Here is a 67,516-nt window from a genome sequence, read left to right as displayed (position 1 = left end):
AGTGTTAGTAGAAATATGTGTGTATGCGTGGTGGTTCCGTGCAGTATGATTTCCACTTGCTGAGGTACCCTTGAGACCGAGACAGCTATAGCTGCACAGTCTCACTATCCCATGGACCACCTCCGCTCTGCTTGCAAAAGGCACTCGTTGTTGTATTAAATCAATATCAATCAAATACTCTACTCGTGTCTTTTATTCCACCTCTCCGCTTCCCGCCCCACCCACCTCGCTACGCCGATTCGCTACTGGACCAGTCGGAAGGACCCTTTCAGGGCTATTGAGGTTGGCTTGCTAGTTCGGCACTATTCTTCAGCTCACATTCTCACCCCTGCCACTTCACCCCTAACACTTCAGTTCACATTCACAGTTATACATTGACTCATTCATTTCAAAAGTCTTTTTCAGGACTACATATGTACATACTAGGTTATAACAATTTTATTTATTTTCTACAAAATTTGTTTCGTAGAAGCTTATTTTATTTTAATGGCAACCTTAATAAATGGATGAAATTGTTACAGCACACTATTTCTGACTATGACCCCAAGCGCCCACTAGAGCGCAGGGTAGGGGTGTACGGGGGAATATTTACATGGATACCCGACCCCGTTTGAGATTGACATAAAGGAGACTGACGACACTTGTTTTTGTACTGTCATAGCGACCTGTTGAATAAACTGACTGAATTGCGAAGTACTTATTGCTGATACCTTACATGTAATAAAATATTTATTAATATGGCAATGAGTTTTCTCTTTCTCCAATGGTGCTACAGCCCATATCGAGCCTTGGCCTCCCATAACAGTCGCCTCTAACCCAAGTCTCATATGGACTTAGATGCTCTAGCATCTCTAGGTAGTAATAAGTTTTCTGTCACTATTATAAGGGGAATTTCCGACTGAATATTTCCTTTAACCCTTCCCTTACGGTGCTAAAACCGGTGATATGTATTTTCTACACCATATGAAAATGTGTTTTAAAAACAGGAAAAGTGTGAATATTCCTAAATGTTGCTTTTATTGATAATGGTAAAAGTTGAAATGTAACAGTTTTGTAATGTTAGCTCTTATAATTATCTGAAGACGAAAAAAAAAGACATCGAAGTAGCTGCAATAGCTAGCGTGGCGACACAACTGCCGCGTAAGACGATCTGGCGCACTACTGGCAGAGTAAACACATACGACATGCACGTATACTTACAAAGCACGCCACACGCACACACAGAAACGTTTGTGTATTGGTGATTTTATTCCTGATTTTTTCACAAACTATTTATTTCCATCGCTGCAAATGAACAACTTTATATCGACGGCTCCTACGTAAAGTACTCTATCTGCAAATCTGTGACTTTACAGGAGAGAGCTTAGAAGATTTGTTCAACTTATTTTATTTTATTAATTAACGGTTTTATCTGAAATTCAACTAGTTTATACATTCAAAAACACGATAAAATAATGTTTTAATCTTTTAAAACTTTATGCTTTGTCAAAGTTGAGTAGTTAGCGTTTTAGGAGTTCAGTTCATTTCAAAAATTCGATGTAGATAGCATCTTATACGCCTGAAAACTAGGCATAATTTATTTTATATATTTTTTGTTTGTTTACATCAGTAGATAACGGTCAGTTGATAACATATACAAAATATCTCAAAATTGACAAAAATGTAGTTAGAGCACTTTACGTAGGGCACGTCGATATTATACTACTTACATGAAATACACAACGATATTACAGAAAAATACAAAAATTCTAAGTCTGTATCTATTATATTTTATATTAATGTTCTCATTTGAAAAGTCCAGTTGTAGTAAATACATGTACCGGGAGGGGAAGGTAAAATAGTAAAAAAAAAATAATAAAACCCTTATCCGCACCCCAATGGTGCATAGGGCACTGCTTCATATGAAGACAGTGTTATCTTGATCGTTTACACACGAAGGAAAGGTGATCAGCCCTCCGCTTCAGGTACCAGTCCAGGGTAATATTGAATAAATATTACAGTGAAAAAATCACTTATATTTATTTGACCCCCCTGGGAATCGAACCCGGGACCTCCAGAACGGTAGCCGAGCGTGCTGACCATTACACTACAGAGGCGGACAGAAAATAAACCACTCAAATGTCAGGTCGCAAACTCTGCGATGCTCGGACTTCCATTTAAAATCAATAGATGAAACATCTAGAATTCTTTACAAAAGTCTAGAATTGCTACGGCTTAGGATGGTATGGTAGCGCGAACTGAGGCAGATCTGCCCTTCATAGTGACAAATCCAAGAGCAGGTTATTTTGGATAATCGATCCGTGTAAACGAAAACGTTCATTTCTTCAAAATTTTTTAATCTCTTCAATTCAGTAATTCATCAATTATTTCCGAACATTTAACACAACTTTGCATTCGAATGCGCGCATTTTATATACGTGTATATTTTTTAGATACCATAATGACAGCGCTTATCTTTTAAGCGTAATAGTAACCCACGCAATACTAAACATTTCTCATGGCGGACAGCATACTCCTAGACAGCTGTTGTCAATTATAATACCTTGTTTTCGATTGCACTGTTTGTTTCATGATATTTTCATCGTTTCACAAGCATTGTGAAATATAACATTACAAATGTGCCCTTCCAATTTTCTTTATTTTTCATTTGATCAGACTAAGCCACAGTTCTCTGGCGATGTATTTTGTAGACTATGAGAAAGCGTTTGATAGTCCGCACAGGCCCACACTCTGGAAAGTACTGGAAGCTTATGGGGTGCCTGCGAAATTAGTGGAGCTAATTAAGTCCCTCCATCTCAATAGCGAATGCCGTATGAGAGTTGACAATGTTGTCACGGATTGGTTTGGGGTCTCTACCGGAGTCAGACAAGGCTGCGTCCTTGCGCCGTTTCTCTTCATCATCCTCATGGATTTCATTCTTCGAAAGTCATTACCATCTGACCGAGGTATATCCATCTCCCCCTCCCGGAAACTCTGCAACCTAGAGTACGCAGATGATGCTGTTTTAATTGATGACTCCGTTGAGGGTCTTCAATTAATCGTCGACAGGGTAAATAGGTACTCTACGCACATGGGGCTTACAATAAATGTTGCAAAAACCCATGTGTTGTGCAACAGTTCATGCCTAGATGCCCAACAACCCTCGATGTTGAGTAACCAGCGCATCGAAAGGGTCGAAAAGCCTGGAGACAGTTTGTGGACTCCATATGCTCCACCTAGGGAGCGGATATGGTAATAATAAAGCCACAGCAGCGGTAGGTTGGTTAATTAATAAAACAGCAAATTTGTAATATAACAATATCGTTTATTTACATTAGAACAGTGTTTTGTTTTCTTCTGATTCTGCCGACAGTACATATTGAATCCTACACTAATAAACTAAATTACAACTTAATTCTATTATAATACATCTTTAAAATAGTAAAAAATAAAACCCTAAATCAGAACATACTCAATCTTTTCGCCTAAAAATTGTGACTGAAAGATAATTGCTTTTGGATTTTGATAAATTGCTTATAAATTAAAAAAAAATATTTAACCGATTAGAACATAGCATGTTTCAGTTCATTTTGCTAGTCTATTTTAAGTATTTGAGGGTGATAAACGTATTTTACACCAAATTTGCTCAATCGTGTGATACCTGAAATTTTGATGCGCCTAAATAGGACAGGCGCCCCTAGGTACAAGTACTTACTTATAAAAGGTTATAAGTTCTGTAAACTACCTGAATGTAGAATAATACGGGAGTTAATCTATGGCCTGAATTCCATAGAAATCACCACAATATAGAAGAATAATTATGTAAAATATTCAGTACGATTCCTTTCTAAATGATGATAATTTCTATGGATTTTTCCACGGACAAGATTCCATATTATTTGACATTCAGATATTACATGTATATCTGGGAAAATTTGGTAGAAAATGCGACATTTTTGACCGCTGCTAAGTTTATCGATGTTACTCTCAATTGTATTAATAAAGGCTATCATTATTGCCAAAATAACCTCACACTTAAATTGTATATTTACATATTAAAAAGGTTCCTATAATATTTGAAAAATATGTCTAAAGTATGGATAAAGGATCAGGCAATCATAACGACCACATTTCAACAATTATTAATTCAACAATTGGACAGTTTGTAATAGCAATGGACTGCCCGCGGGTAGTTTTGGCAAACAGCTACTTATTATATAAATTCACCGGCGTTCATGGCAGTGAGTGAGTTGAAATATTCCTTCTAGTTTGCAGGGATACTGTTAGCCATTTTTAAATAAATAAATAAAATAGCTCAAGACGGCTAGAGTACTTTGGCCATTTGATGAGGGGAGAGAAATATCGAGTAATATGTATTATATTACAAGTAAAAGATAAATGCAGCAAAGGAAGAAGGCGTACATCCTGGCCTGACAACTTGAGAGAGCATTTCCTAGTCGCTGTTTAGGACGTCTATACAGAGTAAAAATCGCCATGATGATTGCCAACCTTCAGAATAAGAAGCGAATTAGTTTGAAAATGTTCCATAACTAGGCGACACAATTGTCACAAAATTAATTTTTATGTGTTTTTTTAAAAATAAAATACAACTTAGTAGACTCAAAAAATCTGTGTTTGATTTAAAAATTAATACATAAATTAAAATGGAGTTCTACAAATTAAACGCCAAATCAATAAATACAATTGTAGTATTAAACATAACATGTCCACATGTTTATATGAAAGTACACTACGATTGTAGTGTTAAATATTACATGTGCACATCTTTATATGAAAGTAAACTAATATTGTAGTTTTGAATGTTGCGTGTTGTTTAATACAATTAAACTCTACATTGGCATATCTCAATCCTTGAAACATCAGGGCTATTTTCACATATCCTCATATAGAACAATCATGATTAAAGAAAACACTTCGTTTTTTACCACTTGAGTTTTATCATAGACTACAAAATTTTTATTAGAAATACAAAAAAACCTGAATTCTAATAATAATTTATTAAATAATATATTGTTTCAAAATTCTTCGCCATTGCTTTCCATTTTTCCTTTGTTTTCAAACTCCGTTCCTTGACTAACCCCTTCCCCTTACTTTCCCCTCTCCTTATTTATAGAACAATTTTATTTTTTATATTTTAGTTATTATACAGACCTGAATGATGGAAGTTTAACTTCTGAAACATGTAGTCTATAATAAAACTCAAGTGGTAAAAAACGAGTGTCTTACCACAAAGTTAATGCCGAAACAATAAATAAAATAGAACAATCATATTCTAGTGTTGAATTATGATAAGCTGATACCACATCCAACACCTATTTATTATATATTGTGGGAGAAGCCTACAAAGTCTATTTTATATCAAATAAAAACATAATGTTACTGGTTATTTTATACATTAGTAAATGCTTCAGATGACTTTGGAAATTATTTATGAAAAATAAATTAAAAGCATTCTAGTCGTGCATCAATTCTACATTCAGAACATATTTTATGTTACAACATTTTGAGTGTGTCCAAATACTTGTTCACAAAATCATATGGTTTTGTGAACAAGTATTTGGACACACTCAAAATGTTGTAAATAAATTATCTGGTCAAATTATAAGCTTAATAATAAAAATGAAAATGGTATTTTCTGGCGTTTGTCATGTGTGTGATTGAAATCCAGGATTTGGACCACACATGCTAATATAAGAGTTTCTGCTTAATAAAAAGCTTCTTTACATCTCACCAATAGATGTCTCTAGTGAAGTTCTAGTGATTCAAGAACAAGGTTTCTAAATTGGTTCATATATATAGAACTTCCAAGAATTTGAGTAGTGTGGTTGTCAATAATGGGTAGAATTGGTGAATGTTACATGTGTGTAAAGTGATCACTTAAACCAGCCTATGACGGTCGTCAGCCCCGTAAATGCCCAGACTTCCATATTCTTCTTCATCTTTGATGAGATGTTAAAAAAATTATATTTTATGTTACTGTATTGGGTGAACAAGACTAATTTTGCCTTTTATTTAAATAACTAAATATATATATATTTGTCCGCCTCCGTGGTGTAATGGTAAGCGCGTTAAGCTACAGTGCTGGAGGTTCCGGGTCCGATTCTCAAGAGGGTTAGAACAAATATTAGCGACTTTTCAGTCTAATATTTATTTAATACGACCCTGGACTGGTACCTGAAGCGATAGGCTGATCACCTTTCCTTCGTGTATTTGACGATCAAGATAATACTGCTTCTATATGATGCAGTGCCCTATGCACCATTGGGTGTGGATAAGGGTTAGAAGAAGAGGATTAAATATATATATATATATATATATATATATATATATATATATATATATATACATATATATATGCGATTTTCCATTACATAAATTTAAAAATTGCTTTGTTATAAAATCACTTATATATTTTATTATTTATTAATTAGTCTTGAGGAAGAATCCGTTTTCTTCAAAGCCCGTCAACGTTATAATTAAGTTACAAGTGATAATAGTAAAGTATTTTCTTAAGAGGTTTCTTATAACAAATTTAATCGAAGTATGCTCCATTTGAAGCTACAACCTTTGCCCGCCTTTCAGGCAATTTACGGATTATTTTTTAATTCCATATCGTATTTTTTGTGGCTTTTCTATTCTTTGATTTACATATTGTGTTTGATGAAGCATGCTCCCAGCAAATTCCTACAAGCAAACCATTGTCTTACAATAAAATAATGTAATTTAACTCGTTTCTTTGGAATAAAATCCGCCATTTTCAACCGAGTAAAAGTACTTGCTTACGCTTCAAACAAATGTCATAGACTAAAAATCAAATCTTGCTGTCACACCTGTCCAATAAAAGTGTTGCCAGATGTATTGCATACAAGCAGCAGGATCAGCGACATCTATTTGAAAAAGGGTGGAATCGTACTAGTACACTTGAAAGTATTATTAGGAGTAACTGAATTTCCCGTGAATCAAATAGATCTTTAGAAACTTGGCACATGTGCCCAAAACTACGCCTAAAAGCAGTGCTAACAATATCTTAATCTGTCAGGCGCTATTGCATATTGTAAGTACTGGGCTGCAAAACTGGCATTGCACTAATTTAGCAACATAAAATCAAGCAAAATAAATCTGTGAAAGATTTTTTACAATTGGTCCGAATATTTGCTGTATTTTTCACATTGTTTATCCAAGGGACACCCACTACATACTAAAAACAGGATAAATGCCCTTGAAATGGATGGTTTGAATATTTAAATTTGTTGACAGATTTTAGGTATTTTAAAAGCATTGTCCGCCTCCGTAGTGTAATGGTCAGCACGCTCGGCTACCGTTCTGGAGGATCCGGGTTCGATTCCCAGGGGAGGTAAAAAAATATGAGTGATTTTTTCACTGTAATATTTATTCAATATTACCCTGGACTGGTACCTGAAGCGGAGGGCTGATCAGCTTTCCTTCATGTGTAAACGATCAAGATAACACTGCGTTTATATGACGCAGTGCCCTATGCACCATTGGGCTGCGGATAAGGGTTTTATTATTATTATTATTATAAAAGCATAATGAGTTTATATTCAGACTCGAAGATGGAAGCATCTGTAGCTTCCGAAACTAGTCGTTAAAGTAAATATAATATAACAAGTGTTTTCATCTACAATTTTAAATGCAGATAGATGTGTGTGTGTGTGTGTTAAAATGTCTGACCACAAAGACAATGCTTTTAATATTTAGCATTGAATTTTCATAGATTTAAAACATTTTTAACCTTGCATCAAACGTCTGAAACTTGACCCTTTCCGGTCCCCCAAAATTAAAAAAAAATCTTGTTACATTCCAGTTGGAAAAATATTTTTCCTCTGCTCCATATACTGTTGTAATATATACGATTGACTAAAATGTAAGCTTGGAATTTAAATAAATAATACTAATGATGAAAAAAATGTGGAATAACATCCGACATGGGACCTAAGAGCAAAAAATCCATGTCAAATGAGATTCCACATTGGACCAGTAAGGGTTAAAAATAATATGGCATGATGTAGAGAAATAAACAGTGCAATTTTACTAAAGAAGCCTCAATATTTGAAGGTTTTGAAACCACCAACCTTCAATTTTTACTAACTCTTGTTTAGAGCATCTAAGTTTGTTAAGATTTTCATAATTTTTTCGCATCGCCGACTGTGAAAAAAAAACATATCAATCCGATTGTCGCAGTGCCCACATTTGCCTCCGAGCTGAGCCACTTAAGGCAGCAACAGTGGACGGAGTTATTCACCCTTTAAGCTAAAAATCAATGCGATCTGTATGAATTCTCGAGAAATTAAGTGTTTACAACGGCTCCCGTGTCTATATCCTTGGCTCTACCCGACCCAGTTTCTCCAGGGTATGCTTGGCTACAATAGTTTAGAGACTAGAAGAAATGTGTATTTGATTACGCATTTTTATCCATTGTTGCGCGGTATGATCGATAATCCTGAAATTATCCGGAACATTGGTCTGTATTCCCGACAGTTACCTAAGACAGCGTCGACATAGATTGTTTCACATTCCTATACACAGGACCAACCTGCCGATGGTTATGCCTGTAGGAAGAGCTACCGCTATGTTGAACAATATCACATTGGATATTGATCTGTTCCATGTGTCCGAAGGAGTTTTCCGAAGCGGGATTCTTCTACACCTTTAAGTCTTCTTGCTTACTTTTAATATATACGCCTTGAATATTGTTTGTTATGTATATATTATTTTTTTGTTGAATAAATTGAAAATTGAAATTGAAATATACAAATATTGAAGCCACGCATTCGCGGGAGCCGTGTTGAAAAAATATAAGGATTTGTAGCCGGTTTTATGAGTTTTGAAAACGCGAAAGAATACACTTATTTATGATGTTTGAATAGTGTTAAAAAGATTTTTGAACACTTTGCGGGAAATGTTTAACCTTTCCAGGCGTATGGTCGTATATATACGACAAATACAAAACATGATTAACACATTGTAGTCGGGCGCTTCGAACAATAGACTCTAGCCTATAGCGGGTGTTTTTCGCGATTGGCGCAAAAATATATATCGCTTTCTTAAAATTGACACAATTTCTAAACCAAATAATATTTTCGATTGAAATTTTCAAAGAAATCATATATGACATTTGATCATCAAAAATAAATTATAATCATAATTTTTAATTAAGTATTCCGTATTTCACAATTTTAGAAGCGTTGTAAACTATAAAAAATAGTCTTCCCCTCCGAGGTATCATTCCCTATACAATGCTAATATATTCAAATAATAACACACCAAACAGTAAACAAAACAGTGCGAGCGGTATGAAAAATAGTCCAATACGTGAAATGGCTCAAACTAAACTTGAGATTGAGATCGCATAAAAACTCTACATTTCTGGGGATGCCTTTACAAGCGACACACTAGCCAATCTGGACAAGACATCTCAAATAACGTCAACAGACTATCGCCTAGCACCCAGGTAGCAGATTACCCTTCAACGCGTTTTATTTCACGCTGATAACAAACCCGTATATTGCCGTTCCCCGCCGATAACCGACAGCCGACAAAAACGGCATTTGCCGTGTCCCGCAGTTGACCGACAGTCCGCGAAAAACGGCAAATGCCGTGTCCCGCCGACAACGTGTTAATATCAAAACACGTTTAAAACGTGATTTATGTCAAATTGCCAGTGTTGCGATAAATCATGTTTACTGGTGGAAATGTTTATTTTTTATTCAAGAAAATATGTTACTTATAGCATCGACTATGATATAATGATTAAAGAAACCACTTGTTTTTTACCACTTGAGTTTTATTAAAGACTACATGTTTCAGAAGTTAAACTTCCATCACTCAGGTCTGTATAATAACTGAATGAATTTTTTTTTTTTAAAAACCCTTATTCGCACCCAATGGTGCATAGGGCACTGTGTCATATAAACGCAGTGTTATCTTGATCGTTTACACATGAAGGAAAGGTGATCAGCCCTCCGCTTCAGGTACCAGTCCATGGTAATATTGAATAAATATTACAGTGAAAAAATCCCTTATATTTATTTGACCCTGGACCTCCAGAACGGTAGCCGAGCGTGCTGACCATTACACTACGGAGGCGGACTGAATGAATGATGGAAGTTTAACTTCTGAAACATGTAGTCTATAATAAAACTCAAGCGGTAAAAAACAAGTGTTTTCTTTAATCATTGTAACATGTCTTACCACAAAGTTAATGCCGAAACAATAAATAAAAGACTATGATATAAATTACAAAGAGTAAAAAAATATTTTAAAAAAAACTCACACCTGGACAGGTTAGAAGAATCTTTTACATACTGTTGGTAGAGAGTCGGAGATGACTATAAGGGTTCTATTTGCTTACTTTTGGTAAAGTACGAAATGCCAAAAAACATTGTACGGATCGGACTTGGGTTTACGGTTACTTGTGATTTTTGTATACTAATTAGGTATACTAATTAGGTATACTAATTTTGTATACTAATTAGTATACTAATTAGTATACTAATTTTGTATACTAATTAGTATACTAATTTTGTATACTAATTAGTATACTAATTTTGTATACTAATTAGTATACTAATTAGTATACTAGTTAGTATACTAATTAGTATACTAATTAGGGTCGGGGTTAATGAAAAAACTGCCTGACAACAATGTGTCTTCAAAAATGGGTTTTCATAAATTTGGTCTGTATGACATTATTTATACGCATGGAACGTGTTAAATGAATTATATAATTAAATATAACTTTGTTTTAAAATCACTGTAAATATTTTATAATAACTTAGTTATAATGTCTACCAGTTTCGAGGCTAACCGCTTCTTTATCAAGACTGTTAGAGAATATTACTAATATTAATCAGTCTTGAAAAAAAAGCGGTTGGCTCGGAAACCGGTAGACATTATAATGATGTTATAATAAAATATTTATAGTGATTTTAAAACAAAGTTGTATTTTAATTATGAAGTGGAAAATCACAAAGTTATTGCTTCAAATATAAATGATATTAAGTGAATTATTTAAAAATTTCATAATTGGGTCGCGTGGTGAAAACGATCAGGTTAGTTTTTGAACGAATAAGCTAGGGGTGTTCACGTCGGGGAAGTGAGTAGAGCTCGGGTGTTCTCGTTGGCAGGCGGTCGGGTTCACAGTAGGGACATTGCCAAGGCCACGTCGGCGAGCGGCGGCGGCGCTCAGGAGCGGTTGAGCCAGGCGATGACCTTGAAGACGAAGTAGGCGAGGCCGAGCGCGGCGGCGAGGCGCTCGCGCTGCTGGCGCTGCAGGGAGTCCAGCTCCAGCGCCATGACGCGCCGGTTGATGCGCGCCACCTGCCGCCGCAGGTGCACCACCTCCTCGCCCGCCGTCAGGCTGCCCTCCACCGGCGGGGTCGTCTCTCTGCAACATATCATCAACCATCGATCCAAAGGGGCAGGCCAAAGGCACCACTCATACATTCTTTGCTTCTTCCACACTCAAGCATTTCCTTTTACTCTTCTTCTTCTTCAAAACATTATCGGCACCCAATGGTGCATAGAGGGAACAGCATCATATAAACGCAGTGTTATTTTGATCGTTAATACACGAAGGAAAGGTGATCAGCCCTCCACTTAAATATTAGAGTGAAAAATTCACTTATATTTATTTGAACCCCCCCCCTGGGAATCGAAATGCCAAATCTTTAACCTGTCCAGGAGTATGGTCGTATATGTATGACCAGTACAAAGCATGATTTAAGACGTGATTTATATCAAAACATGATTTATGTCAAAATTATCGACGTTGCGATAAATCATGTTTACTGGTGTAAATGTTTTTTTTTTATTCGAGAAAATATGTTGCACATAGCAACGACTACGATATAAAATAATAAAAAGTAAAAAATATATAGTAAAAAAAACTCACTCCTGGACAGGTTGAATAGATAAATGGTCGTCCAAAGTTACCTGAAGGTGAGCCGGGTGTCGTTGAGGTGGTTGGGCGTGGCCTGCAGGACGAGGGCGGCGGCCTGGGCGGCCTGGGCGGGCGGGGCGCGCGGGGGCGTGCGCGGCGGCTCGTCGGCGCAGGGGAAGGCGTGCTGCTGCAGCGTGAGCACGCGCGGCGGCGTCTGCACGCGCACCGCGCCCTCCTCGCGCCCCGACAGCGTGCCCCCCAGCACCGAGTTCTCCAGCTGGATCTCCCGCGGGGGCGCTCGGGTCCCTGCAAACATTTGGACCATTTATACTTAATTTTTTTATATGTAAGCTGTACAATTCCCGAATAAATAAAATAAAATAAAATAAAAAAAATATCAATCTAAAATTATGATATACTTAACCTTTTAACCGCGTCAACTTTGTTCCTGAGAGACGCCCGTACGCGGCGGTATTTCGCCAAAAATGATTACTTTTATCATGTATTTAGTTAAGAAAAGATTTATTTTCCATAACAAAAACGTTCAATGGGATTCATTGTGCCTTTTTGGTACTCCATAATACACTTGTGTCACATTATTCTTGAAATATATCGTAATATAAACAAATTAGATCGTAACATAAATAAATCAAAGCACGCATTGTGTGTCACTCTTACCCACTGGCGATGCGTAGCGTCGAGAATGAGACAGATATAGGGCATGATTATGGCGCGGACTAATTACCGACCGCAAGAAAAATCAGAGATCTGTTCTTTTATTTATCCTTGTGATGTTACAAATTATTAGTCAGATATTTCAACAGATGTCATAAGGCCGAGGATTGACGTATTATTTTATCCAAAGTTCCACACCATGAAAAAATCCCTCCAAGTTGAACTGAGGTTCGAAACTTGGAGCAAAGTAAAAACACATACGGTTATGTCAGCCGCGTAAGGGGCATGTTTTATTAAAACACATACGGTTATGCGAGCCGCGTGGATCCGGTTAATATTGATAGAATAACATTAAACACTAAATCACAGTCTATTTGATAATTTAAGTCTAAGTTGGTATTAGACTACTTACTACAATATCATAAATCCGTTATCAAAATAGTAAAATATGAATGATTGATAAAAATCTTATCGTAAAAAAATATACAGGGCTGGGTGAAATAATACATAATTTTAAATAATAAAATATAAAATCTATATTTGATTGACAATTTTTATTTAACAGAGACCCTTTTATTCGGATGTATGCAAGATCCGTACCCTGGATTATTTTTACATACTGGGAAACGCCTGTAAACAAGATTTTCAAGTTTTTTACTCACAACGTTTTGAGTGTGTCTAAATACTTGTTCACAAAATCTGGATTATCTCCAATTACAGGAGTTATTTTCATATTATTTTTTGACATCTCATCAAAGATGAAGAAGAATATGGAAGTCTGGGCATTTACGGGGCTGACGACCGTCATGGGCTGGTTTAAGTGATCACTTTACACACGTGTAACATTCACCAATTTTACCCATTATTGACAACCACACTACTCACATTGTTGGAAGTTCTATATATATATATATGAACCAATTTAGAAACCTTGTTCTTGAATCACTAGAACTTCACTAGAGACATCTATTGGTGAGATGTAAAGAAGCTCTATACCAAGCAGAAACTCTTATATTATAATATGAAAGTAACTCCTGTAATTGGAGATAATCCAGATTTTGTGAACAAGTATTTGGACACACTCAAAATGTTGATATTTAGTTCATGTTATTTCTTTTGTCCGCCTTTGTAGTGTAATGGTCAGCATGCTCGGCTACCGTTCTGAAGGTCCCGGGTTCGATTCCCAAGGGGGGTAAAATAAATATAAGTGATTTTTTCACTGTAATATTTATTCAATACTACCCTGGACTGGTACCTGAAGCGGAGGGCTGATCACCTTTCCTTCATGTGTAAACAATCAAGATAACACTGCGTTTATTTGACGCAGTGCCCTATGCACCATTGGGGTGCGGATAAGGGTTTTATTATTATTTATTATTTCTTTTATATATGATAAAATCAATAAAGCACTTTGATAATAAGCAAGTTTTATTATCTTATATATTTAATAAATTATAAGCAGTTATGTATTTTCTTTGTGCGAGTAATAAAGGGTTAAGTACAATCGACCTCACGGGTAGAAATATCTTTGCCGTTCCAAGTGTGTTAAATAAATCAATTTAAATAAAAAAACTCTCCGTAGACCACCCACCGAGGTGCTGGTCTTGGCCGAGCAGCATGATCCGGTCGGGCACGTTCATGTCGAACTTCTCGCGGTGGTTGGTCCACGAGGCGGGCGGCGCGCCGTGCAGCTCCTCGTCGCTCAGCTCCCCGCGCGCCGTGATGCGCTTGGGCACGCGCATGCGCACGCTGATGTCCTCCGTGAAGGCCGCCTCCTTCAGCAGCCGCTCCTCCGGCCCGCTGCTCCAGTGGGAGGGGCTCTCGTTCCTTGACATCCTGCAATCAAAAGGACATATTTTACACTCACTTGCTTACTTCAGCCTTCTTCTTATGTCCAGTATTGAACAAAGTCCTCCCTATTGGACTTGCACAGTTGTCTGTTGGATGCGACTCCTTCCAGTGCAGGCCCGCCACTTTCCTAATGTCATCGGACCATCTTGACTGGGACCTATCAACGCTTCTGCGTCCTGTTCAAGGCCTACAGTAGAGCACCTTCTTCGTCCATCTATCCTCTGCGACTCTAACCACGGGACCACAACCCGACACGCGAGTTCTGCGATCCTTTGAGCCATATCGCTCACTACTTCCAACAACGTCACAAATAATAAAAAAACTTTTCAGGATATCGTTTTTAAAGTTTAAGAATATAATAAAATGTATTATAAATAAATATCAAGCCACCTATTGAACTTTTTACTGCGCAACAGATCTTTTTAGGTAACTTGAAGGTTTTTACTCCATTTGAAAAATAATTAGATTATTTAAAAAAATAATTAAACAATACCTTTTCTTTTTGTAGGTATCATTCAAAATGTCAAAGTAGGGCAAATCTAAAATTAAAATGAATTAAATAAACACGTTATTTACAAACGAGAAATATAAATTGAGACACGGATTTTAAATGGTACGTCTTAAAATTTTATGTAATAGTGGAATGGGGTGTCATTGAATAATAAATATTATGAATTAAACGTAACAAAAATTTACCTGTTTGTTTATAACCTACAGTGACGAATATTGCACAAATATTGTTTGACCCAACGGTTACGAATTGTATATTCAATTGATCAAGTTGACGTATGATTAACCTTATAAAGAACAATGATTACATACGAATTTGGACTTGGTTCGTACGTGCGAGAATTGATAACGCTGTATTTCGGAACAGTGAATGTAAAAAAGTTTTCTAATTACCTTGCAATGTAGAGATCGTTATTTAATTCTGAACGTGTGTTGTTTCTATTTGTGAATTACGTTTTTTTGTACTTTTATTTCATAAAATTAAAAGCGAACAGTTCCGTTTACGTCAGACGGGGTCCTTTTTCTATGGTAAACGTAATGCTGCCATTGGCTGCCATATAACTAAATAAACCATTGAAATATTCTATTTCTCAGGGCACTCTTATCGGAAGTTGGCGACCACATCCTTGAAATCTACGTTATCCTGGGCCAGTCTGATGAGGGTTGCTGCATCAAGATTTTCATTTATTTTCAAAACATATTACATACATAAGTCATAAATATAATATTCCCGATGAGTAATTTATATTTCTCATTTTCAGCCATGATGTTCTTTTACGCCTGAAGCCCCGTCTACTGTCTACCTTTCCCTCTACTAAAAGTGGTAGAAGGGCATTTCTTTCCCTTGCGGGATTTCAGCTTTTGACAGTGGTAAGCAGTTCTCTATCTTTACACATTTTTAAGCACCCTTTTATTGGGCACTCTCGATCAGTTCATGAGATCCGCAGCATTCTCCTGTATAGCCATATTTCATTTGCCTCTATTTAAAAAATCATGGAGATTTTGAGAGTACTCCCTTCCACACCATACAACAGTACGGGTAAAACATATGCTTTTATAGCATTCCATCTTGTGCTCAACTTCAGGTCTCGGTTGCACAAGAGTTTTCGTAGTGCTCGATCGTAACAAAAAAAAAGCGCTACATTGTAGTACTACACAAGTGTGGCCATCACTACTATTGTCATCCCTTGACATTGACAGATAAGCTGAGATAACCTTTAAAATACCCGGCCGTATTTTTTGTACAATATTATTTTAAAATTACCGGCTTTTATTAAACTGACGTAAGACCGATATAAAAATAGAATATTGAAATTGACCGCTATTTCAGCCCTTCATTATACTAAATCATAATTATTTCCAGCGCTAGATATGGAGAATCTAACACTTGTGTCGTCGAATGCCTGTTTCGGCGGCTTTCAAAAGGTGTTCAGCCATCATTCTTCGGAGTTAAAATGTCCGATGAAGTTTGCCATCTACCTCCCCCCACAAGTGTCCGAAGGAAACGTTAAGGTTCCGGTTATTTACTGGTTATCTGGGCTAACTTGCAACGAACAAAACTTCATCACGAAAGCGGGCGCCCAAAGGTATGTACATTGCATGCGCAATTAGTAAATCTTATTTAAAACTATTTGACTAATCACTGCTGACTAAAATCAACGAATTTCGCTTTGTCATTATTTAGTCATAATCTAGTGTGGGCCAATCAGGAACTTGGGCCAATCAGCATTTGCTCATTGCTGGGAGGAAACCATGTTGCACTCCTCAGGAGAAACTGGACTGCTGTGTGTCGTAAACAGGCCTTCCGTTCCGCTAGAAGAGGGTTCGGCATTTTGTGTCCTAGCTTGGTTTATGGTACCAATGTCCTTCACTATTTGTGTTATGTATGATCAGTGGCGTGAATTTCATATGGGCACATAAGCAGTACTTACCCTAGTGGAATGGGAAAAAGATGGAAAACTGTGATAATAATAATAATAATAAAAAAAACCACTTAACTAAGTTTTCCTCAGTTATTTCTCGCAAAACACACATTTTTATAGTTATGAGAGGTAAGTTTAAAAAATAAATACTAAAATGCTGTTTTCCCTACTGCCAACCCTGATTAAAAACTCACATGTGCACGCTACTGTTATGATACCACCTCTTGTGAAAGTTCCTTTATGAATTATCACGGATCTGATGTCGGATAGGTCCTCACCCAGGCTCCTGTAATGCGCCTTCAGCTGTTCGGCTTTCCAAACTTAAAACACAGTAAGGGACATTTTTTTGTAGCACGTTTTTTATGCATTTTTGGACTAAGTAGAATCTACTTAGTCCAAAAATGCAAAAAAAACGTACTACAAAAAATGTCCCTTACTGTGTTTTGAGTTTGGACAGCCGTGTTGTCTTTGAAAGCTGAAAAGGGGGCAAAGCATCAACAGGTGAGGGACATCTTGAGGTGTCTCGTTATCACACGTCTAATTCTTTTATCTCAATCCTGTGGATTGGTGTGCAGCAACAAATGACACCTCCTTTGCCATTCCGGTCTATTTTGAACAACCCATATCCGTATTGTATAAGTCGCAAAGATATTTGCCATGTGGGCTTTTCCCTCTATTATCCCTTCCCGTTGTTCCCTCTATTATCAGGTGCAGGAATCACACATACAGGTGTCCGAAATGACTGGTTTGTTTCTCCAGGTATGCATCGACCCTGGGCCTGGTTATCGTGTGTCCCGACACATCCCCGCGGGAAGTGAACATTCCGGGAGAGGATGACTCGTACGACTTTGGCTCCGGGGCTGGCTTCTACGTGGACGCCGAGCAGGACCCCTGGAAGACCAACTACAGGATGTTCAGCTATGTCACCAAGGAGCTGGTGGATCTGATCACCTCTGCCTTCCCGGACATTATTGACGCTGCCAAGCAGGGCATTATGGGACACAGGTAATTATTTTTGCTAGAAAAGGCACTATTTGCTGGGCTTGCAATTCGACTGTCCAACCATCAAGGAGATTCCACACATGGGTAGATAAAGAATATTCTCAATATTATTAATATTTAAAGCATTTTCTTTGTGATAAGTCATTTTTACTTATTAATTTTTTTACAAAAATTTTAATAATATACTAATATAACCACTCACCGAGATTTTTATGTCTACTGGTTTCGAGACATACCCGTCTCTTTGTCAGGACAATCACTAACAAAGCATGCAAACAATACAACCCTTCACCACCATAGCACCATTTACACACTTAAAACTACACAAAATGTTTGACACATGCGATTTTTGGTCGACCTCAAGACCAACATGCACTAAAGTTTTCACCACACACATGCGTTACGAGCCGAGGTTAAACATGCACTAAGGTTAAATGTATGAATCAAAACAGCTTATATACTCGTAGGATGAAAGGAGTGGGCGGGGTTTGAATTGGAAATTGACGAATCTAGAAGATAAAGAATAGTACGCCACATCAATCTGTGTTTGCTTCTTGGACATTCATGCATCTCCTCATACATACCCGCCGATTATTCCGACTCCTGACCTGACCACGCTCAAGTATTTGAAATACTTGATCATGCCAAGTTGGCATCTTCTATTATTTATCCCCAAATCTTTTAACTTTTTAACTTTCTTGTTGGAATCCCTAAAGCCTGTTTTATAGGCTTGTCGGTAGGCAGGATAGGGAAGGCACATGTGAAAAATACATCAGAGACAGAGGGGTTTTACCAACAAAACAATTTTTAAACAATATTTTTTTACTTATTATTTTGAGAAAAAAAAAACTTTGTTTTTTGATCCACTCACATTTTTATTAACAACCAACTAGTTTCGGCAACAAGCTGTTGCCCTCTTCAGGGTTTAATTTATGACTAAACATAAATATAAAAAAGAAACAGTGTACAAGAAACTAGTTGGTTGTTAATAAAAATGTGAATGGATCAAAAAACAAAGTCTTTTTATTTCTCAAAATAATATATCAATACGATCCACAAAGTTAATGTTTTCAACATTCAAAACATAATTTTTTACTAATTTTTTTTTTAAAAAATGTTCATAATATTAGTTTAAAACCACTCACCGAGATTTTTATGTCTACCGGTTTCGAGACATACCCGTCTCTTCATCAGGACAATCACTACCACAGCATGCAAACAATACCAATATTTTTTTTTAAATAATAAAAAACAACTTAGTAGACTCAAAAAATCAGTGTTTGATTTAACATTTAATATTTAAATTGAAATGGAGATCTACAAATTAAATGCCAAATCTATAAATAAAATTAAATAGAATTAAAGTCATTCACTGTTTGGTTTTTTCCTTTTTCCAGCATGGGAGGCCACGGCGCTATGGTGTGCGCTCTCAAGAACCCGGGCCTCTACAAGTCGGTGAGCGCGTTCGCTCCCATCTGCAACCCGTGCGAGGCCCCCTGGGGGATCAAGGCCCTGACTGGCTACCTGGGCCCCGAGGACTCTGGCCGCTGGAAGGAATGGGACTCCGTGGAGCTTGTCAAACAGTATAATGGACCCCCGTTAGAACTCTTTGTGGATCAGGTACAGTGAATCCAAAGGTTGTGTGTTTTGCAAACAAAATCCCATCAGCGGATACTGAACTAGCAGCGTAAAATTGAGTTCTGGTATCTAACTAACTTACCATTACGCCACTTCTCATCACAGGTAGGCAGAGAGAATAGAATGCCACACTACTCTGTCTTGCAAACACTCTTCGCCTCTTCCACATTCATGCATCTCCTCATACATACCCGTCGATTATTTTGACTCCTGATCCGACCGCTTTCAAGTATTTGAAAAACCTCATCGTGCCAAGTTTTTCTCGGTTTTCCTTTGCTCCTTTATCCAACTAAATTCGCTTCATAAATTTGTTTTACCGTTCTTTTCTCACTCATTCGTTCCACATGTCCAGGAGTGAGTTTCTGTGGACAAAACTGTATATCCATGACAGGTCATAAGCCATGTGAATGTCCAGATTTCCATATCTTCGCATAAAGACATTCATCATATCATGATAATATTAACACATTTTTGTTGGGCGGTTTTTTCACCAACCCCGACCCTACTTATACTCAGTCTGCCGCCCGACCCTCAGTCTAATCACAAGTAACCGCAAACCCAATTCCCATCTGTACAATGTTTTTTAGCGTCTCTCACACTCTGCCAAAAGTAAGCAAATAGAATGCTTATAAGCATCTCCCGCTCTCTACCAACAGTATACTTTTAAACGTTTCCCGCAAACAATGTGTTAAGAAAAACCTTTATACATTATAGGAATGTCTTCACTTCCCGACATTTTATTTTATTTACCACATTGGGATGGGCTGTTAAGGCACCGAGTGGCAGGCTTCCGGGAGAGGCTGATGAAGAGCTCCAACCTCATCATAAAGTGGCTTGTGGAGCACAGATGGGGGCTGGACATGTGCCAGCACTGGAGCACAGTGCTGCGTTTGCAAATGAGCTGATCTTCATCTACTACATCTCTCCAAATTTTTTTTTCACTGTACTTTTTTGTTTGATAACTATTGTAATTTTAATTTAAATATATGTATACTATAGCTGTAAAACATATATGGCTGACTAAGTATTGCACCCATCACTTGGTCAAGCTGGAATGATTTTATTATTATTATTAATGATATGATTTTATATTTGTGTTCAGGGCAAGGCGGACAATTTTTACAAGGAGAAGCAGCTGTTACCAGAAAACTTGGTGCAGTCCTGCCGCAATGCGCAGTTCCCTTGCATACTGAAGATGAGGGAAGACTATGACCATTCTTATTACTATATCGCCACCTATATCGGAGAACACCTGGAGTATCACGCCAGGATACTTAACTCGTAAACACGGCCAACCATATCGCTCACTCCTTTTAAGAACGTCATAAATAAAAAAACTATATTTTTCAGGAGAACGTTTTTAAAGTTTAAAAATATAATACAATGTATTAAAAATAAATATCAAGCCACCTATTGAAATTTTTACTAAGCAACAGATCTTTTTAGGTAAAACCTGAAGGTTTTTTCTCCATTTGAAAAATATTTAGTATATTTAAAAAAATAATTAAACAATACCTTTTCCTCAAAATGCAAAAACAACACTTTCTGCCCTGTAGCGGGTAAATATTAAGTTAAAAATATGCTGCTTTTGCTGGTATATAGTACATTTTCTGGGCATTCCGAAAACATACACAACTGAAAATTGACGATTTTTGATTTACCACGTTCTTGAAAGGAGTGAGCAATATGTACTCAGCCAAATGCGAATTAACTCAGATATAAATAATAATAATAAATTTGGTTAATTTGTGTATTTAATTCGCCATTTTCGTAAAATGCTACCTCAAGGCCCGATATACACTTCGTAAGCATTGCCAATTAAACGGACTTATCGACATGGCTAAATTTACAAACTTGTATTAATGGGTAATATACTCGGCCAAATGCAGATTATCCCGGATATGCCATACCAGTCATACACCTTCATAACCATGGTCCATTATACAAACTTGGGAAATTAAGGCAAAGTTGATATTAATTTCTTTTAAATGAGCGATTATATCGACGTGCCCTACGTAAAGTGCTCTAACTACATTTTTGGCAATTTTGAGGTATTTGGCGTATGTTATCAACTGACCGTTATCTACAAATTTAAACAAACAAAAAATAAATACATAAATTACGCCTAGTTTTCAGGCGTATAAGACGGTATCTACATGGAATTTTCGAAATGAACTGAACTCCTAAAACGCTAACTACTTAATTTTGACAAAGCATAAAGTTTTAAAACGATTTAATACATTTTTTTTTGACATCTCATCAAAGATGAAGAAGAATATGGAAGTCTGGGCATTTACGGGGCTGACGACCGTCATAGGCTGGTTTAAGTGATCACTTTACACACGTGTAACATTCACCAATTCTACCCATTATTGACAACCACACTACTCAAATTCTAGGAAGTTCTATATATATGAACCAATGTATAAACCTTGTTCTTGAATCACTAGAACTTCACTAGAGACATCTATTGGTGAGATGTAAAGAAGCTTTTTATTAAGCAGAAATTATTATTTTTTTTCTTTAAATCTCACCAATAAATGTCTCTAGTGAAGTTCTAGTGATTCAAGAACAGGGTTTCTAAATTGGTTCATATATATAGAACTTCCAAGAATTTGAGTAGTGTGGTTGTCAATAATGGGTAGAATTGGTGAATGTTACACGTGTGTAAAGTGGCTATGAAGGTCGTCAGCCCCGTAAATGCCCAGACTTCCATATTCTTCTTCATCTTTGATGAGATGTCAAAAAATAATATGAAAATAACTCCTGTAATTGGAGATAATCCAGATTTTGTGAACAAGTATTTGGACACACTCAAAATGTTGTAAAAAAAAAATATGTTGAAAAAATCTTCTAAGCTCTCTCCTGTAAAGTAACAGATTTGCAGATAGAGCATTTTACGTAGGGGCCGTCCATATGAATGTTTTCAATTTTGTACAGTCACTATCATATTGATAAATAAATAAAATACATATTTTTGTAGTTGTCGTTTATTTTTTAATGTATACTCTGGATTTTGTCAGTTTATAATTTGACTCTGTGGGTAGGTAGACTAGTATATTTATGAGACGAGTGTGGCAGGTAATAGAGGCAGAGGAAGACCGAGGAAAACTTGGCATGATCAAGTATTTCAAATACTTGAAACTGGTCAGGTCAGCAGTGGGAATAATCGGTGGGTATGTATGAGGAGATGAATGAACGTGGAAGAGGCAAAGATTGTTTGCTAAGACAGATCGTTCTATTCTCTCTGCCTATCCTTGTGGAGAAGCTACCATGCTGGAGGTCTCAGGATCAATCCCCAGCGGTGTCAAAATAAATGTTGTTTTTTGTTCACTTTAATATTACCCCGAACTGGTACCTGAAGCGTAAAACACCTCACTAAAAAGCGTAAAATACCTTATTTTCATACGATTAATAATCAACTCAACATTGCATCAGTTTTATGCAGTGCCCTATGCACCTTTGTGTGTAGATGAGGGTATGAATAAAAAGAAAAATTACAAAAGTATGTAATAATATAAATATAATTTTATTTATAAATATAAACATAAAAGCAAAGAGTTTAAGAAATATCTTTAAAAATCCAATAGTGCGGTGCCCCAAATCACAATTAACTGTCTGCAAAATTAAACACGTCTACCGAGTTAGGACTTTGCGAGGACAATGTCCATGTAGGCGCCGGAAAGCAGGTCCTCGGAGCTGACTCCGAGCTTCTTCTGCAAGTCCTCGGCTATGGTCTGCCCTTCCTCCAGGGTCTGCTCAGGCGTCAGCACCACCTCCAGCTCCATGAAGTTTCCCAGACCCTCAACGTTGTCAATGTGCACGCGGGTTTGGCCAACCATGAAGAGATGCCTGTAAAAATAGGAAATATATACAGTGAAACCTCTCATCTATCGTTTTTAAAGGGACCTATTAAAATAAACTATGAATGCGGGAAAACAATGAATGCGGGATTAAGAGGTCAATACGCAAGTAGATACGACCGAGTAAAGATACCGTCCTCCCATTCTGCATAACCATTCGTAGGCTGAAATTCTAAGAAGAATACATGTTTCAGATGCAAATGTATTTATTTAAAAAAAAAATACAAACCAGAATAGAATTTGAAAAAATACCTAAGTTTATTGATCAAAATTTGTTTTTTTAACAGTTTTTTGGCTTTGCAAATAGTATTTTTTTCAGCATCGGTTATTGAATGTGCGTTGTAGAAAGTTTTCTTTCAAAGAGTGTGCACGCTTCTGGAAATGCAGGTACAGGCAGCGGCTCCTTTTCATCAATATCGACCTCTCCTGCTATCGGTTACACAAGCTTTCCATAGTTTCTATCCCATACGTTGCCGTTGAATGTAAGAAAATTGAAAATAATGTAAAAAACAGACAAAATGTATCAAATATGTAGCTTAATTCGAACGATAAATGCGTTAAATGGTGATAGAGAAACGATCGATGCGGTTTAATTTAGTATGAAATGAATTCGGGATAGAAGAAATAAACGATACATCCGGGAAAACGATTATTCGAGGAACGATAGATAGAGGTTTCACTGTATTTATATAAATAAATAATTTGGATGATTTATACAGCGCCATTTTTGTAAAATACTACCTCAAGGGCGCTTATACAGAATGGATTATGATAAAAAATATATATATTAAAGAAAAACGTCGTCAATCCGCTGAGTCTGAAGGGAGGAAAGTAGAGTTGCCGTATTATTGCGCCTTCTTCTCGGTCTTCTTGGGCTGGGCTTCTTGTACATAAGTATACACAGGGCTTTTTTTTCTATGTATCACAGTAGAACGGCGTTCCGTCGCCTATTTTCACAGATATCGCTCACTTCTTTCAACAACGTTATATATCAAAAATGGTCAATTTTCAGTTGTGCATGTTTTCGGAATGAATCCATAAAATGTACTATATCCCAGCAAAAGCGGCATATTTTAAACTTAATATTTACCCGCTACAGGGCAGAAAGTGTTGTTTTTGCATTTTGAAGAAAAGGTATTGTTTAATTATTTTTTTAAATATACTTAACATTTTTCAAATGACGTTGAAACGATATATGACGTTGTTGAAAGGAGTAAGCGATGTGACAACCCTAATATTTTATTTAAATTTTTTATCATTTAATATGGTTACAAAAGTTTTTTTTAATAATTTTAATTCATTTTCTAGGCATTTCTACTTACAATCTTAAAATTTATAACGCAGTTCTCTCCAGTAAAGAGACTTAGCTCTTGTGCTTGGAGAGGGACTTACACATATTATTTATTGTTTATGTTTGTTGGTAATATGATTTATTTTTATTATAATACTTTTTTGTGTATTTTTTTTTCTTTCTTAGATTAACATAGTTTTTTTTTTATTTTTTAGCATTTTTAATGTCTTCATTTTTTTTATATCTGTAGGAAGGTTAGTGAAGTACTTGGTTCCCAAATATTTAAAGTTCTGTTGGAATTGTAAATATGTTATGTCATTATTAACCTGACTTTCTTCAGTTCTCCTTTGACGCCCAACCCTCGCTTCAGAATAGAGTCTATTTGATCGCCGAAGTTTTTTCCCTGCTCATCCGGTTTTGGTAAATCGCATTTTTCATATTCGCTCAGTTTGGGGCCGTCGGTATCGGGGCGGTCGTAGAATAGCAGACAGGACGATCCATCGGAGTATTTCCTCAATTTGAGTCTGCCATTCGAAGCATTGTAGAATACGTCGTGTTGGGGTATCAATTCGCCTTCTGTGCCCGACAGCGCCTTCGCTCTTGTAAGTATATCATTCAAATCGCGGACCTTGGCTTTGATTTCAACGTTTCGTAACATTCTCGATATATTTATTAAAGAAATTATAATATTATGATATTCTTGTTTAAATCTAATAGTTTAGAATTATGTATAAAGTATACTTTCACACTTTGGCAGTATTCAAATTGGCAAGTACAATAGCGCGTTTGACATTAATTTTTGACAGATAATTTCGGCGGGAAAGTCTTTATGGCTGTAAAATAAGCATTTCGGGTTACGACTGGTTGTTGATCCGATTGTTTGAGTTCGTACATTCGCGGTGTTATCAAAATTAGAGATGTGACTAGTACGTAAGTGTTGCTTTATTCGGATACCGATTAGGATGTATTCGTTACTTTTTCTTGATTTATATTTCTTTCCGGTTTGAATGTTGATGTCAATTATTAAAATATATTTGCAGCTAGAAATACGCAACCTTAGCTTATAATGATCGAATCTAAAAATTAATCGATTTATTATATGAAAAAAATTGTTATTTAATTCGAGCGCCCATATTAATTAAGATACCGTAGCTTTATTGTGTACGAATACAAAACAATCGTTTTGTTCTCCAGATGTAGAATTAAATTAAACTAACATTTTGCAACAGTAGACCCGGAGGAAAATTCTCCGAATATTTAAAAAAAAAATTCTTAGCAATAAAAAACGACTTTAAAGGATGTTTTCTTTTTCCCATTTTGGCAATTTTCTTCTTCTTTTAAATAGATTTTTTTACTTAAATAGGTTTTTTATTACGGTCAGTATTTTTGAAATTAGGTGATGTTTTTAATATTTTGTGGTTAAGAATAAAAGTATCGGATAATTTAAAGAGCGACATTTCGTTAAGTACTAACCCAAGTACCCTTTATTTAACCGTAAGATATAAATCTGTAATACAAATAAGAAGAAAATAATAAACATATGTTTTTTTTAATTAAAAAAAAATCACTCTTAAATTTTTAAATTGGTGGTGGAAGAGTATTTTATGCCATCAAACCCGCAATAAAAAAGGCAAACTCGCTAAATTTAATAATATTTATTGGTGATTTCCTAAACGAAAGCAGTTTCAACTGTAAGTTACCCTGATAGTACTTCTCTCTACACATTTTTAAAATATGTTTTTATACAACTTAGTTACTTTTTCATTGGAATTGCATAATAATAATTTTTTTTATGAATTTTAAAAAAAATGTTTACTTTTTACCTCCCACTTTCTATGCACTCACCGCGACGTAGGAACGCAATCCGATTTACAACTAGCCGTAAACTTATGTATATTTTACAGCCATAAAAGAGTCTGAATTTTCCCGCCGGAATAACTGTCAGAAATCAGCTGTCGCCTGTCAAACGCTCGTATGCTCCTGTTTAGAATGAATCTTTTGTCTCTTCATTTGAATATCGACAATAAAGTGAAAATATCCGGAATCATTCGAAATTGGATTAAATTAAATTAAATCATTTATGTGTAAGACGGAAGATATCGTGAGGTGGGGACGACAACGAAGGCGATACTGGAATGAGCATGTAAACAGAATGTCAGAAGACAGACTTCCACGTATCGCATTTCAAGGAAACCCTGAAGGATAGACCTCCAGGCAGACCTCCAAAAGGTGGAGAGATAGTTGGCAGTCAACATCCCAAGAGGGACAGGCGGCACAGATCTAAAAAATAAAGAAGAAAAAGAAATCATTAAATTAACCCTTAATAACTAAACAGTCGTCTGGCGGACTATGCAATTAAAAACGTGAAACTTATCAAAAGTATTTATTAAAAATAGGAGCGGGTTACATGGCACTTAAGTTTGATTTATTAGGAATGAATGTAAGAGACATTTAAAAATAAATCACTATATGTCAATATTGTGCGACCCACAAGTGGCATTGTATCTACAAATATAGTTTAGTTATCTAGGGTTAAATTAGATTCTCGTTGGTATTCAAAATTACTTAACCTCTAAGCTGCTCGAGTTCGAGTGTCAAACTTTCCGTCCCGTGCTGGATTATTTTACATTACAATATTTTTGACAAAAAAAGCATATTTTTGCCTATTTTTTGTAGTGAAACTTTCGTATATCCATCATAGATGTTCACAGTACACAATACACTTTACTTATTATGTTTTTATGGTGTATTTACACAAAAATATTAACATTTACGGACTCGCGGCCTATAGAAGACGCGGCTGTCGTATCTGCGGAGCACGAGCCGACCGGAAGTATTCACGATAAAGTTGACACTAAATTAAAATAATTTTGATATTTTATGACAATAAATCAAAGAGAACTAATTCATCCATGCCTCGAACCAAATTTAAGAGCAAAAAATTATCCATAGGTGTTGATATAAGTACGTAAAGTTGAAAAACGACTATGCATGCGATCCGCAGTCAACGGTACTTCTATAAAAAACGACAATAGATGCGATCCGCAGCTTACGGGTTAAAACGGTGGGAATGTTGAGAACCGTTGAAATAACAAAATTCCGTAACTTTAAATATAGCATATGATTTTCTGTATTCTAACTAATAATTACAATATTATTTGTAACTAATAATTACACTTGAAATACTATTATTTGCCGACAGTACGACCCTGGTTACGATAAAATGGCCACTACACAGATAGGTAGGTACTTTGTTTCCATCTCGCGTTTCAATTATTTTTATCAGTCTCGCGCGAATCGTCTGCGCATGCGCGGCGCCAAACCGGACTCGCGAAGTGACGTCATCGAATAAACAAACAAATCAAATATCGGCTTGCAACTTTTCATATCGAAAAAGCCGGTATTGTAAAACAGTTCTTATGGCATTTTGCGTTAATGACTATTTTACTGTCTCCGTTGATCTGCGTTTAGTATAAAATTATTTTAGGCGCATTCGAAATAGTTTTCGTTTGTTATGTTTTCTGGTTCTGTGACAGATGTGCAAAATGTGAGGTTATCGTCTAATAGTTCAAATTTTTTCGTGCCGTTTTCAAATTGACATGCGGCAAATTTTGATAATAATTTTATAACATTGCGTAAGTTTTATTCGAATATATATATGCATGCAAACTAACGAGTTGCCGCTCGCTTTTAAGTGATTAGGTTGTATTCACACCTGTTTATGAATGATTTTATATGTAATTCTTAGGACGTTTTGATATATGTAGTATATTTATGTATTACACAATATTTCGTAATCAATGAGAAAATTCGCTATTCACTCGTCTCTCTGTGCGTCCAACTTTTTCGAGTAAAATTCGTTACGTGAATCGTTATTTTTTAAATATCTTTTTTACATTATTTTTAATGTCGAAAGATAGATGAATGTCTAATTGATATATGGATGTCGGATAGATAGATGGATGAATGTCGGATGTAGATGAATGTTGGATAGATAGGTGGATGTCGGATAGATATATGAATATTGGATAGATGGATGTCGGATAGATGGATGAATGTTGGATAGATAGATGGATGAATGTCGGATGTAGATGAATGTTGGATAGATAGGTGGATGTCGGATAGATATATGAATATTGGATAGATGGATGTCGGATAGATGGATGAATGTTGGATAGATAGATGGATGAATGTCGGATTTAGATGAATGTTGGATAGATAGGTGGATGTCGGATAGATATATGAATATTGGATAGATGGATGTCGGATAGATATATGAATGTCGGATAGATAGATGGATGAATGTCGGATGTAGATGAATGTTGGATAGATAGGTGGATGTCGGATAGATATATGAATATTGGATAGATGGATGTCGGATAGATAGATGAATGTCGGATAGATAGATGGATGAGTGTCGGATGTAGATGAATGTTGGATAGATAGGTGTATGTCGGATACATAAATGAATATTGGATAAATGGATATCGGATAGATAGATGAATGTCGGATAGATAGATGGATAAATGTCGAATATAGATGAATGTTGGATAGATATATGAATGTGAGATAGATAGATGAATATCAGATAGATAGATGGACGTCGGATAGACAGATGGATGTCGGATAAATATATGGGATGTCGGATAGATGTATGAATGTTGGATAGATGGATGTCGGATAGATAGATGGATACATGTCGGATAAAGATGAATGTTGGATAGATATATGAATGTGGGATAGATAGATGAATGTCGGATAGATAGATGGATGTCGGGTAGATAGTTAGATATTGGGTTGATAGATGGATGTTGGATAGATATATGAATGTGAGATAGATAGATGAATGTCGGATAGATAGATGGATGTCGGGTAGATAGTTAGATATCGGGTTGATAGATGGATGTATAGAAAAGACAACTTTCTAATATGTTTAATTTCACAATGGTTGTGAAGCAATAGAAATATTAAAAATCTATAAAACAACAGTGCAATCGAAAACAACCAAAAAATGCCAGGCAGTGCAAAAAGTGACACCAGCTGCCAAGAAACAGGCTGTCTGCCATGATCAATGTTTGTTATTACGTGTGTTGCTGATTCGTTCAACAGCCTTGCCATTACAGTAAAAAAACAGAATAGAACGCCACACCGCTCTGTCTACGAACATTCTTCGCCCACTCATACATACCCGCCGATTATTTCGACTCCTGACCCGGCCGCTTATAAATAAGTACATATGTATACATAGTAGGCTCATAATTATAGTACCTGTGTTTATATATTAACTATCGTTTTTATAAATTATTATTGAAGGACTTTCTGTTCTGATAATAATAATAATAAGAAGAAGAATGGTAGTAGCGTCGCTCGACATGCAATACTGCAAATCTGCAAAATGTATAATTTTACTGCACAAACTAATGATTTAGCTGTTTTTTTCTGAACAGTGTTTAAGGACCAACGTTTAACACAGAGGTCCCCAAACTTTTTGACCAGTAGTCCCTCTTTCAGACACAATTACACAATGCCTTTTAAGGTCCGGTAAGAAATTTGCCATTTGAAATCAGTATTCGTTAAGTCGCAACTTATTTTTTTCTAAAACCAGGTAACATTTTACGCAATTGATTTTTTTTTCTTAAAAAATCGTTTTGCATTGAAAAAATTAGTTTTTATTCGAAATAATTAATTGGTTTTGATAATAAAATGGTTATTCATAGGTTAAATCGCGGTTACCTTTCAATAACTCTTTTCTTTTCAAAACCATGTACATAATTATTTCGAAGAAAAACTTATTTTTTCAGTGCAAAACGGTGTTATAAGAAAAAAGTAAAAAAAACATTTTTTCAATCGTCATTTTTTTAAATCGGGCGTTAACAGACATGTGACCTCTCCGGTTGTCTCCGGTGGAATGAATTCTGTTTTGGCGAATTATCGATAAAATTAAGAAAGGTGTGTTGAGATGGTTTGGACATGTAGAACGAATGAGTGAGGAAAGAACGGCAAAACAAATTTATGAGGCGAATGTTAGCGGGAAAAGAAGCAGAGGAAGACCGAGAAAAACATGGCACGATCAGGTATGCCAAATACTTGAAAGTGGTCAGGTTAGGAGTCGTAACAATCGGCGGGTATGTATGAGGAGACGCATGAACGTGGAAGAGGCGAAGAATGTTTGCAAGGACAGAGTGGTGTGGCGCTCTATTCTCTCTGCCTACCCCTGCGGGAAGCGGCGTGATGGTTAGTTAGTTAGCGAATATCCCCTTTAGGCCATACATAAGTAAAATTAAATTGAAAAATGGTTATAAATTTTCTTTGCAGCACCTTTTATGTGTTATTTGAAGTGTAAAATGTCATTTCAAAATGCAATAAATAATAAAAGATAGCGCATACTTTTATCACTAATCAAATACAGTTATTTGCCGTTATGATTTTACCCTTTATCTATAAGTATCTATTTATATTTCCACTTGTTTCATGTTTTGGTTTCTCATAAAATTAATGTAAGACATTTTTTCGACCTTGAAAACTTAACCCTTTCGTTATCGGGCCTTTAATTTTTATTTTTTAAAGAGTAATACGGCTGTCCAAATTTAAAACACAGTAAGGGACATTTTTTTTGCATTTATGGACTAAGTAGACTCTACTTAGTCCAAAAATGCAAAAAAACGTACTACAAAAAAATGTCCCTTACTGTGTTTTAAATTTGGACAGCCGAATATTTTGATGTTTTTATTATTTACTCAAATATTTCAATTTCATACTATTTCTGTGAGCCTAAGCGGCTCGCTATTAGAAATAGGTATCAAATTGTGGTAGAGTGGGTTCGAGCCGAGAAACTCTGACTTAACAGTCCGCGACACTAACCACGGGACCACAACCCGACACAAACTTTGTGGGTTACAATTCCAGAAATACAGCGATTTAAACATAAATACAGTAAAACCTCGATATAACGGACCTCTATTCAACTAACTTCAGATTTAACGGATGAAAAATTCGATCATATAAAAAAAAAAAAATTAAACCATATCCGCTCTCTAATGGAGCATTATGGAGCCCACAAACTGTCTCCAGGCTTTTCAGTCGGCTGCCAGCTCCCTTGCATCCTCCCAAGTCAAATCCGCGTCCCGAAGTTCTGACTAGAACTGCCGACGAATTGTCAGCAGTGGTCGGGAACCTGATGCCTTGTAAAAGAGGCAAGCTTGATGGTGGCTCTCGGGAGGTATGCGGAGTACATGCCAACAGTTTAGCGTGATCGAGTTCACGCGCACCGTGATCACTCACCGATCCGGAGAAAGACGGACAAGTGCACGAGCCAATCATTCGTTTTTCCATACCAACCGGACTGCCGGACAGTAAAATTCCGTGAAGTGCACAAACGCCCTTTGAGCGCTCCGTCCGGTACTTCAGTTAGCATGATAAAACGATGATTGGCTTGTGCTTTTGTCCATCTTTCTTCGGATCGGTGCTCTTGATCGGTGCGTGAAAACGTTGCGTGTAAATTTTATCACGCTAAACTGTCGTAGTCGCTTTTATTTTTCAAAACCGGACTGCCGGACGGTAAAATTCCGTATAGTGCACAAGCGGCTAAAGGGCGCTTGTGCACTACACGGAATTTTACCGTCCGGTACTTCAGTTAGCATGATAAAACGGATGATTACTGTGATCGAATTTACGCGCACCGTGATCGCGCACCGATACGAAGACAAGCTGATCCAAGCCAATCATTCGGTTTTTCATGCTAACCGTCAATCATTCAAGCCAATCATTCGGTTTTTCATGCCGGACAGTGAAATTTCAAGCCAATCATTCGGTTTTTCATGCCGGACAGTAAAATTCCGTGAAGTGCACAAGTGCTCAAAGGGTTGAGTACGACCGCGTAAGTACTTCCCAGTCATTATGTAATATAAATATTTCTCGTTGCGAATTAATCAAGTAATTAGTCTATATTAATCGCCAAGGCTGGCTGGTTTTTTGACGTTTTTACTATTACCATTGTTGGTTCGGTAACCGTACGTACGTTATGTCGATTCCGATTGTCCAACCCTAAAATCAGCGCCTCCTAGATCTTTTATACATCAATCGTAACAGCGTAGGTACTAAATCTCGAAAAATGCAATGATATTTTTATATGAAAATAAACAATATCGCGTTTTTTTTGCTTTAAAAATATATCATGATTTATTAAAATCACATATGGTATTGGTTTAAAATTATTTAATATTTTAGAACATATTTAGCTCCATTTTCGTGAAAAATCACCCCACAAGTGCACCTCACAATTTACGAAAATATTAGCACTTAAGGGTGTACTCTCAAATATACAATTCAGTACGCGACTAGCTGCGCGAGAAGGCACACGGTTCGTGCGCGCACACTTTTGATAAAGTATATGCATTGAAATAAGATTTATTAGAATAAAAGATACAATAAAAAAAAATTGTTTTAACTCCTTACCTTTTAATAACTTTTTTCGATACAAAATCGATGTTTTAAGCAATAAATTCAATCACGTTAAATGTTACATGAATTTTAAAAAAAATGTTGCGGACTATCGATTATCCCGGCTTAAAACAAAGGACATACGTAAATAAAAAATAAATATAAATAAAACCCTTATCCGCACCCCAATGGTGCATAGGGCACTGCGTCATATAAACGCAGTGTTATCTTGATCGTTTACACATGAAGGAAAGGTGATCAGCCCTCCGCTTCAGGTACCAGTCCAGGGTAATATTGAATAAATATGACAGTGAAAAAATCAGTAATATTTATTTTACCCCCCTTGGGAATCGAACCCGGCACCTCCAGAACGGTAGCCGAGCGTGCTGACCATTACACTACGGAGGCGGACAAAATTAAAAAAAACTACAATTTATATATAATATTGTATAATAACGATGATAAAATTTAATATTATATACATGCACACACATTCACTGAACTCCATCTGACGTCTTGTTTTATTGCCAATGCCGCGCGCGACATCTAGCGACGGCATTGCGAGATCTGCCTTACCGACCGACACAATTATATTAATAAAATATACATATTTTATTCACATCTCCCCCCTCTTGGAAGAAAATTCATAGTAAAATTTTATATATATTTATAAATATGTATACATATCCATCATATATGTATGCATGTCCGCCTCCGTAGTGTAATGGTCAGCACGCTCGGCTACCGTTCTGGAGGTCCCGGGTTCGATTCCCAAGGGGGGTAAAAATGAATATAAGTCATTTTTTCACTGTAATATTTATTCAATATTACCATGGACTGGTACCTGAAGCGGAGGGCTGATCACCTTTCCTTCATGTGTAAAACGATCATGATAACACTGCGTTTATAAGACACAGTGCCCTATGCACCATTGGGGTGCGGATAAGGGTTTTATCATACATATCCATATATATCTAAATCTACCATATATTTTTATATACATATTTACAGTCGAACTCGGTTATAACGAGGATGAAGGGACCGACTGAATTTGTTCGTTATAACCGTTCCTCGTTATGTACGAGAAAAGGTATTTTTTTAAAAAAACATACCTTTCACATGAAGTATGTTATCTGGAATGGTCACATAACACAATATATCGCAATTGAAACAAAATGAATATGATTCACTCATTACACACATCGCTCACTCCTTTCAAGAACGTCATAAATTAAAAAAACTTGAATTTCCAGGAGATCCTGGTAAATCCTTTTAAAGTTTAAAAATAAAATGAAATGTATTAAACATGAATATCAAGCCACTTATTGATCTTTTTACTGTGCAACAGATCTTTTAAGGTAAAACTTGAAGGTTTTTTCTCCATTTGAAAAATATTTAGTTTATTTTAAAAAAAAATAATGAAACAATACCTTTTCTTCAAAATGCAAAAACAACCGTTTCTGCCCTGTAGCGGGTAAATATTTACTTAAAATTATGCCGTTTTTGCTCGGATATAGCACATTTTCTGGGCATTCCGAAAACATGCACAACTGAAAATTGACGATTTTTTTTTTATGACGTTCTTGAAAGGAGTGAGCGACATGTCATATTTATCTGACAATCCAGTTTTCCTATAAAAGTTGGGAAATCCTGTAGTGCTTGAATTCAAAACCATTGTAACAGTTTCATCAAAATTCGTACAATCACAGTTTCATACGAATTTCGTACGATCGTAATAACCGAGTTTGACTGTATATCTAAATCCACCATAGCTTAATTAACGATATGATTTATAAATTTAGCCTGTATTAGTCTTTTGATTATTTAAAACAATTTATTCAAAACTTGTGCCGGCCCTGCCAACCTTTAATGACTATGATGTGAAACATGACTTGCAATTTAGTTAAGAGTTGTACACACATGAGTGCATGTGCTGTGTGTGTGTTGTGTGTGTGTGAGTGCATGTGTATGTGCCTCTGGGAAGTAGCAAGATAATGATGGGCTATTTAGTTCAATAATTGTCGTTTATTTGAGCAAAGTAGCTATGTAGTAGTTTTCATACTATTAAGAGTCAGTTGTTTAGACTATTAATTGGAGTACCCCAAGGCTCCGTTCTAGGTCCTCTACATCATTTGTTTATTTATTTTTGTCATACATATAATTTGTCTGCCTCCGTAGTGTAATGGTCAGCACGCTCGGCTACCGTTCTGAAGGTCCCGGGTTCGATTCCCAAGGGGGGTAAAATAAATATAAGTGATTTTTTCATTGTAATATTTATTCAATATTACCATGGACTGGTACCTGAAACGGAGGGCTGATCACCTTTCCTTCATGTGTAAACGATCAAGATAACACTGCGTTAATATGATACAGTGCCCTATGCACCATTGGGGTGCGGATAAGGGTTTTATTATTATTATATTATTATTATACATATAATTATAAATTATGTATTTATTTATTTATAATTAACATACACATTACAAACTAAAATTTAAAGCGTATACATTAACAAAAAATCGAAAATAAGCAAGAATACTCTTGTTAAAAATGAAGAAGAATCCTGCTTCGGAATACCCTTTCGGACACACGGAACAGATCAATATCCAGTGTGATATTGTTCAACATAGCGGTAGCTCTTCTTACAGGCATAGCCATCGGCAGGTTGGTCCTGTGTATAGGAATGTGAAACAATCTATGCCGACGCTGTCTTAGGTATCGGGAACATACAGACCAATGTTCCGGATAATTTCAGGATTCAAATTCACATTCTTTCTAGTCATGTGATCTCACTGGGTTTTCCAGTGCCGAGGGCACAATTTGTAATACTTATTTATAAAACTGTAAAAAGAAAATAATAAGTTTGGATAATTTATATGGTGGCATTTTTGTAAAATACTACCTCAAGGTCGCTTCACTGTGAATGAATTGGGAAAAGAAAAAGTGGATTTTTCTAAAGATCATCTCATTCTCACTATTTCTAACTATTGGAGGAAGAGCATTCCACCCCATCAGTCCCGCAACAGCAAAAGCACACTTGCCAAATTGAGTGTCCTGGTTGTGGCCTGGTAACTTCACTTTGCTCATAGCAGTTGTTGTATCCGATGGAAGCGCGAGACGTCTATCAACCAATTGGTTTGGAATACACAGCTCTTTTAGATACTCTGGAGACATGTTATGTATCGATTTATACATGAGTAGACAGAGTTCATTCTCAACCCTTTCGAGAAAGCGTAACCATTGCATTTGGTGAAGTAGTGGGGTGATGTGACTGAATTTAGAAATTCCAAAAAAAATCAGTCCCTCGTTTCGCAATCAAATATGACATGGTCGAATTATGCGATCTATTTCGGATCTACTTACCTCCATTATTCATGAATATCACTTTGTTTTTCTAACACTATATTTTTCTCTTCTTCTTCTTCTTTCTGTGCCACTTCTAACGAAGATCGGCGATCATCATGGCTATCTTGACTTTAGATGCTGCAGCTCGGAACAGAGATTTGGTGCTTCTGCCAAACCATTGACGTAGGTTTTTCAGCCATGATGTCCTTCGGCGTCCTTGAGTTCTTCGCCCCTCAGTCTTTCCTTGTATGATTAGGTGGAGAAGACGATATTTTTCATTTCTCGTGACGTGTCCGAAGTACATCAGCGCACTCTGCTCGATGGTTGGTAGGAGTTCCTTATTGGTATTCATCCGTCGGAGGACCTCTAGGTTGGTGACCCGATCACGCCATTTTTCTCTACTCTTGGCTAATGATTTTGATTAAACTCCAGGTATTACTTGAGAGGAATTAGAGTAATTTACTGCACTGTACACATTGTGTTTACAAATTTACCAGATAAGCAATTCCAGACCACAAGTGTAAAGTTTGTGTGACTTGACACTTTTGACAAAGTCGTATTTAAACAATGATTTAAGAAAACCTCAGGTGTTTGCGTTGAAATGTAAATGGTTTCAGAATAGAACACTCTCAAATGTGGGATGGGGTATTCTACATTTGAGAGTGTTCTTTGAAGAGAAGACTTGATTAACATTGTAAAAATCTGATGTCATTGTAATTTTTTGTATTATTTTGTTGATGCTATAAACTAAATGCATATTTGTAAGTTGAGGTAGCATTTTCATGATGGTCAAATGAAATGATATTGTTCATTGATCTATCTTCATGGGTCACAATCTTTATGATAGTGGTTCTTAACCCTCGATAACTAAAGTATATTTACATAAGCATATAGCTTCTTTACATCTCACCAATAGATGTCTCTAGTGAAGTTCTTGTGATTCAAGAACAAGGTTTCTAAATTGGTTCATATATACAGAACTTCCGAGAATTTGAGTAGTGTGGTTGTCAATAATGGGTAGAATTGGTGAATGTTACACGTGTGTAAAGTGATCACTTAAACCAGCCTATGACGGTCGTCAGCCCTGTAAATGCCCCGACTTCCATATTCTTCTTCATCTTTGATGAGATGTCAAAAAATAATATAAACTATATTTGTAGATACATAGTAACTAATCATTTGTCAAGCGGACTACGCAATTAAAAATGTAAAAATTATCAAAAGTATTTATTTATAGTAATTTGGCCAAATTATGAATTATCTTGAAAATTTAGAATTCCAAAAAAACCTGAATTCTAATAATAATTTATTAAATAATATATTGTTTCAAAATTCTTCACCATTGCTTTCCATTTTTCCTTTGTTTTCAAACTCCATCCCTTGACTAACCCCTTCCCCTTACTTTCCCCTCTCCTTATTTATAGAACAATTTTATATTTTATATTTTAGTTATTATACAGACCTGAATGATGGAAGTTTAACTTCTGAAACATGTAGTCTATAATAAAACTCAAGTGGTAAAAAACGAAGTGTTTTCTTTAATCATTGTAACATGTCTTACCACAAAGTTAATGCCGAAACAATAAATAAGGTATATATTTATATTGAATTGAGCACATCTACCCAGGAAGTAAGAGTCCAATACTCCGAACTGAACCGAAGAGTGCAAAGAAGTTGCAGAGCGGATAAAGAGCGATACATCAATTCGATTTGCGAGGATATTGAAAGTCACGCTAACACTAATCACACTCGCGACTTGTTCCAAAAAGTGAAAACACTCGCCAAGAAGTTCAAGCCTCGAACATGGACCATTGAGGACAGGCAGGGAAATACCATCTGTGAAATTGACAAAGTCATCAGAAGGTGGAGAGAGTATTGTGCGGACCTATACAAAGATGATAGTATGCAACCCCAGGCAGAATTCAATGATTTAAATCCAGATGAACCCCATATAATCCTCCAGGAAGTAGAGAATGCCATTAAAAAACTCAAATCCTACAAATCGCCTGGAAAGGACGGAATCCAAGCTGAGTTCCTAAAGAATATGACCGATGACGGCATTAAGAGGATGCACGATATATGTAATTCGGTATGGGAATCAGGAATATGGCCAACGGACTGGGTGGAATCTGTATTTATTCCAATACACAAGAAGGGTTCTACGCTAAAGTGTGAAAACTATCGAACTGTCTCACTCATCTCTCATGCCAGCAAAATATTGCTACACATATTAAAAGCAAGGCTAAAACACTACCTCGACTGGCAAATTTCAATTGAGCAAGCTGGATTCGTCAAAGGCAAGGGTACACGTGAGCAAATCTTGAACATAAGACAAATAATCGAGAAAAGTCGGGAGTTCAAGGTTCCGGTCGTACTTTGCTTTATTGATTATACAAAGGCTTTTGACTGCGTGAATTGGAATTGCCTGTGGAAGGTTTTGGAAGCAATGGGTGTACCGAGACAGTTGATAGTTCTTATTCACAACTTATACGTACAAAATTTGGCATCGGTAAGAGTTGATAATTTCCTCTCAGAGTCATTTCAAGTACAAAAAGGCGTGAGACAAGGGTGTATACTGTCTCCTGATCTCTTTAATATATATGGAGAATATATAATGAGGAAAGTACTAGACGGGTGGGAAGGTGGCGTATCAGTAGGGGGCAAAAAGATCTCCAATATAAGGTTTGCAGACGACACAACGCTAATAGCCAACAATGAGGACGAAATGGCTGAACTCCTCCATAGAGTCGAAATAGAAAGCCAGCATTTAGGACTTCAAATAAACAAAAGTAAAACCAAGGTTCTTGTCATCGACCGATTCGGCACCCTGATAAGGAACAATTCTTTAAGGGATTATGAAGAAGTGGACGACTTTATCTATTTAGGTGCACTCATTTCTAAAGACGGAGGCTGTGAAGCAGAGGTCCGGAGAAGAATTGGAATGGCAAAATCAGCAATGTCTAGTCTGGCGAAGATATGGAAAAATCGGTCCATACTGAGGAGAACGAAAACCCGTCTAGTGAAATCTCTTGTATTCTCCATTGCGCTGTATGGAGTGGAAACATGGACACTGAGGAAAAAGGAAAGACATATGCTGGATGTGTTTGAAATGTGGTGCTGGAGGAGGATGCTGCGCATTCCTTGGACTGCAAGACGCACAAACGTCTCCATTCTCCGCGAACTGTCAGTGACAGAAAGACTCTCCACGACTTGCAGGAAAAGGATTCTGTCTTACTTTGGGCATATCGCCAGAAAGAACGAGAAGAGTCTTGAAAAACTGGTAGTAACAGGTACAGTTGAAGGCAAGCGGGCAAGAGGACGGTCTCCAACAAGATGGACAGACCAAATAAAGGAATTAACCGGATCCTCGCTAAACGCTGCCATCAAGTTGGCCCAGGACCGGGAAGAATGGAGAGGACTTGTGCACCAAGTGCCTGACATTCCAGAAGACCACGACGCTCAGCATTGAGCAAGAAGATGAAGAAGATATTTATATACGACAGTAAAATTCGACTGTTGTGCCGCAGTGTTAACAGGAAATTATCTCTTCCCTATTCTGTAAATCACATTTCGTGATGACGACACGTTATGACAATAGATCTAGTATTATTTTTTGACATCTCATCAAAGATGATGAAGAATATGGAAGTCTGGGAATTCACAGGGCTGACGACCGTCATAGGTTGCTCTTGTGTTACTTTACTTAGTAAGCATCTAGACTCCCCAGTTCTGCTTGATACCTCGTTGTTCCCTACGTATTCAGGCTGATGAATCCCTAACATACGCCTGTAGTACTATATCTCAAACGCCTCCAGCGCACTCTTTCTGCCCGATAGTCCTTATATTATGGCCTATCCGTTTGGCTCGCTCTTGTGTTACTTTACTTAGTAAACTCCTAGACTCCCCACCTCTGCTTGATGCCTCGTTGTTCTCTACGTATTCAGGCTGATGAATTCCTAACATGCGCCTATAGCACTACATCTCAAATGCCTCCAGCGCACTTTTTCTGCCGGCCCGATAGTCCTTATATTATGGCCTATCCATTTGGCTCGCTCTTGTGTTATTTTACTTAGTAAGCATCTAGACTCCTCAGTCCTGCTTGATACCCCGTCGTTCCCTACATGTTCGGACCAATGAATCTCCAAAATGTGCCTGTGCACTTCATTCATATAGCACCATAAAAGATCTAAAGAAAAATTGCAAATCACGGTGAATTGTGAAGGTAATATACTCATATGGAGCACATAGATAACAAAATTATTAAAGACTACTATCTCTAACACCTGATAACATCTCTATTAGAGGAAGATAACAGCTTTTCCTGACAGTGTGTTTAAAAATAAAAAAATTAGTCTGTAAAGCATGAAAAATCAGTTCCGATGGTGATATAAGGAAAGGGTGTAAGGCTGTGAACCTAACCTAACCTAAATCTTATATATGGATGTGAAGTATTGAGCTGACAAAAAAGGATGAAAGTAGACTGGATGCAGTCCAAATGTCATCTCTCAGTGCGGCGAAACCATGTATGATAGATGTTCCAATGGTGATATAAGGAAAGAATGCAACTTAGGAGTTGTTTTTACATTTTGACATCTAAACATGAATGTCCGCCTCCGTAGTGTAATGGTCAGCACGCTCAGCTACCGTTCTGGAGGTCCCGGGTTCGATTCCCAAGGGGGGTAAAATAAATATAAGTGATTTTTTCACTGTAATATTTATTCAATATCACCATGGACTGGTACCTGAAGCGGAGGGCTGATCACCTTTCCTTCATGTGTAAACGATTAAGATAACTCTGCGTTAATATGACACAGTGCCCTATGCACCATTGGGGTGCGGATAAGGGTTTAAAAAAAAAAAAAACATGAATGACATGATGAAGAAGAATATGAAAGTCTGTGTATTTACAGGGCTTACGATCCGTCAAAGGCTAGTTTAAGTTATTCAAACGTGTGCATATAATCGACTACCACACTGAAATTTTTGGAACTCTTATAGGTATATATGGTTACACGGAAGAGGGGCACAAGTCTGTAACATATCGCTCACTCCTTTCAAGAATGCCATAAATCAAAATACTTGATTTTTCAGGAGAACGTTTTTAAAGTTTAAAAATATAATACAATGTATTAAAAATAAATATCCAGGCACTTATTGAACTTTTTAGTGTGCAACAGATCTTTTTAGGTAAAATCTGAATATTTTTTCTCCATTTGAAAAATATTTAGTATATTTAAAAAAACACTTAAATATTACCTTTTCTTCAAAATGCAAAACAACACTTTCTGCCCTGTAGCTGGTAAATATAGTACATTTTTTGGGCTCTCCGAAAACATGCACAACTGAAAATTGACGATTTTTGATATATGACGTTCTTGAAAGGAGTGAGCGATATACCATTGACTATATGATATAATTCTCACGTCGCTGCATGTGTGAGTTCGCGGCAGCATGTGTGGTTTTATTTTAAAATGAAATTTTAAATTAGCAGAGACCTTTAGGAACTATTACAACTCCCGAGTGGACAAACCCTGATTTAACAAAGATTTGGACACTCAAAATATACATTTTTCTTTTTGAAACTATTGTTAACACAAGCTTATTTATTTAGCAGAGATTCTTATCGAATTATTTCACATACTGAGAGACGCCTGAAAATGTGATTGAATTTTTTTCTAAACTACTTTCATATCTCACTGTATCTTTCATTCTTATTGCTACATATCTCATTTATCAGCACTTCACACTCATTATGCTTTCAGTTGTGTGTTAGTGTCGATTGATAAAGCATTTTAAGTGCCGGGAAAACATTACTGTTATTTTCATGACGTTTTGATAATAACAAATTATGAGTTCTTGTTATCCCGAACAGGCCTATTAACCGGTCATTAAGATGTAGTTAAAGAGATAAGCATTTTAAATACAGGTATAATTGGATGGCTAAGTAACCATCACAGTACTTCACTGCAGGGGTAGGCTGAGAGAATAGAATGCCACACTGATCTGCCTTTGCAAACAGGGTATTGTATGATGGTGCGTGAATACCTCGCTCTTTGCATCTGAAGATTCCTTAGCAACTAAAGTCGTACTTACTTGCTTAAAGAACATTGTTATAAATGTATTTTTTCTCATCAAAGATGAAGTAGAATATGGAAGTCTGGGCATTTACGGGGCTGACGACCGTCATAGGCTGGTTTAAGTGATCACTTAACACACGTGTAACATTCACCAATTCTACCCATTATTGACAACTACACTACTCAAATTCTTGGAAGTTCTATATATCGCTCACTCCTTTCAACAACGTCATATATCAAAAATCGTCAATTTTCAGTTGTGCATGTTTTCGGAATGCCCAGAAAATGTACTATATCCCAGGAAAAGCAGCATATTTTTAACTTAATATTTACCTGCTACAGGGCAGAAAGTGTTGTTTTTGCATTTTGAAAAAAATTTATTGTTTAATTATCTTTTTAAATATACTAAATATTTTTCAAATGGAGAAAAAACCTTCAGGTTTTACCTAAAAAGATCTGTTGCACAGTAAAAAGTTCAGTTAATGGCTTGATATTTATTTTTAATACATCTTATTATATTTTTAAACTTTAAAAACGTTCTCCTGAAAAATCAAGTTTTTTGATTTATGACGTTCTCGAAAGGAGTGAGCGATGTAACATTAACCAATTCTACCCATTATTGACAATCACACAACTCAAATTCTTGGAAGTTTTATAATATATGAACCCATTTAGAAACATTGTTCTGGAATCACTAGAACTTCACTAGAGACATCTATTGGTGAGATGAAGAAAAGCTTTTTTACTAAGTAGAAACTCTCATATTAGTATGTGCAAAATAATATAAAAAATAACTCCTGTAATTGGAGATAATCCAGATTTGTGAACAAGTATTTGGACACACTCAAAATGTTGTAAAAATATATTTTTATTCCATACAGTTAATGCCAAGTTCAAAGGAGGCTCAACACGCCTGTGATAATGTGGAAGCTATACCAAATATTTTATATATTTATTTAAATACGAGTCTGTGATTTATGAGTGATAGTGTATATTGAGTGAAATTAGTGCGAGTGAAGGGGCACGATGGAGAGAGGCACCAAGTCCGCGCTGCCGCCCAACCCGAAGGAGACGGCCAATATATTCTCTTCTCTGTTCTTCTTCTGGACGGTGCCCATATTCATAAAGGGCTACAAGCGACCCCTGGAGCTGCAGGACATGTATGAAACGCTCAACAAGGATAAGTCTGATAATCTCGGGGGAACCTTAGAAAGGTAAACATTATTATTCATTTATTTAATTATAATATTTTTTTTTATTACTATGGAATGATATTATGTGCTGGTTCAATTGAGTTATGGGTTTATTTTTACTGGGTTGTCATTAGTGATTTTTACCGGACCAGGTTAGTTAAGGTCTCATAATATTAGTGATTTTTACTGGACCAGTTAAGTTATGGGTTCATAGTATTAATGATTTTTATTGGACCAGTTAAGTTATGGGTTTATTTTTACTGAGTTGTCGTTAGTGATTTTTACCGGACCAGGTAAGTTAAAGTCTCATAATATTAGTGATTTTTACTGGACCAGTTAAGTTATGGGTTCACAGTATTATGGATTTTTACTGGACCAGTTAAGTTATGGGTTCATAGTATTAATGATCTTTACTGGACCAATTAAGTTATGGGGTTTCATAGTATTAGTGATTTTTATTGGACCAATTGAGTTATGGGTTTATTTGTACTGGTTTGTCATTAGTAATTTTTACTGGACCAATTTAGTTATGATTTCATAGGATCAGTGATTTTTATTGGACCAATTAAGTTATGGATTTATTTTTACTGGGTGCTTATTATTGATTTTTACTGGAACAATTTTGTTTTGGGGTGTTTATTACTGGTTCAATTTCGTAGTGAGTCATTTTTATTGCATCAATTTTATTAAAGGTTGTTTTTTACTGTTTTAATTTAGTTTTCAATCTTTTTTACTGCATCAATTTTATTATGTTATTTATTTACGGTATATGTTTCAAATTATTAGTCACCTTGAACTGCAATAGACCAAATTGCATGGCCGTCAATAGGCGATCCATATAAATAAGGATTTTGACCCGACCTAAAGTAGTTCAATGGATTCATTGATGACATAACTTGCGCACGCAGTAAACCTCCATACTTGGATAATATGTACATATTTTTTCCCCTTCATTAACGGCTGTAGCCAATTTGCACATAATATATTAGGTACCAAGGGGGAAAAATAATTATAATTGGGTCGATTCCCAAGGGGGGTAAAATAAATATAAGTGATTTTTTCACTGTAATATTTATTCAATATTACCCTGGACTGGTACCTGAAGCGGAGGGCTGATCACCTTTCTTTCATGTGTAAACGATCAATATAACACTGCGTTTATATGACACAGTGCCCTATGCACCATTGGGGTGCGGATAAAGGTTAAAAAAAATAAAATATTAGGTACATGTATTCTTTACGATGAAATAATATGTTTTCTCTTTTTAAGTATATTATTGGTTCGAAAAGTACTTATTTACACAAGGATGAACATATAAAATAAGGAATTATGCATCGTATTTTGAATATTGAAAGCATTAACTTTGTGTGTCATTATTATTATAAAACCCTTATCCGCACCCCAATGGTGCATAGGGCACTGTGTCATAAAAAAAGCAGTGTTATCTTGATCGTTTACACATGAAGGAAAGGTGATCGGCCCTCCGCTTCAGGTACCAGTCCATGGTAATATTGTGTGTCATAATAATAATAAACCATATCCGCTCCCTAGGTGGAAGCATATGGAGTCCACAAACTGTCTCCAGGCTTTTCTGTCGGCTGCCGGCTCCCTTGCATCCTCCCAAGTCAGATCCGCGTCCCGAAGTTCTGACGAGAACTGCCGACGAATTATTATTTTAAGAAATAAAAAGACTTTGTTTTTTTTTTATCCACTCACGTTTTTACTAAAAACCAACTAGTTTCGGCAACAACCTGTTGCCCTGAGATATATGTATTTAGTTATTTGAGAGTGCATCCTTAATGTTATTACTATCACTATTAAAAGTTATAAAGAGATCGCAATAATTGGATTTCATGGCATTTTGTTTTATGGGAGTTTCAGCATTGTTTATTAAAGATTAAGAACCAAATAGACTTATCTCAGTTTAGTGAGATATATAAAGTAATAAAAATAACAGTCTTGATTGCGGCGTGGGCTTTGGATGATCATGACTGGGGTCTTTTTAATCACAATATTGTGAGTGTGTCCGAATTTTCTTTGAGTTGGTGAAAGAAGATTAGAAAGTAGATTTAATGCATTCGAAATGTATGGTAGATGGTAAGTTGATGTATGATAGATGGTAAGTTGATGTATGATAGATGGTAAGTTGATGTATGATAGATGGTAAGTTGATGTATGATACATGGTAAGTTGATGTATGGATGTATGATAGATGGTAAGTTGATGTATGATAGATGGTAAGTTGATGTATGGATGTATGATAGATGGTAAGTTGATGTATGGGTGTGTAATAGATGGTAAATTGATGTATGATAGATGGTAGGTTGATGTATGGGTGTATGATAGATGGTAAATTGATGTATGATAGATGGTAAGTTGATGTATGGGTGTGTGATAGATGGTAAATTGATGTATGATAGATGGTAAGTTGATGTATGGGTGTATGATAGATGGTAAATTGATGTATGATAGATGGTAAGTTGATGTATGGGTGTATGATAGATGGTAAATTGATGTATGATAGATGGTAAATTGATGTATGATAGATGGTAAGTTGATGTATGATAGATGGTAAGTTGATGTATGGATGTATGATAGACGGTAAGTTGACGTATGGATGTATGATAGATGGTAAGTTGATGTATGATAGATGGTAAGTTGATGTATGGGTGTGTGATAGATGGCAAATTGATGTATGATAGATGGTAAGTTGATGTATGGGTGTATGATAGATGGTAAATTGATGTATGATAGATGGTAAGTTGATGTATGGGTGTATGATAGATGGTAAATTGATGTATGATAGATGGTAAGTTGATGTATGGGTGTATGATAGATGGTAAATTGATGTATGATAGATGGTAAGTTGATGTATGGGTGTGTGATAGATGGTAAATTGATGTATGATAGATGGTAAGTTGATGTATGGGTGTATGATAGATGGTAAATTGATGTATGATAGATGGTAAGTTGATGTATGGGTGTATGATAGATGGTAAATTGATGTATGATAGATGGTAAATTGATGTATGATAGATGGTAAGTTGATGTATGATAGATGGTAAGTTGATGTATGGATGTATGATAGACGGTAAGTTGACGTATGGATGTATGATAGATGGTAAGTTGATGTATGATAGATGGTAAGTTGATGTATGGGTGTGTGATAGATGGTAAATTGATGTATGATAGATGGTAAGTTGATGTATGGGTGTATGATAGATGGTAAATTGATGTATGATAGATGGTAAGTTGATGTATGGGTGTGTGATAGATGGTAAATTGATGTATGATAGATGGTAAGTTGATGTATGGGTGTATGATAGATGGTAAATTGATGTATGATAGATGGTAAGTTGATGTATGGGTGTATGATAGATGGCAAATTGATGTATGATAGATGGTAAATTGATGTATGATAGATGGTAAGTTGATGTATGATAGATGGTAAGTTGATGTATGGATGTATGATAGACGGTAAGTTGACGTATGGATGTATGATAGATGGTAAGTTGATGTATGATAGATGGTAAGTTGATGTATGGGTGTATGATAGATGGTAAATTGATGTATGATAGACGGTAAATTGATGTATGATAGATGGTAAGTTGATGTATGGGTGTATGATAGATGGTAAATTGATGTATGATAGACGGTAAATTGATGTATGATAGATGGTAAGTTGATGTATGATAGATGGTAAGTTGATGTATGATAGATGGTAAGTTGATGTATGATAGTTGATGTATGATAGATGGTCGAATGGTGATATAAGGAAAGAATGCAACATTTTGAGTGTGTCCAAATACTTATTTTGGATTATCTCCAATTTTAGGAGTTTTTTCATATTATTTTTTGACATCATTTTTCAGTATTTGGACACACTCAAAATGTTGTAAATAAATTATCTGGTCAAATTATAAGCTTAAAATGATAAAAATGAAAATGATACTTTCCGGCGTTTCTCATGTGTGTGATTATAATCCAGGATTCGGACCTCACATACTAATAAAAGAGTTTCTGCTCAGTAAAAAAGCTTCTATTCATCTCACCAATAGATGGCTCTAGTGAAGTTCTAGTGATTCAAGAATAATGTTTTAAAGTTAGTTCATATATTATATAGTCTAAGAAGATTTCCATATTCTTCTTCATCTTTGATGAGATGTCAAAAAATAATATGAAAATAACTCCTGTAATTGGAGATAATCCAGATTTTGTGAACAAGTATTTGAAAACACTCAAAATGTAAATATATTGGAACCCTTTATTCAAATCCTGTTGGAAGACGTTGTGTTAATATGTATTTGTGTTTTTTTTTCAGGCATTTTCTAAATGAGGTGGCAAAGTGTAACGAACAAAGGAAGAAATTGGGAATCTCAGACCCGGAGCAAGGTCCGCAGCCCAGTCTCGGGAAGGCCATCTTCAAGACGCTCTGGGTGGAATTTTTTTTCCTCGGAATTTTGATCTTCCTGAACGACGCCGTCGTCAGGTGAGTGTCTCTAATATTTCTTCTTTGCCGGAGTGACACTTCGAATTGGTATTATCCTTGGCTCTACCAGACCCAGTTCCTCCAGGGTATGCTTGGCTACAATAGTTTAGAGACTAGAAGGAATGTGTATTTGATTACGCATTTTTATCCATTGTTGCGCGGTATGATCGATAATCCTGAAATTATCCGGAACATTGGTCTGTATGCTCCCTAAAGTTACTTAAGACAGCGTCGACATAGATTGTTTCACATTACTTAAAATTACATTTTCTTGTAAAAAGTCCCCATTTAGTAACAAAATATCGCAATATTTTGATAAGAAAATCCCCATTTTTTAATGAAATGTCATAACATTTTGATAAAAATCACATTTTCTGATGAAAAGTCTCCATTTTGTAATGAAATATCGCAATATTTTGATAAGAAAATCCCCATTTTCATGAAATGTCATAACATTTTGATAAAAATCACATTTTCTGATGAAAAGTCTCCATTTTGTAATGAAATATCGCAATATTTTGAAATAAAAACTTAATTTTCTAATGAAATATCACAATATTTTGATAAAGATCTCAGTTTCTGATGAAAAATTTCCATTTTGCAATGAAATATCTCAATATTTTGATAAAAATCACTTTTTCTGATGAAAAGTCTCCATTTTGTAATGAAATCTCTCAATATTTTGATAAAAAAATCGTATTTTGTATTGAAATATTCCAATATTTTGGTAAAAATCGCATGTTTTGATGAAAGCTGAATTTTCAGGTGAAAATTTCCAATCTTTGAATGAACAATTCCCACTTTGAAATGTTTTCAGGCTAACAATCCCAATCCTTCTGGGCAACTTGCTGGAGTACTTCCGTCCGGACAGCACCATGGAGAGGTCGGACGCTCTGCTGTACGCGGGCGGGATGGTGCTGCTGCAGGGCTTCAATGCGCTCGCCATGAACCACTACATGATCGGGGCCTTCCACATGGGCATGCGCGCCCGCGTAGCCGTCTGCTCGCTCATCTACCGGAAGGTGACTTCATCTGCGCTTCATACATGATATAATAAACCAAACTAGGGCACAAGATGCCGAACCCTCTTCTAGTGGAACGGAAGGCCTGTTGAATGGTGATATAAAGAAAGAATGCAAGGCTGAGATAATCATTATCGACAAAATTAAGAAGGGTGTGTTGAGACGGTTTGGGCATGTGAATCTCATAAGTGAAGAAAGAACGGTAAAACAGATTTAAGAGGCGAATGTAGTAGGAAATAGGAGCAGAGGAAAACTTGGCATTCTCAGGTATTTCAAATACTAAAATGTGGTCAGGTCAGGAGTGGGAATAATCGGCGTGTATGCATGAGGAGATGCATGAATGCGAAAGAGGCGAAGATTGTTTACAAAGACAGATTGGTGTGGTGTTTTATCTTCTCTGCATACCCCTGCATTGAAGCGGCGTGATGGTTAGTTAGTTACATTATTTTTGACATCTTTAGTTAGTTAGTTACATTATTTTTGACATCTTTAGTTAGTTAGTTACATTATTTTTGACATCTTTAGTTAGTTAGTTACATTATTTTTGACATCGCAACATAGATGACAAAGAATATGGAAGTCTGGGTTTAAGTGATCGCTTTACACACGTGTAACATTCGCCAATTCTACCAATTGAAAAATAAATCCTTATTGGAGATAATCCAGATTTGTGAACGTATGTACATATATGTGTATTTGGACACACTCAAAATGTTTTAGTTAGTTAGTTATATTAGCATAGGTAGAGCAGGAGTGATCACCCTGCCCTCATATAACTATGATGTAGTCACCATTATTGAAAGTTAAGTTCACCAATTTTGTCCCCGCCTAATAAATTTGTTCTCCATTGCAGTCTCTCCGGCTGTCGCGCAACGCCCTGGGAGAGTCGGCCCCTGGGAAAGTGGTGAACCTGCTCTCCAACGACGTGAACCGCTTCGACATCGTGGCCATGTTCCTGCACTTCCTGTGGCTGGCCCCGCTGGTCTCCGTCATCACACTCTACTTCCTCTGGATGGAGGTCGGCCTGTCGGGGGTGCTCGGGGTCATGGTCGTGTTCACGGTCATGCCCATCCAAGGTGACCGATGCGCATTCATTAGCCATTTTTATCGAGAACAATATCGTAGTCATACAGGAGAAAGTGACCAAGTGCATTTATTACTTATTTTTATCGATTGTTTAGAACGCTTGTCCAATATCAAGATTTCGTATATACGTTGCGTAATTCTTGCAGATATATTCTTTCTTTTTCTTTTTCCATGTTCGCTCCCTAGGTGGAGCATATCGCTCACTCTTTTCAAGAACGTCATAAATCAAAAAATTTGATTTTTCAGAAGAACGTTTTTAAAGTTTAAAAAATATAACACAATGTATTAAAAATAAATGTCAAGCCACTTATTGAACTTTTTACTGCGCAACAGATCTTTTTAGGTAAAACCTGAAGGTTTTTTCTCCATTTAAAAAATATTTAGTGTATTTAAAAAAATAATTAAACAATACCTTTTCTACAAAATGCAAAACAACATTTTCTGCCCTGTAGCGGGTAAATGTTAAGTTAAAATTATGCCTCTTTTGCTGGGATATACTACATTTTCTGGGCATTACAAAACATGCACAACTGAAATTTGACAATTTTTGATTTATGACGTTCTTGAAAGGAGTGAGCGATATGGCCAACACGACTCTAAGTCACTCTGTGTCGCACCATCTTCTTGGCTTCCTCCCAGGTCGGTCCGGCATCTCGAAGTTCCGCTGAGTATAGTCGGTGAATGGTCGTCCGGGGCGCCGGAATCCTCGGTGTTGGAAGAAGAGACATGAGGACATAATGATGGGAAAAATAGAAGGACTGTGAGGAGCTGGCAGAAAGCGAACATCCTGGCTTCGCAATATTCGCGACTGGACCGTGATGAGAGGAATAGAGGAGTTGTTCCAGATAGCGCAGGACTGTGAAGTTTATGACATAGTGATCGCCAACATTTTGGTGACTTAACAAGGCACACAAAGAAAAAGAAGATCGATTGTTGCCCGGTACAATTGATATGAGAGATCAGATGTCGTATCGCTATTGCCAAAAGTACCATGTCTAAGCTAGACAAAATCTGGAAAATCTGGGTGTGAGTAACAGTACCTACCATAAAGCTTGTCAGGACTTTGGTCCAGCAGCAGAAAGGATAAAAAATTGACACTTCCAAAAGGTGGTGTTGGAGGCCCATGGGGAGAGAAATATAAAGTAATACCTATTATAAGGTAATATGGGAGGTAAACTGTGCATAGGAAGAAGGCGTATATCCTGGCTTGGCAACTTGAGAGAGTGGTTCCACTGCAGCACTGATTTGCTGCTAAGAGCTACTACAAAGTTGCTATGATGATTGCCAGCCTTCAGCAAAGAGTGGCACTATATGAAGAGTGATTAATGATCAAGCAACGCTGCTTCAATCTGATGCAGTGCCCTATTCTCCATTATATGCAGATATGGCCTGAAGTTATGAAGTTGTTTGGTTTATTTTCAGCTTATACGGGGAAACTGTCTGCTAGATTTCGTCTCCAGACAGCTCTGAAGACCGATGAGAGGGTCCGCTTCATGGGGGAGATCATCTCCGGAGTCCAGGTCATCAAGATGTACGCCTGGGAGAAGCCGTTCCAGGCTCTCATCACCATGGCCAGGAAGTAAGTGGACCAGCTCACAGAATTGCCAGAATCTATACACCTTCGGGTGTATAGATTCTGGGAATTTGGTGAGCTGGAAAGGGTTAGAAGACAAGTCTAGCTGTTTTGGGATATACATATTGAGTCAGCATTTTAGATATAATTTCAACACTTATGTATGGAGTTGGCAAGAGAAGGATGAAAGTAGACTCAATGCATTCCAAATGCGATCTCTCAGTGCGGCAAGACCATGTATGGTAGATATCCCGATGGCGATATAAGGAAAGGGTGCAAGGCTGATAACCTAACCTAACCTAAGCCTGATAAGTAGAAGTGAAGCATAAAGCTGACAAAAGTAGGATGAAAATAGATTGAATGCAGTCCAAATGCGATCTCTCAGTGCGGGAAAACCATGTATGATAGATGATAGATGGTGATATAAGGAAAGAATGCAAGGCTGAGATAGCATTATTAACTGTGCATTTTCTCTACAGGCTGGAAATCAAAGTGATCAGGAAGAATTCTTACGTGCGAGCCGTCTTCATGACCTTCCTGCTGACCACGACAAGAATCGCCATTTTCTTTGTCATGTTCTCGATGGTTCTCTTCGGGGACAAGCTCACCTCAGCCAAGGTGAGAAATATAGTACACTCCCGATTTGCCGGAATGAATGGTGAAAAAAATTCCCTAATAATCGATTTTCCAGTCAATCCAAAAACATGAAAACAATGTAAACAAAGATACATATAATTAAAAAAAAAATTTAAAAACGTATCTATGTAACATAAATAAATAAAATTAAAACTGCTCTTATGTATGGTATACCTTTCACTTCTTCTTATCAAACCCTTATCCGCACCCCAGTGGTGCATAGGGCACTGCATCATATAAGCTCAGTGTTATGTTGATCTGTTGACACATGAAGGAAAGGTGATCAGCCCTCCGCTTCAAGGACTAGTCCAGGGTAATATTGAATAAATATTAGACTGAAAAAATTAATTGTATTTATTTGATCCCCCTCCTAGGAATCAAAACCGGGACCTCCAGTACGGTAGCCGAGCGTGCTGACCATTACGCTACGGAGGCGGACAATATTTTAAAATACGTTAATAGGTACCTAATGCTAAACCCATTTCACAACACGGGATTTGTATAAAATCTAGAAGGCACTAATTTTAGGGTTGGATTATCAGAATCATCAAGTATTTTTGTATTTTTCTTTGTAGATTTTCGTCATTGCCACATACTTCAATCTCCTCGCCAGTCTCATATCGTCTATGTTTGTGCGTGCCATCGCCGAAGTGGCCGAGGCGTACGTCGCTCTCAAGCGTCTCCAGAAGTACCTGCGGCTCGAGGAGATGGCCGAGATTCGTCCGGTCGGCAATTCCGATGGCAAAAACTTGCCGAACGGCGTCAACAAGCCGGATAGCGTTAACAAGCCAGACGACAATGATAAGCCGGACGGTGTCAACAAGCTGGATGGGGTCAATAAGGCGGATAGTGTTGACAAGCCAGAAGGTGCCAACAAGCCGGAGGGTGTCAACAAACTCGAGGCGGATAGGGCGCTGCACGATTACGCCATCAGTATGGTGAATGCAGAAGCAAGATGGCTGCCAGACAAACCTCTAACCCTGGATCTGGAGAGGTTAGAACTGCCGAAAGGACACCTTATCGGGGTCATCGGTCCCGTAGGCTGTGGAAAGGTAATTTATTTTACTATGTAAATGACAAACATGCAAAATTTGATACCTTTTTCTAATAATGAGCTGCTTTGGCTCACCTTAATAGTATGGAATTGAAGTATTTTTGTAAATAATAAATCACAAATATTAAATATGAGAGCACGTTTGACCTCACGTCTTAATGCATGTTTGTGCTGCAACCTCTAGTGCATGTTGGTCTTCGGATCGACCTCAATCCCATGTGTTAAACATTTTGTGTAGTTTTAAGTGTGTAAATAGTGCTATGGTGGTGAAGGGTGGTATTGTTTGCATGCTATGGTAGTGATTGTCACACAACAAAGGTTTGATAGTCCTAAGAATAACAATAAATATGGGAGTCCAACACTGCAATATATCGTTCCAAACAATTTAAATTTTTTGCCGACAGATCGCTCACTCCTTTCAAGAACGTCATAAATCAAAAATCGTCAATTTTCAGTTATGCATGTTTTCGGAATACCCAAAAAATGTACTTTATCCCAGCAAAAGAGGCATATTTTCAACTTAATATTTACCCGCTACAGGGCAGAAAGTGTTGTTTTTGCATTTTGAAGAAAAGGTATTGTTTCATTATTTAAAAAAAAAAAAACTAATTATTTTTCAAATGGAGAAAAAACCTTCAGGTTTAACCTAAAAAGATCTGTAGCACAGTAAAAAGTTCAATAAGTGGCTTGATATTTATTTTTAATACATTGTATTATATTTTTATACTTTAAAAACGTTCTCCTGAAAATCACGTTTTTTGATTTATGACGTTCTTGAAAGGAGTAAGCGAGATGTTAGGGTTAAAATAAAATATGGAACAAAGGCAAAATAAAGGAATGGGTAAATGATCAAGAGTTAATTTTATGAAAATTGATGATGATGGGTGAAAAGCCATTAAAAAGAAGAAGAAGAAGAAGAAGTACAGAATTATTCACTTGCTGTGACTCGGTCATGAGTAGGTACCCTAATAAACAACCTATTGACCGGGTTCATACACTTGTTGCAGAGTTCTCTACTGCAGGCCATCTTGGGGGAGCTGCCTCTTATAAGGGGCAGTCTGGACATTAAGGGTTCCATTTCTTACGCCAGTCAGGAGCCGTGGGTGTTCGGAGCGTCCGTCCGGCAGAATATATTGTTCGGACAGCCGTACGAAAAGTTCAGGTAAGTTCCATAGAGCAATTTTTTAAGTCTTTCTTCACAAATTTTGAGTTTGTCTCCACTCAGGAGTTATTTAGATGATCAAATTGATCAAACTCGTAACACAGTATGCGCGAGTTCACTAGAGACATCTATGGTGGCATGTGGAAACCTTTTATTAAGCAGAGACTCTTTCAATTGTATGTGAGGTTCGAATCCTGGATTATATTAAATATATCTGGAAGTTTCAAGAATTTGAGTAGTGTGGTTGTCAATCATGGGTAGTATGGTAAATGCTACATATGTAAAGTGATCACTTAAACCTGCCTATGACAGGTTATAAGCCCTGTAATTGCCCAGATTTCCATATTATTCTTCATCTATATTGAGATGTACAAATAACTCACGAGTGGAGAAACCCCAAATTGTGAACAAGGATTTGAACACATAAAATGTGAAGTTCCATTGATTCAGTTATAGAACTACGTAATTATTATTTTTACCAGGTATAACGAGGTGATCCGTGTCTGCGCCCTCCAGCGTGATTTCGACCAGTTTCCCTTCGGAGACCAGACCCTCGTCGGGGAGAGAGGCACATCCCTGTCGGGGGGACAGAAGGCGCGGATCAACCTGGCCAGGTTAGTCGCAACCTTCCTTGACAGTGCCTTATATGTTTCCAAAACTCTAGTGCCCTTCATACCTCATGTTAACCGCCCTATCCATATGTGATGTCGCTCACTCCTTTCAAGAACGTCATAAATCAAAAATCGTCTATTTTCAGTTGTTCATGTTTTCGGAATACCCAAAAAATGTACTATATCCTAGCAAAAGCGGCATATTTTTAATTTAATATTTACTCGCTACAGGGCAGAAAGTGTTGTTGATGCATTTTGACGAAAAGGTATTGTTTAATTATTTTTTTAAATATACCAAATATTTTTCAAATGGAGAAAAAACATTCAGGTTTTACCTAAAAAGATCTGTTGCACAGTAAAAAGTTCAATAAGTGGCTTGATATTTATTTTTAAACTTTAAAAACTTCTCCTGAAAAATCAAGATTTTTGATTTATGACGTTCTTGAAAGGAGTGAGCGATATGTAGTCTTTATGGAATGAATTAAACAGTGTTAATGCATTTCCAGAAAATGGACCGTTGTTCATCGACAGTCTAATACGGATCCCTTTCATATGTTGCGATTTTTTGGTATAGTACAAGCACTTTCTAGGTCCGTGTACCGGGACGCGGAAATATACCTTCTGGATGACCCTCTGTCTGCTGTGGACGCCCACGTGGGTAAGCACCTGTTCGAGAAGTGCATCGTCTCCCACCTGCGCAACCGCACGCGCATTCTGGTCACCCATCAACTGCACTACCTCAAGGACGCCCATCACATCATTCTACTAAGAGACGTAAGTCAATAATAATAATAATAAATTTGGATCAATGTTGAGATAAGATGGTTTCCTGCATCTGATAATAGAGGGAACGACCGAGGGATCAAATGCAAAAGACAGCCACACCGCAAATATCTTTGCGACTTATATGAGGATATGGGCTGTTCAAGGTATGAGGAGCTGATGAGGGTTTCGCATAGTAGACTGGAATGGCGAAAGAAGTGTCATTTGTTGCTGCAGATCAATCCACAGAAGAAAATAAAGCTCCATTTTCGTAAAATACTACCTCAAGGGCGCTTCACTGTGATTGGATTGGGGAAAAAGAGACGACTTAGCTAACAAATGCATTTTTAGTTTTTCTTCTTCTAAAGATCATCTCACTCTCACACTCTGGCCTAATTTAGTGTGCTGGTTGCGAGCTGGTAAGATCGCTTTACCCGTAGCCGATGGAAGCGTGAGACGTCTATCAACCAGTTCGTCTGGAATACACTGCTCTTGTAGATTCTCTGGATTCATGTCTTCTTCTTCATGAGCCCTCTGTCCTCCACTGCCGGATATAGGCCTCTTCCGTATCCTTCAATTTTTTCCGTCTGTTGCTGCTTGTTAGCCAATTTCTACCCCCCACAGCGGCTATGTCGTCGAACCATACTTTTTGAGGTATTCCGTCGCCTCTTCATTCTCCCAAGGTCTACATCTCAAAATTTTAGGCGTCCATCTTGTGGGGTCCTGTCTCGCAACATTTCCCACCCATTGTGCATATGTGTATTGCATATATGTTATTTATTGTTTCGGCATTAACTTTGTGGTAAGACATGTTATAATGATTAAAGAAAACACTTAGCTTTTTACCACTTGAGTTTTATTATAGACTACATGTTTCAGAAGTTAAACTTCCATCATTCAGGTCTGTATAACATTATACAGACCTGAATGATGGAAGTTTAACTTCTGAAACATGTAGTCTATAATAAAACTCAAGTGGTAAAAAACGAAGTGTTTTCTTTAATCATTGCATATATGTGTTTAACCTGCACCTTCATTGTTTCTGTAAGCTTGTTGTGTTCTCATCTAATTGATGAAAAACATTAAAACTATTTGTATTGCACTGTATTTCGTTTATTGTAATATGTTTTTCATTGTTTGTGAACCATAAATAAATAAAATAAAATAAAATTTAAAAGAGGAAAAAATAATAAAAATTGCCATTCGAGTCTTGCTACGTGATCCATGATATCTGTTATTTTGGTTCTGTTCCTAATTTTTTTATTTTCTATTTTATTCCTCAGTCTTACACGCTTAGAGTGTCAGAAATGAAGACTCTGAGAAGCATAACAGGCAAGAGTCTTCGAGATAGACTGAGAAATGCCAAGATCAGGGAAATATGCGAGATCGAAGATGTCGTTAGGTGGGGAAGGCAACGGAGAAGACAATGGTATGTGAGGAGAATGGAACCATCCAGACTCCCCCACATCGCATTGTACGGTCAACCCAATGGTAGACGACTCCCGGGCAGACCACCAAAGATATGGGCTGATAGCTGGGAATCGACGTCGCAGGAGGCTAATCCCTCTTAAAAACAGGCCGCAAGGCCTATAACAAGAAGAAGAAGAAGAAGAAGTCTTACACTGAGCATGGGTCTTTCCATAGATCACTGTGCATTTGAGATTCTCTGCGTTTCTTTTTGTCAAAGCCATGGTATCTTTCAAACCCTTTCCCTGGACGAACTTGTTGAGATGTCGAAATGACTAATAGAAATTCAGGGTGCAGGTATAAAGAAGCGACGCTTGATTTTCTGTGTCTAGAGTTTCATGTGTCATTTGGGTTTCAGGGCAAGATAGAGATGCAGGGGACCTACCACGAGATGAGCACCAGCTCGCTGCAGTACGCGCAGCTGCTGATCCCCGCGGCCCCGGAGCCGGAGGGCGAGGAGCGGGGGCGCGAGCGCTCCGCCAGCCGCTCCCGCCCGCGAAGGGTCAAGAGATACGACAGCTTCTCCTCGCAACGCCGGAGGGTGAGACCTTAGCCATTCTCTAGCGGAAATGGTAGTTAGATTAAGGTTTTGTTCTGACATTTCTTGGTGGAACTGCATTTTATAGAATAAGATAACAACTATACAGTTTTTTCCATATAAAATATATTTGACCAGCGACCACGTTTCGTCGTAACTGATATCAAACTGGTGTGAGGCTAGACACAATTCTACGCTAATATAAATATATATATATATATATATATATATATATATATATATATATATATATACAATAAGGCAGAGATTATAAACCATGATTTACATATTTTTTTTTTCTGAAAAATTAATTTAAATTGAATGAGTTTAAGTATTGTATTATAACAATAATTACATCATGACATATGGAATCGAAAGTAGAGCGGACACCGTTGCCACAAAAAAACGCACTTAGAGTGTCAGAAATGAAAACTCTAAGGAGCATATCTGGCAAGAGTCTACGAGACAGAATAAGAAACGCCGGGATAAGGGAAATATGCGAGATGGAAGATGTGGTTAGGTGGAGAAGGCAACGAAGGAGACAATGGTATGGCGCAAGTAAGGAGAATGGAACCATCCAGACTCCCCCACATTGCACTGCAAGGTAGACCACCAAAGAGATGGATTGCCAGCTGGGAATCGACATCGCAGGAGGCTAATCCCTCTTAAAGGCCTACACCAAGATGAAGAAGAAGTAGTTATAGTAAAGGTTTTAAGTTTCTACTGTTACTAGGAAATTAAATCCTCTAAAATTTAGATTAAAAATTGCCCCAATGAAGAAATATTAAATGACAAAGTTTTCATTTCTATGAAAAAATACTTATTGAAGCTGCAAACGAGTGACTTCTCGTGCATTTGACAGCTGATATAATATAAAGAGCATTAACAAGTTGACTGCCATGGCAATTTTTAGAATTCCGGTCTAAAAAGCCAATTCTTTAAAAATATTCTTTTACTTCTTGATTTTGAATTTTTTTTTATAATTATATTTCTGTTCATTTATCCATAAATTTTGTTTTCATTTAAGCCAGCATTGATGTTTTGTTTTCTTCCCATACGCCACCTATCCATATTAGCACTGATGTACTAGGAATTAGATGGTAGCTGCAGGAATATGGCAAGTAAACACAGTAGGAGATAACTCCTAGTCGGGGCTATCCATATTAGCACTGATGTACTAGGAATTAGATGGTAGCTGCAGGAATATGGCAAGTAAACACAGTAGGAGATAACTCCTAGTCGGGGCTATCCATATTAGCACTGATGTACTAGGAATTAGGTGGGAGCTGCAGGAATATGGCAAGTAAACACAGTAGGAGATAACTCCTAGTCGGGGCTATCCATATTAGCACTGATGTACTAGGAATTAGGTGGTAGCTGCAGGAATATGGCAAGTAAACACAGTAGGAGATAACTCCTAGAGTTACCTTGTAGTTGGCAGTCAAAGTGCTAAGCAATGCGTCTAAAACTTCTATTACATATTCAAGCACATACAAAAGGTAGCGCTATCTATCAACAAATGGCCTTTTCATATGCATACACCTATTAGAATAAATTTTTGCTACGATTGGTAATTGTATATTTCGTTCATGTTCAGAGCGACTCCATAACCTCGTCCATCCTGGACCTGAACGACGCGTCCCTGCCGGACTCGGAGTCAGAGGCGGAGGGCGCGCGGCCTGCGCACGCGGAGCAGCGCGCGGTGGCGGAGGCCAGCTCGGCGGGCGTGGGCGGGGGCCCCGTGGGGCTGCAGTACCTGCGCGCCGGCGGCAGCCGCCTCGCGCTGCTGCTCGTGCTCGCCACCTACCTCGCCTCGCAGCTCTTCGTGTCCGCCGCCGACTTCTGGATGTCCTACTGGTGAGATCTCCCTAACCTAACCTAACTTACCTAATCTAACCTATCCTTAGCTTCTTGATGTTCGAAAGAGTAATACATAGCCATACTTCCAAAGCTATTGAATTGTGATTGTGAAAAGTATGAAAAGGGAGAATGTAAAGATATGAATGTTTTTGAGAACTTATTAATTTTGCAAGTAATTTTTTCAGTACAAACATGGTCACTCCATTAAATGCAAAGGTTCATAGCTGTTTTTCTAGAATCCATACAATCATAGTTTAGTACAATACCATGAAATTAATCTTATTCCCGCTTTCTCCCTATTCCAGGACCTCTCAGGAGGAGCTACGCGACTTCTACGCAAATGCGGGGAATAGTAGCAACGCTCCGGAAAATCTAACCGACCTGTCCAATTTCTCGCTGCCTCTGATGGCCGCTACCACTGTTGCAAGCTTAATCAACACTGACACCCTAGCGTCAAATGATTCGCTGAGTGGGGACGCCAGTCGGGTGCCGATACCGGAACTGGATGCTCTCGTATCGACCAAGAATTGCATCATCATCCACGGAGCTCTGGTCTCGTTGGCTCTGGCGGTGACTCTTCTGCGGTCGTTCAGTTTCTACAACCTCGCGATGAGGTCGTCCCAGGCGCTGCATGACCTGATGTTCCGGGGAATAATCAGGTCGCCTATGCTGTTCTTCAATCTGAACCCTTCCGGAAGGATCATGAACAGGTTTTCTAAAGACATGGGAGCCATCGACGAGCTCTTGCCCAAGGCTATCCTGGACGCCTCCCAAGTCTTGCTGCAGATGTGCGGGTCCATCATACTGGCTTGCTACGTCAATCCTTACTTTCTAGTGCCCATTGTAGTTCTTGCATTTGCCTTTCTAGGAATCCGGAAAGTGTATTTGAAGACTTCCAAGAATATTAAACGCATGGAGGGTATAGCCAAGAGCCCCGTTTTTACCCATCTTAGCGCTACGCTGCAGGGACTTTCGACCATCCGCGCTTACGGAGCGCAGGACATCGTGAAAGCCGAATTCGACACGTACCAAGACGTCCACACTTCCGCATGGTTCATGTTCATCTCGACCAGCTCCGCCTTCGGTCAGGTCCTGGACATGCTGTGCCTCGTGCTCATCGGCCTCGTCATATTTAGCTTCCTCCTGCTGACCACTTCCGTTTTCGGCGACAAGGTCGGTCTGGCCATCACCCAGTCCATGTCGCTGACGTTCATGGTCCAGTGGGGCATCCGCCAGTCGGCCGAGGTGACCAACCAGCTGATGGCCGTTGAAAGGGTCATAGAATACAAGCTGCTGCCGCCGGAAGACGGTATCGAACCGGATGACTACGACAAGAAATCCAAATCTCCGCAATCTTTGAAAGTCTTAGCCGCAAAGCGCAAGGTCCCGCCGAGAGAGTGGCCCGAACACGGGCGTATCGTGTTTAAGAATCTCTCTATGAAATACACAGATAAAGAAGAAGATGCGTACGTACTCAAGGAGTTGAATTGTGAATTTCAACCTAAGGAGAAGATCGGAATTGTAGGACGAACTGGAGCGGGAAAGTCTTCCTTGATATCTACCTTGTTCCGGCTCGCTTTTAACGAAGGCGCCGTTATAATAGACGGCATTGATACCCGAGACATATCCGTAAACAACTTGAGAAAGAAAATTTCTATAATCCCCCAAGATCCCGTTCTGTTCTCTGGGTCGTTGCGCCGGAATTTAGACCCGTTCGAGGAGTACTCCGACGCGGCCGTCTGGCGAGCTCTTGACGAGGTAGAGTTGAAAGAGGCGCTGAGTGGCCCAGCCGGGCTGGAGAGCAAGGTCAACGACGGCGGCTCCAACTTCAGCGTCGGGCAGAGGCAGCTGGTCTGCCTGGCCCGCGCTCTCCTACGCAACAACCGGCTGCTCATGCTGGACGAGGCGACAGCCAACGTGGACCCTCACACCGACAGCCTCATCCAGAAGACGATAAGAGACAAGTTCGCCGAGTGCACCGTCCTGACGGTGGCCCACCGCCTCAACACCATCATGGACTCGGACAAGGTGCTGGTGATGGACTTTGGGCGCATGGTCGAGTTCGACCACCCGTTCCTGCTGCTGCAGAACAAAGCCGGCTTCCTCACCAAGATGGCCGCCGAGACCGGCAAACAGAACGCCGCGGAGCTGTTCAACGTGGCCAAGGAGAACTATTACAACAAGCACAACATCATGGCCGATATCAAAATGATAGACGATTGAAAATACGTATCACATAACATTACACGTTTGTGTCGGCTTGTGGTCCCGTGGTTAGTGTTGCTGACTCTTGAGTCAGAGTTTCTGGGTTCGAACCCATTCCACCACAATTTGATACCTATTTCATTTCTGTGAGCCGCTGAGGCTTGTATGAAAAAGTATTTTTGTTAATAATAAAATACACAAATATTTCTCTTTTTTTAAAAAAAAAATAGGCCTTTATCAAAATGATAAATTTCTGAAAATACGTAATAAAATACATGTTTCCAATATCAATTGTTATCGTATGTGACATCTCTGTAGTGTGGTGGTTAGTGCGTTTTGCTGCTGTGCTGGAAGTCTTGAGTTCGATTCCTGGGAGGGTGTTTTTATATGCTTATATTGATTTAAAATTACCCTGGACTTGTACCTATATACACATATCAGGACTGATCACCTTGCCTTCATGTTATTAATGATCAACTAAACATTGTGTCAATTCGATGCACTGCCCTATGCACTATTGGGTGTAGTGTATCATTTTTTAAATAAATATATTAGTAAAAACTTTGCTAGAAGAGGCAGTTCAATTATGTATTAGGAATTATTGTATATAATTGAATATATTATGGGTATTTTGGCAAAAAACCTTAACTCTAAAATCCCTGTTTAACCTTTTAACCGCGTTAACTTTGTTCCTGAGAGACGCCCGTGCGCGGCGGTATTTTGCCGTTTTTTAAATGATTACTTTTATCATGTATTTAGTTAAGAAACGATTTATTTTTCTAAACAAAAATGTTCAATGGGATTCATTGTGCCTTTTTGGTACTCTATAATACACGTGTGTCACATTATTCTTGAAATATATCGTAATATAAACAAATTAGATCGTAACATAAATAAATCAAAGCACGCATCATCGTGTGTCACTCTTACCCAATGGCGATGCGTAGCGTCGAGAGTGAGACAGATATAGGGAATGATTATGGCGCGGACTAATTACAGCCCGCAAGAAAAATCAGGGATCTGTTCTTTTATTTATCCTTGTGATGTTACAAATTATTAGTCAGATATTTCAACAGATGTCATAAGGCCAAAGATTGACGTATTATTTTATCCAAAGTTCCACACCATGAAAAAATCCCTCCAAGTTGAACTGAGGTTCGAAACTTGGAGCAAAGTAAAAACACAAACGCTTATGTCAGCCGCGTATGGGGCATGTTTTGTTTAAACACATACGGTTATGCGAGCCGCGTGGATCGGGTTAAATAATCCCTGTTCTTTAAAGCTTTCAGCCTGAATAAAATACCCGCTATTAAACTTAAAGTTGAATTTACTTTTAAAACCACATATATGTGGTTTTAAAAGTAAATTCAAAATTAAATATATTTGACATTTCAAACTACTTATTTGAATTTTGCCAGTTTTTAGAATGTTGAAAACTTTATAATACTGCATCAAATCAAAATTGCATATTTTCGAGCTAACGTTTTTTGCCAGTACACCTACGATATATATTATTTAAACAAATAATTTTAACAAATTAGTTTAAAATTCAAGTAACCTTGATATACATACATTAATGTACTTATGAATGATATACATTTTTTACTACATATACTAATGTATGATATACATTTTTTAATAAACTTATGATGTACGTATTTAATATGCTTACGATATTCACATTTTATTGTACTTAGGATATGATAAACATATTTTAATATATTTATCATATACATGTTTTAATATACGTATGATATATACTTTTTATTGTACTTAGGATATGATAAACATATTCTAATATATTTATGATATACATGTTTTAATATACTTATGATATACATTTTATTGTACTTAGGATATGATAAACATATTTTAATATATTTATGATATACATGTTTTAATATACTTATGATGTACACATTTTATTGTACTTAGGATATGATAAACATATCTCAATATATTTATGATATACATGTTTTAATATACGTGTGATAAACACTTTTTATTGTACTTAGGATATGATATTTTAATATACTTATGATGTACATATTTTAATTGTACTTATGATTCGATAAACTTATGAAAAACACATTTTACTGTACTTATGATACGATAAACATACTTTAATATGCCAATGATATACATGTTTTAATGTACTTATGTGTGATAAACATGTTTTAATGCACTCATGTATTATCATACATATTTTTAGGTAAATCTTTTGCCGGGGCTGGCACACAGTCTGTGCTGCCTTGGAATAGTTTTTTGAAAAATACTTTTTGAAAAATAACCCAAAAATAGGGCTATTAAGATAATAATTAAAGATGTTATCATTGCACAGTTCCGTGCATATACCACAACTGATTATATATGTTATATTTTTTGATTTTTTAAATGAAAGTTATTTTTATAAAGTTTTTATTATATATTTTTTATTGTATTTTTAAATGGGTAGTTTTTCAATACAAAAGTATAGACGTAGAAATGGCGCGATATAAATTAGCCAAATATTTTTATTAGACTATCCGTAAGACTTCCTTAGATTTTCCCACCTTTTAAGTGTTTTTTTTTTTGTGGCGGGGGAAAAATCTTCAAAGACACCACAGGGGGCTAACGGCGCCAAGCTCCCTGAGGTAGTGTGGGATTTCTACCCACTAAAAAGAAGCCCCTCCTCTCCGTCAGCTGCCTCCCCGGAATCCGCTTTCATGCGTTACTTCAGGGAGGCAGAATGTTTCTAGACCTCACCTAGGGTCTCTGCCGCCAGTAATCTTCGCCGGGATCTTTCCTCCGCTTCTTTTGTCCTCATAACGCACGATGCGTACTTTGCCCAGGCTGACCATGCGTCCGCATGGTCCAGCATGGAGGGGACCATGGTGCTTGGCGACAGCTGCGTGCCTCCGAGTTCATCCTTTAAGGAGGTCCGCGCTTCATTCCATGCTGGGCAGTCGAAGGTCGTGCGGGCAGCGTCATCGTCGCTGCCTCCACAGTGATGGCACTCACGGGTTGCTGCTTTCCCTATTCTGTGTAGGTATGTACCGAAGCAGCCATGACCCGTGAATCTAACATTATCTAACCTAACCTTACCTAACCTTACCTATAAGTGCGAGGTCTTTAGATTCCCACCGGGTTGATGTGTATGTGGTTTACGGTCAAGATAACAGTGCTTTATTTTATTGCAGTGTCTTGTGGACCATTAGGCGCGGATAACAGACAGCGTATAAGGAAGACACATGTGAATTTTATGTTTTGAAAGCGTTCAAGTAATCAAATTGGAGATCTTGTATTATGTATGTGAATTGGTCATTGTTTAGGCAATGGTGCTTTAATTTTCAACTCGAATTTGTGCCTTTTTCGTATAGTTTTAAGTAGGTTTTTAATATATAGCTAGACAAGGATGAAAATTATTTTTGAGCAGTGAATACAGATGGTTATTCATAGGTCTTATGACCCGTCGTTGACTTGGTTTATGCAATCGCTATGTGTAACGTGGCAAGCAATGTTTCGCATGTAAATTTGAAGCGCCATCTGTTAAAATTTTAGTGAAGTAACAGAATTGAACTTTTATTTATGTATGGTAGTTTCTATATTTTTTAGTAATGTCTTAATAAGAGGAAACGCGTCACATATTATCATATATATGTAAATAAAAGTAGAATTCAATCCAATAACCGTGTTTAATTTTGGATATATTACCCAAGAAATCTTATGATTCTATTTCACTACATTAATACTTTATTTTCTCGTTGTCTCTACATATTAATATAAGAATAACGTAACACATATACTTTTGTTAAATAAACCATAGTTCGATAAACAAATTTTAATATGTTATATAGTAAAAGATGTATATGAAAATTTATTAATAAAATACCAATGCCAACCATAGTTTAGTTTTTATTTTACATATGTGGTGTACTTGTTAGCGTGTTTAGCTTCTTCTTTTTCTTCATGAGCCCTCTGTCCTCCACTGCTGGATATAGCCTCTTTCCCTTCTTTCCATCTCCTACGGTTGGTTGCTGCTTGCAGCCAGTTTCTACCCCCCACAGCGATAATATTGTCAGACCATCTCTTTTGGGGTCTTCCGACACTTCTTTTGTTCTCCCAAGAGGTCTCCATCGTGAAATTCTTGCGTGTTTAGCTACCGTGCCGGAAGCTCCAGGTTCGATTCCGAAGTTACAGTTCTCAGGAAGGGAGGGGGGTGAAAATAAATATTAGCGATTTTACACTGTACTATTTATTTAATATTACCTGGACTAGTTACTCCCTGAAGCAAGTAATCACCTTGCCTTCATGTGAGTAACGATCAAGAAAACACTGCGTCAATACGATGCAGTGCCATTTACTAACCATCATGCCACTTATCGCAGGGGTAGGCATAGAGAATAGAATGCCACACAATCTGTCTTTGCAAATAATCTACGCCTCTTCGACATTCCCCCTCACATGTCCGCCTATTATTCCGACTCCCGACCTTGACCACTTTCAAGCATTTTAAATACTTATAATGCCGTTTTGTTCGCCTCCGTAGTGTAATGGTCAGCATGCTCGGCTACCGTTCTGGAGGTCCCGGGTTCGATTCCCAGGGGGGGTAAAATAAATAAAAGTGATTTTTTTCACTGTACTATTTATTCAATATTACCCTGGACTGGTACCTGAAGTGGAGGGCCGATCATCTTTCCTTCATATGTAAATGATCAAGATAACATTGCGTTTATATGACGCAGTGTCCTATGCACCATTGGGGTGCGGATAAGGGTTTTAATTAATTCTCAATATTATCCATATTTAAAGCATTTAATATGTGTTTAGTCATTTTTACTTTTATATATTTTTTTACAAAAATGTTAGTAATATTAGTATATAACCACTCGCCGAGATATTTATGTCTACCGGTTTCGAGACATACCCGTCTCTTCGTCAGGACAATCAATACTACAGCATGCAAACAATACTACCCATTGCAACCAATACTAGTTACGTGTAGTACCATTGCAAACAATACTAGTTATGTGTAGTTAGTATTGTTTTGTAACTAGTATCGTACCATGCTGTACCATCGCAAACAATACGTAACTAGTATTGTTTGCGATGGTACAGTGTACTACACGTAACTAGTATTGCTTGCAATGGGTAGTATTGTCCGCCTCCGTAGTGTAATGGTCAGCACGCTCGGCTACCGTTCTGGAGGTTCCGGGTTCGATCCCCAAGGGGGGTAAAATAAATATTAGTGATTTTTTCACTGTAATATTTATTCGAAATTACCATGGACTGGTACCTGAAGCGGAGGGCTGATCACCTTTCCTTCATGTATAAACGATCAAGATAACACTGCGTTTATATGA

The 67,516-nt window shown here is 37.3% G+C and overlaps 4 protein-coding genes across 4 annotated transcripts; 2 read left to right on the top strand and 2 right to left on the bottom strand.

Annotated features, from left to right (window-relative positions):
- Positions 1–10,912: 10,912 nt before the first annotated feature.
- Positions 10,913–15,474, bottom strand: Tango11 (transport and golgi organization 11). The gene is made up of 4 exons (XM_088271415.1): positions 15,332–15,474; positions 14,169–14,413; positions 11,956–12,208; positions 10,913–11,407 (listed from the first exon to the last, which is right to left on the bottom strand). The coding sequence occupies exons 2-4, from the start codon at positions 14,410–14,412 to the stop codon at positions 11,206–11,208; spliced, it is 699 nt and encodes a 232-aa protein (XP_088127541.1). The 5' UTR covers position 14,413; positions 15,332–15,474; the 3' UTR covers positions 10,913–11,205.
- A 624-nt stretch (positions 15,475–16,098) lies between these two features.
- LOC148302549 (S-formylglutathione hydrolase) lies at positions 16,099–21,713 on the top strand. The gene is made up of 5 exons (XM_088271428.1): positions 16,099–16,221; positions 16,302–16,524; positions 17,620–17,865; positions 19,260–19,482; positions 20,603–21,713. The coding sequence occupies exons 2-5, from the start codon at positions 16,310–16,312 to the stop codon at positions 20,783–20,785; spliced, it is 867 nt and encodes a 288-aa protein (XP_088127554.1). The 5' UTR covers positions 16,099–16,221; positions 16,302–16,309; the 3' UTR covers positions 20,786–21,713.
- Positions 21,714–22,997: 1,284 nt separating this feature from the next.
- On the bottom strand, positions 22,998–25,463 carry LOC148302548 (uncharacterized). Its single transcript, XM_088271429.1, has 2 exons — positions 24,981–25,463; positions 22,998–23,352 (listed from the first exon to the last, which is right to left on the bottom strand). Exons 1-2 carry the CDS (start codon positions 25,310–25,312, stop codon positions 23,145–23,147), a joined length of 540 nt encoding a protein of 179 aa, XP_088127555.1. The 5' UTR covers positions 25,313–25,463; the 3' UTR covers positions 22,998–23,144.
- A 2,707-nt stretch (positions 25,464–28,170) lies between these two features.
- On the top strand, positions 28,171–62,401 carry LOC148302547 (ATP-binding cassette sub-family C member 4-like). The gene is made up of 14 exons (XM_088271420.1): positions 28,171–28,289; positions 43,397–43,729; positions 48,031–48,198; positions 49,016–49,220; positions 50,074–50,296; positions 51,729–51,885; positions 52,359–52,497; positions 53,091–53,567; positions 54,577–54,731; positions 55,214–55,345; positions 55,933–56,116; positions 57,930–58,112; positions 59,707–59,966; positions 60,275–62,401. The coding sequence occupies exons 2-14, from the start codon at positions 43,542–43,544 to the stop codon at positions 62,190–62,192; spliced, it is 4,389 nt and encodes a 1,462-aa protein (XP_088127546.1). The 5' UTR covers positions 28,171–28,289; positions 43,397–43,541; the 3' UTR covers positions 62,193–62,401.
- The last annotated feature ends 5,115 nt before the right edge of the window (positions 62,402–67,516 follow it).

This window comes from Brachycentrus maculatus, unplaced genomic scaffold, assembly GCF_059751285.1.
Source record: "Brachycentrus maculatus isolate JH-2025_06_01 unplaced genomic scaffold, ASM5975128v1 h1tg000440l, whole genome shotgun sequence".
Taxonomy (NCBI): domain Eukaryota; kingdom Metazoa; phylum Arthropoda; class Insecta; order Trichoptera; family Brachycentridae; genus Brachycentrus; species Brachycentrus maculatus.
Note: the sequence above shows the minus strand (reverse complement) of the source record. Positions and strands in the feature narration are given on the sequence as shown.

Excerpts from the sequence above, each read along its gene's own strand:
- Tango11 (XM_088271415.1), bottom strand. The coding sequence starts at position 14,412 with ATGTCAAGGAACGAGAGCCCCTCCCACTGGAGCAGCGGGCCGGAGGAG. Across the intron at positions 12,209-14,168 it reads CGGCCAAGACCAGCACCTCG|GGACCCGAGCGCCCCCGCGG; the intron begins GTGGGTGGTCTA and ends AAATGTTTGCAG. Across the intron at positions 11,408-11,955 it reads GACACCCGGCTCACCTTCAG|AGAGACGACCCCGCCGGTGG; the intron begins GTAACTTTGGAC and ends GATATGTTGCAG.
- LOC148302547 (XM_088271420.1), top strand. The coding sequence starts at position 43,542 with ATGGAGAGAGGCACCAAGTCCGCGCTGCCGCCCAACCCGAAGGAGACG. Across the intron at positions 43,730-48,030 it reads CTCGGGGGAACCTTAGAAAG|GCATTTTCTAAATGAGGTGG; the intron begins GTAAACATTATT and ends TTTTTTTTTCAG. Across the intron at positions 52,498-53,090 it reads ACAAGCTCACCTCAGCCAAG|ATTTTCGTCATTGCCACATA; the intron begins GTGAGAAATATA and ends TTTTCTTTGTAG.
- LOC148302548 (XM_088271429.1), bottom strand. The coding sequence starts at position 25,312 with ATGTTACGAAACGTTGAAATCAAAGCCAAGGTCCGCGATTTGAATGAT. Across the intron at positions 23,353-24,980 it reads GGAGAACTGAAGAAAGTCAG|GCATCTCTTCATGGTTGGCC; the intron begins GTTAATAATGAC and ends CTATTTTTACAG.
- LOC148302549 (XM_088271428.1), top strand. The coding sequence starts at position 16,310 with ATGGAGAATCTAACACTTGTGTCGTCGAATGCCTGTTTCGGCGGCTTT. Across the intron at positions 16,525-17,619 it reads ACGAAAGCGGGCGCCCAAAG|GTATGCATCGACCCTGGGCC; the intron begins GTATGTACATTG and ends TTGTTTCTCCAG. Across the intron at positions 17,866-19,259 it reads CAGGGCATTATGGGACACAG|CATGGGAGGCCACGGCGCTA; the intron begins GTAATTATTTTT and ends TCCTTTTTCCAG.